At 45.5% G+C, this 72,089-nt stretch overlaps 5 non-coding genes across 5 annotated transcripts; all 5 read right to left on the bottom strand.

Moving 5' to 3' along the window:
* Positions 1 to 21,243: 21,243 nt before the first annotated feature.
* Positions 21,244 to 21,382, bottom strand: LOC123445805. The gene has a single exon (XR_006631176.1). It is a non-coding gene; the product is annotated as a small nucleolar RNA Z247 (small nucleolar RNA).
* A 2,714-nt stretch (positions 21,383 to 24,096) lies between these two features.
* LOC123445804 lies at positions 24,097 to 24,235 on the bottom strand. Its single transcript, XR_006631175.1, has one exon. It is a non-coding gene; the product is annotated as a small nucleolar RNA Z247 (small nucleolar RNA).
* A 2,714-nt stretch (positions 24,236 to 26,949) lies between these two features.
* LOC123445803 lies at positions 26,950 to 27,088 on the bottom strand. The gene has a single exon (XR_006631174.1). It is a non-coding gene; the product is annotated as a small nucleolar RNA Z247 (small nucleolar RNA).
* A 2,714-nt stretch (positions 27,089 to 29,802) lies between these two features.
* On the bottom strand, positions 29,803 to 29,941 carry LOC123445802. The gene has a single exon (XR_006631173.1). It is a non-coding gene; the product is annotated as a small nucleolar RNA Z247 (small nucleolar RNA).
* Positions 29,942 to 32,655: 2,714 nt separating this feature from the next.
* Positions 32,656 to 32,794, bottom strand: LOC123445815. Its single transcript, XR_006631184.1, has one exon. It is a non-coding gene; the product is annotated as a small nucleolar RNA Z247 (small nucleolar RNA).
* Positions 32,795 to 72,089: the final 39,295 nt, after the last annotated feature.

The raw sequence follows: 72,089 nt of genomic DNA, 5'->3' as shown, positions 1-72,089 counted from the left end.
ATACACACATACATAACATTGAGACCAAAAGAGTTAGAGTTAACAATGATAGCGCCATATTTTTGTCGCACTGCCGCTTAGGTCATATTGGTGTAAAGCGCATGAAGAAACTCCATGCCAATGGACTTTTGGAGTCACTTGACTTTGATTCACTTGACACGTGCGAACCATGCCTCATGGGCAAGATGACTAAAACTCCGTTCTCCGGAACAATGGAGCGTGCAAGTGACTTGTTGGAAATCATACATACCGATGTGTGTGGTCCGGTGAGCGTAGAGGCACGCGGCGGATATCGTTATTTTCTCACCTTCACTGACAATTTGAGTAGATATGGTTATGTCTACTTAATGAAGCACAAGTCTGAAACATTTGAAAAGTTCAAGCAATTTCAGAGTGAAGTTGAAAATCATCGTAACAAGAAGATCAAGTTCCTACGGTCTGATCGTGGGGGTGAATATCTGAGTTTCGAGTTTGGTGCTCACTTAAGACAATGTGGAATTGTTTCACAGTTGACACCGCCTGGAACACCACAACGTAATGGTGTGTCCGAACGTCCTAATCGTACTTTATTAGAGATGGTGCGATCTATGATGTCTCTTACCGATTTGCCGTTATAGTTTTGGGGTTATGCATTAGAAACAGCTGCATTCACATTAAATAGGGCACCATCAAAATCCGTTGAGACGACACCATACGAACTCTGGTATGGCAAAAGGCCAAAGTTGTTGTTTCTTAAAGTTTGGGGATGTGATGCTTATGTCAAAAAGCTTCAGCCTGAAAAGCTGGAACCCAAAGCGGAAAGTGCATCTTCATAGGTTACCCAAAAGAGACAGTTGGGTACACCTTCTATCTCAAATCCGAGGGCAAAGTGTTTGTTGCTAAAAACGGAGCTTTTCTCGAGAAGGAGTTTCTCTCGAGAGAATTGAGTGGGAGGAAGATAGAACTTGATGAGGTTGTCGAACCTCTCATCCCTCTGGATGGTGGCGCAGGGCAAGGGGAAACCTCTGTCGTTGCGACACCGGTTGACGAGAAAGTTAATGATGATGATCATGAAACTCCGGTTCAAGTTTCTGTCGAACCACGCAGGTCGACGAGACCACGTGCTGCTCCAGAGTGGTATGGTAATCCCGTCTTGTCAATCATGTTGTTAGACAACAATGAACCTGCAAATTATGAAGAAGCAATGGTGGGCCTAGATTCCAACAAATGGCTAGAAGCCATGAAGTCCGAGATAGGATCCATGTATGAGAACAAAGTGTGGACTTTGGAAGTACTACCTGAGGGCCGCAAGGCCATTCAGAACAAATGGATCTTTAAGAGGAAGAAGGACGCTGACGGCAATGTGACCGTTTATAAAGCTCGACTTGTGGCAAAGGGTTTTTCACAAGTTCAAGGAGTTGACTACGATGAGACATTCTCACCCGTAGCGATGCCTAAGTCCGTCAGAATCATGTTAGCAATAGCTGCATTTCTCTATGAAATCTGGCAGATGGATGTCAAAACAGTGTTCCTTAACGGTTTCCTTAAGGAAGAGTTGTATATGATGCAACCCGAAGGTTTTGTCGATCCTAAGAATGCTAACAAAGTATGCAAGCTCCAGCGATCCATTTATGGACTGGTGCAAGCATCTCGGAGTTGGAACAAACGCTTTGATGAGGTGATCAAAGCATTTGGGTTTATACAAGTGGTTGGAGAATCTTGTATTTACAAGAAAGTGAGTGGGAGCTCTGTGGCGTTTCTAATATTATATGTGGATGACATATTGCTGATTGGAAACAACGTAGAGTTTTTAGAGAGCATAAAGGATTACTTGAATAAAAGTTTCTCTATGAAGGACCTAGGAGAAGCTGCTTACATTCTAGGCATTAAGATCTACAGGGATAGATCAAAACACCTGATAGGACTTTCACAAAGCACATACCTTGATAAAGTTTTGAAGAGGTTCAAAATGGAACAGTCCAAGAAAGGGTTCTTGCCAGTTTTACAAGGTACGAGATTGAGTAAGACTCAGTGCCCAGCAACTGATGAGGATAGAGAGCATATGAGCACCGTCCCCTATGCTTCAGCCATAGGTTCTATCATGTATGCAATGTTGTGCACTAGACCGGACGTTAGCCTGGCCATAAGTATGGCAGGCTGGTTCTAGAGTAATCCATGAGTGGATCACTGGACGGCGGTCAAGAATATCCTGAAGTACCTGAAAAGAACTAAGGAGATGTTTCTCGTGTATGGAGGTGACGAAGAGCTCGCCGTAAAGGGTTACGTCGATGCAAGCTTTGACACAGATCCGGACGACTCTAAGTCGCAGACCGGATACGTATTTATTCTTAATGGGGGTGCGGTAAGCTGGTGCAGTTCCAAGAAAAGCGTCGTAGCAGATTCTACATGTGAAGCGGAGTACATGGCTGCCTCGGAGGCGGCTAAGGAGGGTGTCTGGATGAAGCAGTTCATGACGGATCTTGGAGTGGTGCCAAGTGCACTGAATCCAATAACCTTGTTCTGTGACAACACGGGTGCCATTGCCTTAGCAAAGGAACCACGGTTTCACAAGAAGTCCAGACACATCAAACGACGCTTCAACCTCATCCGCGACTACGTCGAAGGGGATGACGTAAATATATGCAAAGTGCACACGGATCTGAATGTAGCAGACCCGCTGACTAAACCTCTTCCACGGGCAAAGCATGATCAACACCAGAACTATATGGGTGTTAGATTTATTACAATGTAATTCGCATGATGATGTGAGGGCTAGATTATTGACTCTAGTGCAAGTGGGAGACTGTTGGAATTATGCCCTAGAGGCAATAATAAATATAGTTATTATTATAATTCCTGTATCAAGATAATCGTTTATTATCCATGCTATAATTGTATTGAATGAAGACTTATATACATGTGTGGATACATAGACAAAACACTGTCCCTAGCAAGCCTCTAGTTGGCTAGCCAGTTGATCAAAGATAGTCAGTGTCTTCTGATTATAAACAAGGTGTTGTTGCTTGATAACTGGATCACGTCATTAGGAGAATCATGTGATGGACTAGACCCAAACTAATAGACGTAGCATGTTGATCGTGTCATTTTGTTGCTACTGTTTTCTGCGTGTGAAGTATTTGTTCCTATGACCATGAGATCATATAACTCACAGACACCGGAGAAATACTTTGTGTGTATCAAACGTCGCAATATAACCGGGTGACTATAAAGATGCTCTACAGGTATCTTCGAAGGTGTTCGTTCAGTTAGTATGGATCGAGACTGGGATTTGTCACTCCGTGTGACGGAGAGGTATCTCGGGGCCCACTCGGTAATACAACATCACACACAAGCCTTGCAAGCAATGTGACTTAGTGTAAGTTGCGGGATCTTGTATTACGGAACGAGTAAAGAGACTTGCCGGTAAACGAGATTGAAATAGGTATGCGGATACTGACGATCGAATCTCGGGCAAGTAACATACCGAAGGACAAAGGGAATGACATACAGGATTATATGAATCCTTGGCACTGAGGTTCAAACGATAAGATCTTCGTAGAATATGTAGGATCCAATATGGGCATCCAGGTCCCGCTATTGGATATTGATCGAGGAGTCTCTCAGGTCATGTCTACATAGTTCTCGAACCCGCACGGTCTGCACACTTAAGGTTCGGCGTTGTTTTATGCGTATTTGAGTTATATGGTTGGTTACCGAATGTTGTTCGGAGTCCCGGATGAGATCACGGACGTCACGAGGGTTTCCGGAATGGTCCGGAAATGAAGATTGATATATAGGATGACCTCATTTGATTACCGGAAGGTTTTCGGAGTTACCGGGAATGACGAATGGGTTCCGGGAGTTCACCGGGGGGGGGGGGGGGCAACCCACCCCGGGGAAGCCCATAGGCCTTGGGGGTGGCGCACCAGCCCTTAGTGGGCTGGTGTGACAGCCCAAGAAGGCCCTATGCGCCATAGGAAGAAAAATCAAAGAGAAAAGAAAAGAAAAAAGAGGAGGTGGGAAAAGGGGGAAGGACTCCTCCTTCCAAACCTAGTTGGACTCCGTTTGGAAGGGGAGGGTTGCCCCCCTTGGCTCGGCCAAAGCCCTTGAGGGTCCTTGGACCCCAAGGCAAGGCTCCCCCTCTTCCCCCTATATATATGGAGGTTTCAGGGCTGATTTGAGACGACTTTTCCACGGCAGCCCGACCACATACCTCCACGGTTTTTCCTCTAGATCGTGTTTCTGCGGAGCTCGGGCGGAGCCCTACTGAGATAAGATCACCACCAACCTCCGGAGCGCCGTCACGCTGCCGGAGAACTCTTCTACCTCTCCGTCTCTCTTGCTGGATCAAGAAGGCCGAGATCATCGTCGAGCTATACGTGTGCTGAACGCAGAGGTGCCGTCCGTTCGGCACTAGATCGTGGGACTGATCGCGGGACGGTTCGCGGAGCGGATCGAGGGACGTGAGGACGTTCCACTACATCAACCGCGTTCACTAACGCTTCTGCTGTACGGTCTACAAGGGTACGTAGATCACACATCCCCTCTCGTAGATGGACATCACCATGATAGGTCTTCGTGCGCGTAGGAAAATTTTTGTTTCCCATGCGACGTTCCCCAACATCACGAGCAAGAATACATCGGGGATGACACAAAGCAAAACTCAAGACTAAAACACTAAGACTTTTGAACTACTAGAGAAAAAGAAAACTGAAAAGGAAAACTAAAACAAAGGTAAAGGCAAAAGATGTGATGGTGATACGATACCGGGGCAACTCCCCCAAGCTTGGCACAAGCCAAGAAGATCCTCCGTTGTCTTCCATTGGTGGTGGTGGAGTTGTTGCAACATGGGTTTGATCCTCCGTCTTCCAAGGCATAGGTGCTCCATCATGGAAAGATGAACGAGTCTCCGGAATCCTCAAATCTGCAGCCAACCATATTGATTTTAATCTATACTCATACTCACAGTTTTGGTTCTGCAGGTCATAGATCTGGCCCTGGAGTTGATCAATCCTGTCATAGAGCCTGGAGAGATGCTTTCCAATGTCATTGGCGTCAATCTTGTGCTTGTTGGTGAACTCCGTGATCATCATGTGGTTGGCGTTGAGTCCACGCTCCACCATCCCTTGGCACTTGAAGACTTGTTGCTCCATTGCTTCAAGCCTCGTCTCCATGCTTCCGGTCTTCTTAGGCCCCTCAACATCACGGATGTGCAACATCCCCTCACGCATCTCGATATATTGAGGGTGTTGCAGCACTCCCGTGAGGTAGGGATTGATGACCTTCTCGAAGATCTTGTCCTTCGGAGCTTTGGGGGAAGTCATGGCGATCTAGATCTGCAACAAAAACAGGCTCGAAACGAAAAACAGAGGAAATCTGCGTGATGCAGGGGTCAGACCAAACGGAAGTATATATAATGATTTTTTTCACACCAGAAGGAGTACCTTGCACGAAAACGAAGTCCGGGAGGCGCACGAGGTGGCCATAAGCCCTCACAGCGCGGCCAGGGGGTGGGCCCGCGCCGTGCAGGCTTGTCGCCTCCTCGCGCACTTTCCGGACTACTTCCAATTTTTGTATTTTTTCAAATATTCCAAAACGGAGAAAATTTCCTGCTGGAAAAGTTTTGGACTCTGTTTTCTTACGAATCACATACCTCTTTATTTTCGGAGTCTGAAACAGACCGATAAATGTCCCTTAGGTATTCTTTCGGAGTTATGGTATTGATGATATTGCTTTCAACATTTATGGGAGTACCTGAGATATAATGCTTGATTCTCTGCCCATTTACCACTCTCGGACAATTACCTTCTGTGTTGTTGATCTTGATAGCACCGGAACGAGATACTTCCTCAACAACATAGGGACCTTCCCATTTAGAGAGAAGCTTACCTGCAAAGATTCTTAAATGAGAGTTATATAGCAAGACATAATCACCTACATTGAACTCACGCTTTTGTATCCTCTTATCATGCCACCTCTTAACCTTCTCTTTGAAAAGCTTGGCATTCTCATATGCCTGAGTTCTCCACTCATCAAGCGAGCTAATGTCAAATAACCTCTTCTCACCGGCAAGTTTGAAACCAAAGTTGAGCTCTTTGATTGCCCAGTAAGCTTTATGCTCTAGCTCAAGAGGTAAATGACATGCTTTACCGTACAACATTTTGTACGGAGACATGCCCATGGGATTCTTATAGGCAGTTCTATAAGCCCACAGTGCATCATCGAGCTTCTTAGACCAATTGTTTCTAGACCTGTTGACAGTCTTTTGTAGAATTAGTTTAATCTCTCTATTGCTTAGCTCTACTTGAGCACTCGACTGAGGGTGATAGGGAGACGCAATTCTATGGTTGACATCGTACTTAGCGAGTGTTTTACGGAAAGCACCATGAATGAAGTGTGAACCACCGTCGGTCATTAGATATCTAGGGACTCTAAATCTAGGGAAGATAACTTCTTTCAGCATCTTGATAGAGGTGTTGTGATCAGCACTACTTGTTGGGATAGCTTCTACCCACTTAGTGACGTAATCAACATCAACTAAGATATGCGTATACCCGTTGTATTTTGGAAAGGTCCCATATAATCTAAGCCCCAGACATCAAATGGTTCAATGACAAGTGAATAGTTCATAGGCATTTCCTGACGTTTGCTAATATTACCTATTCTTTGACATTCATCACACGACAAGACAAAATTACGGGCATCCTTGAAGAGAGTGGGCCAATAGAAACCTGATTGCAATACCTTGTGTGCAGTCCTATCTCCTGCATGGTGTCCTCCGTAGGCCTCGGAGTGACACTTCTGTAGGATGTGTCCCTGTTCATGTTCAGGTACACAACATATAACAACACCATCTACTCCTTCCTTATAAACTTGAGGATCATCCCAAAAGTAATGCCTCAAGTCAAAGCAGAACTTCTTCTTTTGCTGGTACGTGAAACTAGGTGGTATGTATTTGGCAACGATATAGTTTGCATAATCAGCATACCACGATGCACTACTTGAAGCATTGATGACATTCAATTGCTCATCAGGAAAGCTATCATCAATAGGTTGTGGGTCATCAAGAACGTTCTCCAACCTAGACAAGTTATCTGCTACTGGGTTATCAGCACCCTTTCTGTCGACAACGTGCAAATCAAATTCTTGTAGCAAGAGAACCCATCTTATAAGTCTAGGTTTAGCGTCCTTCTTCTTCATGAGGTACTTAATAGCAGCATGATCAGTGTGAATAGTGACTTTGGAATCAACTATGTAAGACCTGAACTTTTCACATGCCAACACGACAGCTAAAAATTCCTTCTCCGTAGTGGCATAGTTTCTCTGGGCACTGTCTAGAGTTTTACTAGCATAGTGAATAACATTCAACTTCTTATCGACTCTTTGCCCTAGAACATCACCAACAGCATAATCACTAGCATCACACATGATCTCAAAAGGCAAGTTCCAGTCAGCTGGTTGAACAATAGGTGCAGTTATCAAAGCCCTCTTAAGTATTTCAAAGGCTTCCTGACAATCATCGTCAAAGACAAAAGGAATATCCTTTTGTAAGAGATTGGTAAGAGGCCTAGAAATCTTAGAGAAGTCCTTAATAAATCTTCTATATAAACCAGCATGACCAAGGAAACTTCTTATCCCTTTGATATATGTGGGGTATGACATTTTCTTGATTGCATCAACCTTAGCCTTATCGACTTCAATACCTCTTTCGGAAATTTTATGTCCTAAGACGATGCCTTTATTAACCATAAAGTGGCACTTCTCCCAATTCAAGACAAGATTTGTGTCTTTACATCTCTGCAAGACTCGATCAAGGTTGTTGAGGCAATCATCAAAGGAAGACCCGTAAACGGAGAAGTCATCCATGAAAACCTCAACAATCTTTTCACAAAAGTCAGAGAATATAGCCATCATACATCTTTGAAAGGTGGCAGGTGCATTACATAAGCCAAAAGGCATACATCTATAAGCAAAGGTACCGAAAGGGCAGGTGAAAGTGGTTTTCTCCTGATCAGATTGTGCAGCTGGTATTTGGGAGAAACCAGAATAACCGTCTAGAAAGCAGAAGTGTGTGTGTTTGGACAGCCTTTCTAGCATTTGGTCGATAAAAGGCAGAGGGTAATGATCTTTCCTAGTGGCCTTATTCAATTTCCTAAAATCAATCACCATCCTATAGCCAGTAATAATCATCTGTGGGATCAATTCTTCCTCATCATTAGGGACAACGGTAATGCCTCCCTTCTTAGGGACGCAATGCACCGGACTCAGCCAATCGCTATGAGCAACAGGATAGATAATACCCGCTTCCAGGAGCTTTCGTATTTCTTTTCTTACTGCCTCTTTCATCTTAGGATTTAATCGCCTTTGATGATCAGCAACTGGTTTGAAATCAGGATCAGTTTTAATCTTGTGCTGGCATAGAGTGGGACTAATGCCCTTAAGATCATCAAGAGTATATCCAATAGCAGCACAATGCTTCCTCGGAGTTTTTAGCAACTTCTTTTCTTCATGCTCTGAGAGGCTAGCACTAATAATAACATGATAGATCTCTTTTTCATCAAGATATGCATACTTAAGAGTATCAGGCAACTGTTTAAGCTCGAACACAGGATCACCCTTTGGTGGGGGTGGATCCCCAAGTAGTTCAACAGGCAAGTTATTCTCAAGGATAGGATATTGTTCCAAGACAACTCTATCTATTTCATCCCTTTCATCCATATGCATATCATTTTCATGCTCAAGCAAGTATTGCTCTAAGGGATCAGTAGGAGGCACGGCAATAGAGGCTAAGGCAATAGTTTCATCCTTACTAGGCAACTCTTTTTCATGAGGTTGTCTACCAAACTTGGAGAAATTGAACTCATGTGACACACCTTCAAAGCCAACAGTGACAGTTTGCTTCTCACAACCAATATGACCATTGACGGTATTGAGAAAAGGTCTGCCGAATATGATGGGACAAAAGCTATCTTGTGCGGTAGCAAGAACGAGGAAATCAGCACGATACTTCATTTTACCACACAAGACTTCAACATCCCTAACAATTCCCACAGGGCAGATAGTATCTCTATTGGCAAGCTGAATAGTGACATCAATAGGCTCTATCTCAACAGGTGCAATCTCATCTTTGATTTCATCGTATAAGGATTGAGGTATTGCACTGACACTAGCACCCACGTCACATAAGCCATGATAACAATGATCTTCTATCTTAACAGAAACCACAAGCATGCCAACAACAAGCCTATGTTTGTCTCTAACGTGAGGTTTAGCAATTCTAGCAGCATCTTCAAAGAAGTGAATATTATGTCCCTCAACATCGTCGGACAGAAGATCTTTGATAATAGCAATTCTAGGTGCAACTCTAATTTCTCAGGGGGTGTAGGTGTTCTAATGTAGCCTCTACGTATCACAGTTGAAGCTTTAGAATGATCCTTTATCCTAACAGGGAAAGGTGGTTTCTCAATGTAAGCACTGGGAACAACAGGATCATTATAGGCAATGACTCTCTCTTCAACTGGATTGGGTTTAACTACATTGACTTCTAAAGGAGGATGATATTTAAACCACTTCTCTTTGGGGAGATCAATATGAGCAGCAAAGGATTCACACAATGAAGCTACTATCTCAGAGTCAAGTCGATACTTAGCGCTAAAATCACTAAAGGTATTTGTCTCAACAAAGGATTTAACGCAATCAAACGTGAAATTCATACCTGACTCCTTACCTTCTTCAAGCTCCCAATTTGTAGAGTTGCGTTTAATTCTCTCCAATAAATTCCATTTGAAGTCAATATCTCTCTTCATAAAAGAACCGATACAAGAAGTGTCGAGCATGGTGCGGTCATCATGAGAAAGCCGATCATAGAAATTCTGAATGATAATTTCTCTCGAGAGCTCATGATTGGGGCATGAATATGTTGGGGGACATCGCATGGGAAACAAAAAAATTCCTACGCGCACGAAGACCTATCATGGTGATGTCCATCTACGAGAGGGGATGAGTGATCTACGTACCCTTGTAGATCGCACAGCAGAAGCGTTAGTGAACGCGGTTGATGTAGTGGAACGTCCTCACGTCCCTCGACCCGCCCCGCGAACAATCCCGCGATCAGTCCCACGATCTAGTACCGAACGGACGGCACCTCCGCGTTCAGCACACGTACAGCTCGACGATGATCTCAGCCTTCTTGATCCAGCAAGAGAGACGGAGAGGTAGAAGAGTTCTCCGGCAGCGTGACGGCGCTCCGGAGGTTGGTGATGACCTTGTCTCAGCAGGGCTCCGCCCGAGCTCCGCAGAAACGCGATCTAGAGGAAAAACCGTGGAGGTATGTGGTCGGGCTGCCGTGGGAAAGTCGTCTCAAATAAGCCCCAATACCTCTGTATATATAGGTGGGAGGGAGGGGACCTTGCCTTGGGGATCAAGGAGCCCCAAGGGGGTCGGCCGAGTCCAAGGGGGGAAGGCTCCCCCCCCAAACCGAGTTGGACTTGGTGTGGTGGGTGGGAGTCCTTCCCTTCCTTCCCACCTCCCTTTTTTTTCTTTCTCTTTGATTTTTATCTCTATGGCGCATAGGGCCCTTTTGGGCTGTCCCACCAGCCCACGAAGGGCTGGTGCGCCACCCTTATGGCCTATGGGCTTCCCCGGGGTGGGTTGCCCCCCCCCCCGGTGAACTCCCGGAACCCATTCGTCATTCCTGGTACATTTCCGGTAACTCCGAAAACCTTCCGGTAATCAAATGAGGTCATCCTATATATCAATCTTCGTTTCCGGACTATTCCGGAAACCCTCGTGATGTCCGTGATCTCATCGGGGACTCCGAACAACATTCGGTAACCAACCATATAACTCAAATACGCATAAAACAACGTCGAACCTTAAGTGTGCAGACCCTGCGGGTTCGAGAACTATGTAGACATGACCCGAGAGACTCCTCGGTCAATATCCAATAGCGGGACCTGGATGCCCATATTGGATCCGACATATTCTACGAAGATCTTATCGTTTGAACCTCAGTGCCAAGGATTCATATAATCTCGTATGTCATTCCCTTTGTCCTTCGGTATGTTACTTGCCCGAGATTCGATCGTCAGTATCCGCATACCTATTTCAATCTCGTTTACTGGCAAGTCTCTTTACTCGTTCCGTAATACAAGATCCCGCAACTTACACGAAGTCACATTGCTTGCAAGGCTTGTGTGTGATGTTGTATTACCGAGTGGGCCCCGAGATACCTCTCCGTCACACGGAGTGACAAATCCCAGTCTTGATCCATACTAACTCAACTAACACCTTCGGAGACACCTGTAGAGCATCTTTATAGTCACCCAGTTACGTTGCGACGTTTGATACACACAAGGCATTCCTCCGGTGTCAGTGAGTTATATGATCTCATGGTCATAGGAATAAATACTTGACACGCAGAAAACAGTAGCAACAAAATGACACGATCAACATGCTACGTCTATTAGTTTGGGTCTAGTCCATCACGTGATTCTCCCAATGACGTGATCCAGTTATCAAGCAACAACACCTTGTTCATAATCAGAAGACACTGACTATCTTTGATCAACTGGCTAGCCAACTAGAGGCTTGCTAGGGACGGTGTTTTGTCTATGTATCCACACATGTAAATGAGTCTTCATTCAATACAATTATAGCATGGATAATAAACGATTATCTTGATACAGGAATTATAATAATAACTATATTTATTATTGCCTCTAGGGCATAACTCCAACAGTCTCCCACTTGCACTAGAGTCAATAATCTAGCCCTCACATCATCATGTGAATTACATTGTAATAAATCTAACACCCATACAGTTCTGGTGTTGATCATGCTTTGGCCGTGGAAGAGGTTTAGTCAGCGAGTCTGCTACATTCAGATCCATGTGCACTTTGCATATATTTACGTCCTCTCCCTCGACGTAGTCGCGGATGAGGTTGAAGCGTCGTTTGATGTGTCTGGTCTTCTTGTGAAACCGTGGTTCCTTTGCTAAGGCAATGGCACCCGTGTTGTCACAGAACAAGGTTATTGGATTCAGTGCGCTTGGCACCACTCCAAGATCCGTCATGAATTGCTTCATCCAGACACCCTCCTTAGCCGCCTCCGAGGCAGCCATGTACCTCGCTTCACATGTAGAATCTGCTACGACGCTTTGCTTGGAATTGCACCAGCTTACCGCATCCCCATTAAGAATAAATACGTATCCGGTTTGCGACTTAGAGTCGTCCGGATCTGTGTCAAAGCTTGCATCGACGTAACCTTTTAAGGCGAGCTCTTCGTCACCTCCATACACGAGAAACATCTCCTTAGACCTTTTCAGGTACTTCAGGATATTCTTGACCGCTGTCCAGTGATCCACTCCTGGATTACTCTGGAACCTACCTGCCATACTTATGGCTAGGCTAACATCCGGTCTAGTGCACAGCATCGCATACATGATAGAACCTATGGCTGAAGCATAGGGGACGGAGCGCATATGCTCTCTATCTTCATCAGTTGCTGGGCACTGAGTCTTACTCAATCTCGTACCTTGTAGAACTGGCAAGAACCCTTTCTTGGACTGTTCCATTTTGAACCTCTTCAAAACTTTATCAAGGTATGTGCTTTGTGAAAGTCCTATCAGGCGTTTTGATCTATCCCTATAGATCTTAATGCCTAGAATGTAAGCAGCTTCTCCTAGGTCCTTCATAGAGAAACTTTTATTCAAGTAACCTTTTATGCTCTCCAAAAACTCTACGTTGTTTCCAATCAGTAATATGTCATCCACATATAATATTAGAAACGCCACAGAGCTCCCACTCACTTTCTTGTAAATACAAGATTCTCCAACCACTTGTATAAACCCAAATGCTTTGATCACCTCATCAAAGCGTTTGTTCCAACTCCGAGATGCTTGCACCAGTCCATAAATGGATCGCTGGAGCTTGCACACCTTGTTAGCATTCTTAGGATCGACAAAACCTTCGGGTTGTATCATATACAATTCTTCCTTAAGGAAACCGTTAAGGAACGCCGTTTTGACATCCATCTGCCAGATTTCAAAATCGAAAAATGCAGCTATTGCTAACATGATTCTGACGGACTTAAGCATCGCTACGGGTGAGAAAGTCTCATCGTAGTCAACTCCTTGAACTTGTGAAAAACCCTTTGCCACAAGTCGAGCTTTATAAACGGTCACATTACCGTCAGCGTCCGTCTTCCTCTTAAAGATCCATTTGTTCTGAATGGCCTTGCGGCCCTCAGGTAGTACCTCCAAAGTCCACACTTTGTTCTCATACATGGATCCTATCTCGGACTTCATGGCTTCCAGCCATTTGTTGGAATCTGGGCCCACCATTGCTTCTTCATAATTCGCAGGTTCATTGTTGTCTAACAACATGATTGATAAGACGGGATTACCGTACCACCCTGGAGCAGCACGTGGTCTCGTCGACCTGCGTGGTTCGACAAAAAATTGAACTGGAGTTTCATGATCATCATCATTAACTTCCTCCTCAACCGGCGTCGCAATGACAGAGGTTTCCCCTTGCCTGCGCCACCATCCAGAGGGATGAGAGGTTCGACAACCTCGTCAAGTTCTATCTTCCTCCCAGTCAATTCTCTCGAGAGAAACTCCTTCTCGAGAAAAGCTCCATTTTTAGCAACAAACACTTTGCCCTCAGATTTGAGATAGAAGGTGTACCCAACTGTCTCTTTTGGGTAACCTATGAAGACGCACTTTTCCGCTTTGGGTTCCAGCTTTTCAGGCTGAAGCTTTTTGACATAAGCATCACATCCCCAAACTTTAAGAAACGACAACTTTGGCCTTTTGCCATACCACAGTTCGAATGGTGTCGTCTCAACGGATTTTGATGGTGCCCTATTTAAAGTGAATGCAGCTGTTTCTAATGCATAACCCCAAAACGATAATGGCAAATCGGTAAGAGACATCATAGATCGCACCATCTCTAATAAAGTACGATTACGACGTTCAGACACACCATTACGCTGTGGTGTTCGAGGCGGTGTTAAATGTGAAACAATTCCACATTGTCTTAAGTGAGTACCAAACTCGAAACTCAGATATTCACCCCCACGATCAGACCGTAGGAACTTGATCTTCTTGTTACGATGATTTTCCACTTCACTCTGAAATTGCTTGAACTTTTCAAATGTTTCAGACTTGTGCTTCATCAAGTAGACATAACCATATCTACTTAAATCATCAGTGAAGGTGAGAAAATAACGATATCCGCCGCGTGCCTCCACGCTCATCGGACCACACACATCGGTATGTATGATTTCCAACAAGTCACTTGCACGCTCCATTGTTCCTGAGAATGGAGTCTTAGTCATCTTGCCCATGAGGCATGGTTCGCACGTGTCAAGTGAATCAAAGTCAAGTGACTCCAAAAGTCCATCAGCATGGAGTTTCTTCATGCGCTTTACACCAATATGACCCAAGCGGCAGTGCCACAAAAATATGGCGCTATCATTGTTAGCTCTAACTCTTTTGGTCTCAGTGTTATGTATATGCGTATCGCTATCAAGATTCAATATGAACAATCCTCTCACATTCGGTGCATGACCATAAAAGATGTTACTCATAGAAATAGAACAACCATTATTCTCTGACTTAAAAGAGTAACCGTCTCGCAATAAACAAGATCCAGATATAATGTTCATGCTCAACGCAGGCACTAAATAACAATGATTTAAGTTCATCACTAATCCTGACGGTAACTGAAGTGACACTGTGCCGACGGCGATTGCATCAACCTTGGAACCATTTCCTACACGCATCATCACTTCATCTTTTGCCAGCCTTCGTCTATTCCGCAGTTCCTGTTTCGAGTTGCAAATATGAGCAACAGAACCGGTATCGAATACCCAGGCACTACTACGAGAGCCGGTTAAGTACACATCAATAACATGTATATCAAATATACCTCATTTTTCTTTGGCCGCCTTCTTATCTGCGAGATACTTGGGGCAATTGCGCTTCCAGTGACCCATTCCCTTGCAATAGTAACACTCCGTTTCAGGGTTAGGTCCAGCTTTGGGTTTCTTCGTCGGATTGGCAACAAGCGTGCCGCTCTTCTTCGAATTGCCCTTCTTGCCTTTGCCGTTTCTCTTGAAACTAGTGGTCTTATTCACCATCAACACTTGATGCTCTTTACGGAGTTCAGACTCTGCGACTTTCAGCATCGCAAACAACTCGCCGGGAGACTTGTTCATCCCTTGCATGTTGTAGTTCAACACAAAGCCTTTATAGCTTGGCGGCAGTGATTGAAGGATTCTGTCAGTGATAGCTTCTTGCGGGAGTTCAATCCCCAGCTCAGCTAGACGGTTTGAGTACCCAGACATTTTGAGCACATGTTCACTGACAGATGAGTTTTCCTCCATCTTGCAAGCATAGAATTTATCGGAGGTCTCATACCTCTCGATTCAGGCGTTCTTCTGAAAGATAAACTTCAACTCCTGGAACATCTCAAATGCTCCATGACGCTCAAAGCGACGTTGAAGTCCCGGTTCTAAGCCATACAAGACTGCACATTGAACTATTGAGTAGTCCTACTTACGTGCTAACCAAGCGTTCTTAACATCCTGATCAGCCGTAGCGGGCGGTTCATCTCCTAACGCAGCATTAAGGACATAATCCTTCTTCCCAGCTTGTAAGATTAGCTTAAGATTACGAGCCCAGTCTACAAAGTTGCTTCCATCATCTTTCAACTTAGCTTTCTCTAGGAACGTATTAAAATTCAGGATGACTGTCGCGTGAGCCATGATCTACAACACAAATATATTCAAAGTGGACTTAGACTATGTTCAAGATAATTAGAGTTTAACTTAATCAAATTATTCGCTAAACTCCCACTCAAAAAGTACATCTCTCTAGTCATTTGAGTGGTTCATGATCCACTTATACTAGCTCAAGTCCGATCATCACGTGAGTTGAGTATAGTTTCAGTGGTAAGCATCCCTATGCTAATCATATCATCTATATGATTCATGATCGACCTTTCGGTCTCATGTGTTCCGAGGCCATGTCTGCACATGCTAGGCTCGTCAAGCTTAACCCGAGTGTTCCGCGTGCGCAACTGTTTTGCACCCGTTGTATGTGAACGTTGAGTCTATCACACCGGATCATCACGTGGTGTCTCGAAACGACGAACTGTAGCAACGGTGCACTGTCGGGGAGAACACAATTTCGTCTTGAAATTTTAGTGAGAGATCACCTCATAATGCTACCGTCGTTCTAAGCAAAATAAGGTGCATAAAAGGATTAACATCACATGCAATTCATAAGTGACATGATATGGCCATCATCTCGTGCTTCTTGATCTCCATTGCCAAAGCACCGACACGATCTTCTTGTCACCGGCGCCACGCCATGATCTCCATCAATGTGTTGCCATCGGGGTTGTCGTGCTACTCATGCTATTACTACTAAAGCTACATCCTAGCAAAATAGTAAACGCATCTGCAAGCACAAACGTTAGTATAAAGACAACCCTATGGCTCCTGCCGGTTGCCGTACCATCGACGTGCAAGTCGATATTTCTATTACGACATGATAATCTCATACATCCAATATATCACATCACATCGTTGGCCATATCACATCACAAGCATACCCTGCAAAAACAAGTTAGACGTCCTCCAATTTTGTTGTTGCTTGTTTTATGTGGTGACCATGGGTATCTAGTAGGATCGCATCTTACTTACGCAAACACCACAACGGAGATATATGAGTTGCTATTTAACCTCATCCAAGGACCTCCTCGGTCAATTCCGATTCAACTAAAGTTGGAGAAACCGACACTTGCCAGTCATCTTTGAGCAACGGAGTTACTCGTAACGATGAAACCAGTCTCTCGTAAGCATACGAGTAATGTCGGTCCAAGCCGCTTCAATCCAACAATACCGCGGAATCAAGAAAAGACTAAGGAGGGCAGCAAAACGCACATCACCGCCCACAAAAACTTTTGTGTTCTACTCGAGAAGACATCTACGCATGAACCTAGCTCATGATGCCACATTTGGGGAACGTCGCATGGGAAACAAAAAATTTCCTACGCGCACGAAGACCTATCATGGTGATGTCCATCTACGAGAGGGGATGAGTGATCTACGTACCCTTGTAGATCGCACAGTAGAAGCGTTAGTGAACGCGGTTTATGTAGTGGAACGTCCTCACATCCCTCGATCCGCCCCGCGAACAATCCCGCGATCAGTCCCACGATCTAGTACCGAACGGACGGCACCTCCGCGTTCAGCACACGTACAACTCGACGATGATCTCGGCCTTCTTGATCCAGCAAGAGAGACGGAGAGGTAGAAGAGTTCTCTGGCAGCGTGACGGCGCTCCGAAGGTTGGTGATGACCTTGTCTCAGCAGGGCTCCGCCCGAGCTCCACAGAAACGCGATCTAGAGGAAAAACCGTGGAGGTATGTGGTCGGGCTGCCGTGGGAAAGTCGTCTCAAATCAGCCCCAATACCTCTGTATATATAGGTGGGAGGGAGGGGACCTTGCCTTGGGGCTCAAGGAGCCCCAAGGGGGTCGGCCGAGTCCAAGGGGGGAAGGCTCCCCCCCCCAAACCGAGTTGGACTTGGTTTGGTGGGTGGGAGTCCTTCCCTTCCTTCCCACCTCCCTTTTTTTTCTTTCTCTTTGATTTTTATCTCTATGGCGCATAGGGCCCTTTTGGGCTGTCCCACCAGCCCACTAAGGGCTGGTGCGCCACCCTTATGGCCTATGGGCTTCCCCGGGGTGGGTTGCCCCCCCGGTGAACTCCCGGAACCCATTCGTCATTCCCGGTACATTCCCGGTAACTCCGAAAACCTTCCGGTAATCAAATGAGGTCATCCTATATATCAATCTTCGTTTCCGGACCATTCCGGAAACCCTCGTGACGTCCGTGATCTCATCCGGGACTCCGAACATCATTCGGTAACCAACCATATAACTCAAATACGCATAAAACAACGTCGAACCTTAAGTGTGCAGACCCTGCGGGTTCGAGAACTATGTAGACATGACCTGAGAGACTCCTCGATCAATATCCAATAGCGGGACCTGGATGCCCATATTGGATCCTACATATTCTACGAAGCTCTTATCGTTTGAACCTTAGTGCCAAGGATTCATATAATCCCGTATGTCATTCCCTTTGTCCTTCGGTATGTTACTTGCCCGAGATTCGATCGTCAGTATCCGCATACCTATTTCAATCTCGTTTACCGGCAAGTCCCTTTACTCGTTCCGTAATACAAGATCCCGTAACTTACACTAAGTCACATTGCTTGCAAGGCTTGTGTGTGATGTTGTAATACCGAGTGGGCCCCGAGATACCTCTCCGTCACACGGAGTGACAAATCCCAGTCTTGATCCATACTAACTCAATTAACACCTTCGGAGACACCTGTAGAGCATCTTTATAGTCACCCAGTTACGTTGCGACGTTTGATACACACAAGGCATTCCTCCGGTGTCAGTGAGTTATATGATCTCATGGTCATAGGAATAAATACTTGACACGCAGAAAACAGTAGCAACAAAATGACACGATCAACATGCTACGTCTATTAGTTTGGGTCTAGTCCATCACGTGATTCTCCTAATGACATGATCCATTTATCAAGCAACAACACCTTGTTCATAATCAGAAGACACTGACTATCTTTGATCAACTGGCTAGCCAACTAGAGGCTTGCTAGGGACGGTGTTTTGTCTATGTATCCACACATGTAAATGAGTCTTCATTCAATACAATTATAGCATGGATAATAAACGATTATCTTGATACAGGAATTATAATAATAACTATATTTATTATTGCCTCTAGGTCATAATTCCAACAAAATATAGCATTGATTTAAGCCTCCCCCAAGCTTGAGCGAGGCTTTCTCTGTGATGAGGCCAAAAGTTATAAATATAATTCTGATCACGATGTACTAAATGCATAGGATAATTTTTTTGATGAAATTCCAATTTCAACCGATTGTAGTGCCATGATCCAGTATCATCACATAGCCTATACCATGTTAACACCTTATCCTTCAAAGATAAAGGAAAGACCTTCTTCTTGACCTCATCCTCGGGCACACCTGCAAGCTTAAATAAACCACAAACTTCATCTACATAGATTAGATGCAAGTCTGGATGTGATGTTCCATCTCCTGTAAAAGGATTAGCCAGCAGTTTCTCAGGCATACCCGAAGGAAATTCAAAGCAAATATTTTCAGTAGGTGCAAAAGGTTTAGGAGAAACTATTTGTGCTTCCGTTCGAGGTGAAGATACCCCGAACAAGCCCCTGAAAGGATTAGTATCCATAGTGACAAGTGACAATAAATTTCAGCACACTATCTAAATGTTTCCTTACCAAGTTCCACTTACCAAAGGCGCTTCACTCCTCGGCAATGGTGCCAGAAAAGAGTCTTGATGACCCACAAATATAGGGGATCAATCGTACCTATTTCAATCTCGTTACCGACAAGTCTCTTTACTCGTTCCGTAATACAAGATCTCGTGACTTACACTTAGTCACATTGCTTGCAAGGCTTGTGTGTGATGTTGTATTACCGAGTGGGCCCCGAGATACCTCTCCGTCACACGGAGTGACAAATCCCAGTCTTGATCCATACTAACTCAACGGACACCTTCGGAGATACCTGTTGAACACCTTTATAGTCATCGAGTTACGTTGTGACGTTTGGTGCACACAAGGTATTCCTCCTGTACCAGTGAGTTATATGATCTCATGGTCATAGGAACAAATACTTGACACGCAGAAAACAATAGAAATAAAATGACACGATCAATATGCTACGTTCATAGTTTGGGTCTAGTCCATCACATGATTCTCCTAATGATGTGATCCAGTTATCAAGTGATAACACTTGCACATAGCGAGAAAACCTTGACTATCATTGATCAACTGGCTAGCCAACTAGAGGCTTGCTAGGGACATTATTTTTTCTATGTATCCACACATGTATCTATGTTTTCATTCAATACAATTATAACATGGATAATAAACGATTATCTTTAAATAGGAAATATAATAATAACTATTTATCATTGCCTCTAGGGCATATTTCCAACATACCAGAGATGCCAATTCTCGTAAAGAAGGAGTTCAGTTTTCCATATTCTCCTCCCCAATCGGTTTGAAGAGCAAGAACTTTTCGATCAAATCGTCGTTCTACTATACTTTGGAAGTCATGAAACTTCTGAAAAACTTCAGATTTGTGTTTGGTGAGGTAAATCCAGGTGAATTTACTGAAGTCATCTATGAAACTCACATAGTATTTTTTTTCTACCAAATGTTTCAACAGCAGGACCCCACACATCAGAGAAAATAATTTCTAAAGGAAATTTTGATTCACCCGAAGATTGAGGATAAGGTAACTGGTGACTTTTTCCTTTCTGACAGGCGTCACATACAAGCTTATTGTCATCATTATTGACACACTGGAGTTTATTCTCACTAAGAATCTTCCTAACAACAATGAATGTCGATGCCACCAATCTATTGCGGGTTTGGTGACATTGAGCACTTGCTTCTGGAGGTTTCCCCCGGTGTGTTTGACAGGGTAGAGACCTCCTCTACCCCTTCCTCGAAGAAGAACCCTCCTCGTTTCCAGGTCCTTGATGAGAAAAATTGAGGGTGAATCTCAACAATAGTATCATTATCAAGAGCAAATTTACTTCCGGAGATCAAGTCTTTAGTTGCCTCCGGAATATGAAGAACATTGTTTAGATAAAGATCACGATCCGGGGTGGAAATAGTTGTATGACCAATATGATCAATAGACATACTTGACCCGTTTGCAGTGTGGATTTGCTCGTTGCCGGTGTACCTCTCCCGGACGGTTCGCTTCTCCAGGTCACTGGTAATATGATCGGTTGCACCAATGTCCGTGTACCAGTTGGTGTCAACCCCATACTGAGGAGAAACCATGTTCGTCAAGCGCTCCTCACCCCCCTGATAGGAGGAGTCGTAGCGTTTCTAGGACTTCCATGCAGGGTGGTCGGGTTTGCCACAGATCTGACACGCCGACCCGACAGAGGGATTGTTGTTGTAGTTTCCACTGCCTCCGCCAACACTGCTGCCATGTCCTCCCATGTTCTCGCGACCGCGACCACGATCGTTTCCATGACCACGGTCACCGCCGTCACGACCGTGGCCACGATCTCCATTGTCGTTCCCACGGCCAAATACCCGCGCCACCGCATTTGCAGACGACTCAGATGACTCGCCGCGAAGGTTCAGGCGAGTCTCAAAGCTCAAGAGCTGTGAGTAAAGCTCCGGGATCTTGACAGGTTCGACCCGAGAGCACATGGCCGACACCATCGGATCGAATTCCTCATCGAGTCCCGCAAGGATGTGAGAGATCACCTCATCATCATCCATGCTTTTTCCTGAAGCAATTAATTCATCACATATAATGCGGATCTTACCAACATACTCGGTGATGGTGGAGTTGCCCTTCTGAATATTGGCGAGGGAAATTCCGACGTTGACGGTTTGTGCGCGGGTCTGCAATTGGAGCATCCCTTGCACGGTGTTCCATAGCTCCGTTGAGGTGTGGCAAGTTTCCACTTGGACGACCATCTTGCGCGACAGCGTGGTCAGAAGGTAAGAGAAGACCTACTGATCCCGCGCATACCACAATGGTCATGGGTGGAACCGCCTGATCGACGTCGAGGAAGTTCGCCATCTACGCTCCCCTGATGGCGGAGGAGTGTTGGTGATGACGATGGCGACGATTTCCCCCTCCGGAAGGGAAGTTTCCCCAACAGGATCGTCCTGCCGGAGCTCTAGATTGGTTCTGCTCAAGTTCGGCCTCGTGGCGGCGGCGAAACCAAGAAAAAGCTCCTCTCTGATTTTTTCCTGGACGAAACCCTCCATATAGCAAAAGAGGAGGGCTAGTGGGCCAGTGGGCTTCCCACAAGCCCCCATGGCGCGGCCTGGGGGTGGTGGACGCGCCGTGCAGGCTTGTGGGCACCCCCTGGTGCCCCTCTGGCACTTCTTCGGCCCAGTATTTTTGATAAATAGGGAAAAAAATCCCCGTTGATTTTCACGACGTTTGGAGTTGCGTAGAATAGGTATCTCAACTTTGCTCCACTTTCGGGACAGAATTCCAGTTGCCCGTATTTTCCCTCTTCATGTAAACCTTGCAAAATATGAGAGAAAAGGCATAAGAATTGTACCATGAAGTGAAATAACAGCCAAAGAAGCGATAAATATCAACATGAAAACATGATGAAAAATGGACATATCGGTTACTTGCCCGAGATTCGATCGTCGGTATCTGCATACCTATTTCAATCTCGTTACCGACAAGTCTCTTTACTCGTTCCGTAATACAAGATCTAATGACTTACACTTAGTCACATTGCTTGCAAGGCTTGTGTGTGATGTTGTATTACCGAGTGGGCCCCGAGATACCTCTCCGTCACACGGAGTGACAAATCCCAGTCTTGATCCATACTAACTCAACGGACACCTTCGAAGATACCTGTTGAACACCTTTATAGTCATCGAGTTACGTTGTGACGTTTGGTGCACACAAGGTATTCCTCCTGTACCAGTGAGTTATATGATCTCATGGTCATAGGAACAAATACTTGACACGCAGAAAACAATAGAAATAAAATGACACGATCAATATGCTACGTTCATAGTTTGGGTCTAGTCCATCACATGATTCTCCTAATGATGTGATCCAGTTATCAAGTGATAACACTTGCACATAGCGAGAAAACCTTGACTATCATTGATCAACTGGCTAGCCAACTAGAGGCTTGCTAGGGACATTATTTTTTCTATGTATCCACACATGTATCTATGTTTTCATTCAATACAATTATAACATGGATAATAAACGATTATCTTTAAATAGGAAATATAATAATAACTATTTATCATTGCCTCTAGGGCATATTTCCAACATACCAGAGATGCCAATTCTCGTAAAGAAGGAGTTCAGTTTTCCATATTCTCCTCCCCAATCGGTTTGAAGAGCAAGAACTTTTCGATCAAATCGTCGTTCTACTATACTTTGGAAGTCATGAAACTTCTGAAAAACTTCAGATTTGTGTTTGGTGAGGTAAATCCAGGTGAATTTACTGAAGTCATCTATGAAACTCACATAGTATTTTTTTTCTACCAAATGTTTCAACAGCAGGACCCCACACATCAGAGAAAATAATTTCTAAAGGAAATTTTGATTCACCCGAAGATTGAGGATAAGGTAACTGGTGACTTTTTCCTTTCTGACAGGCGTCACATACAAGCTTATTGTCATCATTATTGACACACTGGAGTTTATTCTCACTAAGAATCTTCCTAACAACAATGAATGTCGATGCCACCAATCTATTGCGGGTTTGGTGACATTGAGCACTTGCTTCTGGAGGTTTCCCCCGGTGTGTTTGACAGGGTAGAGACCTCCTCTACCCCTTCCTCGAAGAAGAACCCTCCTCGTTTCCAGGTCCTTGATGAGAAAAATTGAGGGTGAATCTCAACAATAGTATCATTATCAAGAGCAAATTTACTTCCGGAGATCAAGTCTTTAGTTGCCTCCGGAATATGAAGAACATTGTTTAGATAAAGATCACGATCCGGGGTGGAAATAGTTGTATGACCAATATGATCAATAGACATACTTGACCCGTTTGCAGTGTGGATTTGCTCGTTGCCGGTGTACCTCTCCCGGACGGTTCGCTTCTCCAGGTCACTGGTAATATGATCGGTTGCACCAATGTCCGTGTACCAGTTGGTGTCAACCCCATACTGAGGAGAAACCATGTTCGTCAAGCGCTCCTCACCCCCCTGATAGGAGGAGTCGTAGCGTTTCTAGGACTTCCATGCAGGGTGGTCGGGTTTGCCACAGATCTGACACGCCGACCCGACAGAGGGATTGTTGTTGTAGTTTCCACTGCCTCCGCCAACACTGCTGCCGTGTCCTCCCATGTTCTCGCGACCGCGACCACGATCGTTTCCATGACCACGGTCACCGCCGCCACGACCGTGGCCACGATCTCCATTGTCGTTCCCACGGCCAAATACCCGCGCCACCGCATTTGTAGACGACTCAGATGACTCGCCGCGAAGGTTCAGGCGAGTCTCAAAGCTCAAGAGCTGTGAGTAAAGCTCCGGGATCTTGACAGGTTCGACCCGAGAGCACATGGCCGACACCATCGGATCGAATTCCTCATCGAGTCCCGCAAGGATGTGAGAGATCACCTCATCATCATCCATGCTTTTTCCTGAAGCAATTAATTCATCACATATAATGCGGATCTTACCAACATACTCGGTGATGGTGGAGTTGCCCTTCTGAATATTGGCGAGGGAAATTCTGACGTTGACGGTTTGTGCGCGGGTCTGCAATTGGAGCATCCCTTGCACGGTGTTCCATAGCTCCGTTGAGGTGTGGCAAGTTTCCACTTGGACGACCATCTTGCGCGACAGCGTGGTCAGCAGGTAAGAGAAGACCTACTGATCCCGCGCATACCACAATGGTCATGGGTGGAACCGCCTGATCGACGTCGAGGAAGTTCGCCATCTACGCTCCCCTGATGGCGGAGGAGTGTTGGTGATGACGATGGCGACGATTTCCCCCTCCGGAAGGGAAGTTTCCCCAACAGGATCGTCCTGCCGGAGCTCTAGATTGGTTCTGCTCAAGTTCGGCCTCGTGGCGGCGGCGAAACCACGAAAAAGCTCCTCTCTGATTTTTTCCTGGACGAAACCCTCCATATAGCAAAAGAGGAGGGCTAGTGGGCCAGTGGGCTTCCCACAAGCCCCCATGGCGCGGCCTGGGGGTGGTGGACGCGCCGTGCAGGCTTGTGGGCACCCCCTGGTGCCCCTCTGGCACTTCTTCGGCCCAGTATTTTTGATAAATAGGGAAAAAAATCCCCGTTGATTTTCACGACGTTTGGAGTTGCGCAGAATAGGTATCTCAACTTTGCTCCACTTTCGGGACAGAATTCCAGTTGCCCGTATTTTCCCTCTTCATGTAAACCTTGCAAAATATGAGAGAAAAGGCATAAGAATTGTACCATGAAGTGAAATAACAGCCAAAGAAGCGATAAATATCAACATGAAAACATGATGAAAAATGGACATATCGGTTACTTGCCCGAGATTCGATCGTCGGTATCTGCATACCTATTTCAATCTCGTTACCGACAAGTCTCTTTACTCGTTCCGTAATACAAGATCTCGTGACTTACACTTAGTCACATTGCTTGCAAGGCTTGTGTGTGATGTTGTATTACCGAGTGGGCCCCGAGATACCTCTCCGTCACACGGAGTGACAAATCCCAGTCTTGATCCATACTAACTCAACGGACACCTTCGGAGATACCTGTTGAACACCTTTATAGTCATCGAGTTACGTTGTGACGTTTGGTGCACACAAGGTATTCCTCCTGTACCAGTGAGTTATATGATCTCATGGTCATTGGAACAAATACTTGACACGCAGAAAACAATAGAAATAAAATGACACGATCAATATGCTACATTCATAGTTTGGGTCTAGTCCATCACATGATTCTCCTAATGATGTGATCCAGTTATCAAGTGATAACACTTGCACATAGCGAGAAAACCTTGACTATCATTGATCAACTGGCTAGCCAACTAGAGGCTTGCTAGGGACATTATTTTTTCTATGTATCCACACATGTATCTATGTTTTCATTCAATACAATTATAACATGGATAATAAACGATTATCTTTAAATAGGAAATATAATAATAACTATTTATCATTGCCTCTAGGGCATATTTCCAACATACCAGAGATGCCAATTCTCGTAAAGAAGGAGTTCAGTTTTCCATATTCTCCTCCCCAATCGGTTTGAAGAGCAAGAACTTTTCGATCAAATCGTCGTTCTACTATACTTTGGAAGTCATGAAACTTCTGAAAAACTTCAGATTTGTGTTTGGTGAGGTAAATCCAGGTGAATTTACTGAAGTCATCTATGAAACTCACATAGTATTTTTTTTCTACCAAATGTTTCAACAGCAGGACCCCACACATCAGAGAAAATAATTTCTAAAGGAAATTTTGATTCACCCGAAGATTGAGGATAAGGTAACTGGTGACTTTTTCCTTTCTGACAGGCGTCACATACAAGCTTATTGTCATCATTATTGACACACTGGAGTTTATTCTCACTAAGAATCTTCCTAACAACAATGAATGTCGATGCCACCAATCTATTGCGGGTTTGGTGACATTGAGCACTTGCTTCTGGAGGTTTCCCCCGGTGTGTTTGACAGGGTAGAGACCTCCTCTACCCCTTCCTCGAAGAAGAACCCTCCTCGTTTCCAGGTCCTTGATGAGAAAAATTGAGGGTGAATCTCAACAATAGTATCATTATCAAGAGCAAATTTACTTCCGGAGATCAAGTCTTTAGTTGCCTCCGGAATATGAAGAACATTGTTTAGATAAAGATCACGATCCGGGGTGGAAATAGTTGTATGACCAATATGATCAATAGACATACTTGACCCGTTTGCAGTGTGGATTTGCTCGTTGCCGGTGTACCTCTCCCGGACGGTTCGCTTCTCCAGGTCACTGGTAATATGATCGGTTGCACCAATGTCCGTGTACCAGTTGGTGTCAACCCCATACTGAGGAGAAACCATGTTCGTCAAGCGCTCCTCACCCCCCTGATAGGAGGAGTCGTAGCGTTTCTAGGACTTCCATGCAGGGTGGTCGGGTTTGCCACAGATCTGACACGCCGACCCGACAGAGGGATTGTTGTTGTAGTTTCCACTGCCTCCGCCAACACTGCTGCCATGTCCTCCCATGTTCTCGCGACCGCGACCACGATCGTTTCCATGACCACGGTCACCGCCGTCACGACCGTGGCCACGATCTCCATTGTCGTTCCCACGGCCAAATACCCGCGCCACCGCATTTGCAGACGACTCAGATGACTCGCCGCGAAGGTTCAGGCGAGTCTCAAAGCTCAAGAGCTGTGAGTAAAGCTCCGGGATCTTGACAGGTTCGACCCGAGAGCACATGGCCGACACCATCGGATCGAATTCCTCATCGAGTCCCGCAAGGATGTGAGAGATCACCTCATCATCATCCATGCTTTTTCCTGAAGCAATTAATTCATCACATATAATGCGGATCTTACCAACATACTCGGTGATGGTGGAGTTGCCCTTCTGAATATTGGCGAGGGAAATTCCGACGTTGACGGTTTGTGCGCGGGTCTGCAATTGGAGCATCCCTTGCACGGTGTTCCATAGCTCCGTTGAGGTGTGGCAAGTTTCCACTTGGACGACCATCTTGCGCGACAGCGTGGTCAGAAGGTAAGAGAAGACCTACTGATCCCGCGCATACCACAATGGTCATGGGTGGAACCGCCTGATCGACGTCGAGGAAGTTCGCCATCTACGCTCCCCTGATGGCGGAGGAGTGTTGGTGATGACGATGGCGACGATTTCCCCCTCCGGAAGGGAAGTTTCCCCAACAGGATCGTCCTGCCGGAGCTCTAGATTGGTTCTGCTCAAGTTCGGCCTCGTGGCGGCGGCGAAACCAAGAAAAAGCTCCTCTCTGATTTTTTCCTGGACGAAACCCTCCATATAGCAAAAGAGGAGGGCTAGTGGGCCAGTGGGCTTCCCACAAGCCCCCATGGCGCGGCCTGGGGGTGGTGGACGCGCCGTGCAGGCTTGTGGGCACCCCCTGGTGCCCCTCTGGCACTTCTTCGGCCCAGTATTTTTGATAAATAGGGAAAAAAATCCCCGTTGATTTTCACGACGTTTGGAGTTGCGTAGAATAGGTATCTCAACTTTGCTCCACTTTCGGGACAGAATTCCAGTTGCCCGTATTTTCCCTCTTCATGTAAACCTTGCAAAATATGAGAGAAAAGGCATAAGAATTGTACCATGAAGTGAAATAACAGCCAAAGAAGCGATAAATATCAACATGAAAACATGATGAAAAATGGACATATCGGTTACTTGCCCGAGATTCGATCGTCGGTATCTGCATACCTATTTCAATCTCGTTACCGACAAGTCTCTTTACTCGTTCCGTAATACAAGATCTAATGACTTACACTTAGTCACATTGCTTGCAAGGCTTGTGTGTGATGTTGTATTACCGAGTGGGCCCCGAGATACCTCTCCGTCACACGGAGTGACAAATCCCAGTCTTGATCCATACTAACTCAACGGACACCTTCGAAGATACCTGTTGAACACCTTTATAGTCATCGAGTTACGTTGTGACGTTTGGTGCACACAAGGTATTCCTCCTGTACCAGTGAGTTATATGATCTCATGGTCATAGGAACAAATACTTGACACGCAGAAAACAATAGAAATAAAATGACACGATCAATATGCTACGTTCATAGTTTGGGTCTAGTCCATCACATGATTCTCCTAATGATGTGATCCAGTTATCAAGTGATAACACTTGCACATAGCGAGAAAACCTTGACTATCATTGATCAACTGGCTAGCCAACTAGAGGCTTGCTAGGGACATTATTTTTTCTATGTATCCACACATGTATCTATGTTTTCATTCAATACAATTATAACATGGATAATAAACGATTATCTTTAAATAGGAAATATAATAATAACTATTTATCATTGCCTCTAGGGCATATTTCCAACATACCAGAGATGCCAATTCTCGTAAAGAAGGAGTTCAGTTTTCCATATTCTCCTCCCCAATCGGTTTGAAGAGCAAGAACTTTTCGATCAAATCGTCGTTCTACTATACTTTGGAAGTCATGAAACTTCTGAAAAACTTCAGATTTGTGTTTGGTGAGGTAAATCCAGGTGAATTTACTGAAGTCATCTATGAAACTCACATAGTATTTTTTTTCTACCAAATGTTTCAACAGCAGGACCCCACACATCAGAGAAAATAATTTCTAAAGGAAATTTTGATTCACCCGAAGATTGAGGATAAGGTAACTGGTGACTTTTTCCTTTCTGACAGGCGTCACATACAAGCTTATTGTCATCATTATTGACACACTGGAGTTTATTCTCACTAAGAATCTTCCTAACAACAATGAATGTCGATGCCACCAATCTATTGCGGGTTTGGTGACATTGAGCACTTGCTTCTGGAGGTTTCCCCCGGTGTGTTTGACAGGGTAGAGACCTCCTCTACCCCTTCCTCGAAGAAGAACCCTCCTCGTTTCCAGGTCCTTGATGAGAAAAATTGAGGGTGAATCTCAACAATAGTATCATTATCAAGAGCAAATTTACTTCCGGAGATCAAGTCTTTAGTTGCCTCCGGAATATGAAGAACATTGTTTAGATAAAGATCACGATCCGGGGTGGAAATAGTTGTATGACCAATATGATCAATAGACATACTTGACCCGTTTGCAGTGTGGATTTGCTCGTTGCCGGTGTACCTCTCCCGGACGGTTCGCTTCTCCAGGTCACTGGTAATATGATCGGTTGCACCAATGTCCGTGTACCAGTTGGTGTCAACCCCATACTGAGGAGAAACCATGTTCGTCAAGCGCTCCTCACCCCCCTGATAGGAGGAGTCGTAGCGTTTCTAGGACTTCCATGCAGGGTGGTCGGGTTTGCCACAGATCTGACACGCCGACCCGACAGAGGGATTGTTGTTGTAGTTTCCACTGCCTCCGCCAACACTGCTGCCGTGTCCTCCCATGTTCTCGCGACCGCGACCACGATCGTTTCCATGACCACGGTCACCGCCGCCACGACCGTGGCCACGATCTCCATTGTCGTTCCCACGGCCAAATACCCGCGCCACCGCATTTGTAGACGACTCAGATGACTCGCCGCGAAGGTTCAGGCGAGTCTCAAAGCTCAAGAGCTGTGAGTAAAGCTCCGGGATCTTGACAGGTTCGACCCGAGAGCACATGGCCGACACCATCGGATCGAATTCCTCATCGAGTCCCGCAAGGATGTGAGAGATCACCTCATCATCATCCATGCTTTTTCCTGAAGCAATTAATTCATCACATATAATGCGGATCTTACCAACATACTCGGTGATGGTGGAGTTGCCCTTCTGAATATTGGCGAGGGAAATTCTGACGTTGACGGTTTGTGCGCGGGTCTGCAATTGGAGCATCCCTTGCACGGTGTTCCATAGCTCCGTTGAGGTGTGGCAAGTTTCCACTTGGACGACCATCTTGCGCGACAGCGTGGTCAGCAGGTAAGAGAAGACCTACTGATCCCGCGCATACCACAATGGTCATGGGTGGAACCGCCTGATCGACGTCGAGGAAGTTCGCCATCTACGCTCCCCTGATGGCGGAGGAGTGTTGGTGATGACGATGGCGACGATTTCCCCCTCCGGAAGGGAAGTTTCCCCAACAGGATCGTCCTGCCGGAGCTCTAGATTGGTTCTGCTCAAGTTCGGCCTCGTGGCGGCGGCGAAACCACGAAAAAGCTCCTCTCTGATTTTTTCCTGGACGAAACCCTCCATATAGAAAAAGAGGAGGGCTAGTGGGCCAGTGGGCTTCCCACAAGCCCCCATGGCGCGGCCTGGGGGTGGTGGACGCGTCGTGCAGGCTTGTGGGCACCCCCTGGTGCCCCTCTGGCACTTCTTCGGCCCAGTATTTTTGATAAATAGGGAAAAAAATCCCCGTTGATTTTCACGACGTTTGGAGTTGCGCAGAATAGGTATCTCAACTTTGCTCCACTTTCGGGATAGAATTCCAGTTGCCCGTATTTTCCCTCTTCATGTAAACCTTGCAAAATATGAGAGAAAAGGCATAAGAATTGTACCATGAAGTGAAATAACAGCCAAAGAAGCGATAAATATCAACATGAAAACATGATGAAAAATGGACATATCGGTTACTTGCCCGAGATTCGATCGTCGGTATCTGCATACCTATTTCAATCTCGTTACCGACAAGTCTCTTTACTCGTTCCGTAATACAAGATCTCGTGACTTACACTTAGTCACATTGCTTGCAAGGCTTGTGTGTGATGTTGTATTACCGAGTGGGCCCCGAGATACCTCTCCGTCACACGGAGTGACAAATCCCAGTCTTGATCCATACTAACTCAACGGACACCTTCGGAGATACCTGTTGAACACCTTTATAGTCATCGAGTTACGTTGTGACGTTTGGTGCACACAAGGTATTCCTCCTGTACCAGTGAGTTATATGATCTCATGGTCATAGGAACAAATACTTGACACGCAGAAAACAATAGAAATAAAATGACACGATCAATATGCTACGTTCATAGTTTGGGTCTAGTCCATCACATGATTCTCCTAATGATGTGATCCAGTTATCAAGTGATAACACTTGCACATAGCGAGAAAACCTTGACTATCATTGATCAACTGGCTAGCCAACTAGAGGCTTGCTAGGGACATTATTTTTTCTATGTATCCACACATGTATCTATGTTTTCATTCAATACAATTATAACATGGATAATAAACGATTATCTTTAAATAGGAAATATAATAATAACTATTTATCATTGCCTCTAGGGCATATTTCCAACATACCAGAGATGCCAATTCTCGTAAAGAAGGAGTTCAGTTTTCCATATTCTCCTCCCCAATCGGTTTGAAGAGCAAGAACTTTTCGATCAAATCGTCGTTCTACTATACTTTGGAAGTCATGAAACTTCTGAAAAACTTCAGATTTGTGTTTGGTGAGGTAAATCCAGGTGAATTTACTGAAGTCATCTATGAAACTCACATAGTATTTTTTTTCTACCAAATGTTTCAACAGCAGGACCCCACACATCAGAGAAAATAATTTCTAAAGGAAATTTTGATTCACCCGAAGATTGAGGATAAGGTAACTGGTGACTTTTTCCTTTCTGACAGGCGTCACATACAAGCTTATTGTCATCATTATTGACACACTGGAGTTTATTCTCACTAAGAATCTTCCTAACAACAATGAATGTCGATGCCACCAATCTATTGCGGGTTTGGTGACATTGAGAACTTGCTTCTGGAGGTTTCCGCCGGTGTGTTTGACAGGGTAGAGACCTCCTCTACCCCTTCCTCGAAGAAGAACCCTCCTCGTTTCCAGGTCCTTGATGAGAAAAATTGAGGGTGAATCTCAACAATAGTATCATTATCAAGAGCAAATTTACTTCCGGAGATCAAGTCTTTAGTTGCCTCCGGAATATGAAGAACATTGTTTAGATAAAGATCACGATCCGGGGTGGAAATAGTTGTATGACCAATATGATCAATAGACATACTTGACCCGTTTGCAGTGTGGATTTGCTCGTTGCCGGTGTACCTCTCCCGGACGGTTCGCTTCTCCAGGTCACTGGTAATATGATCGGTTGCACCAATGTCCGTGTACCAGTTGGTGTCAACCCCATACTGAGGAGAAACCATGTTCGTCAAGCGCTCCTCACCCCCCTGATAGGAGGAGTCGTAGCGTTTCTAGGACTTCCATGCAGGGTGGTCGGGTTTGCCACAGATCTGACACGCCGGCCCGACAGAGGGATTGTTGTTGTAGTTTCCACTGCCTCTGCCAACACTGCTGCCGTGTCCTCCCATGTTGTCGCGACCGCGACCACGATCGTTTCCATGACCACGGTCACCGCCGCCACGACCGTGGCCACGATCTCCATTGTCGTTCCCACGGCCAAATACCCGCGCCACCGCATTTGCAGACGACTCAGATGACTCGCCGCGAAGGTTCAGGCGAGTCTCAAAGATCAAGAGCTGTGAGTAAAGCTCCGGGATCTTGACAGGTTCGACCCGAGAGCACATGGCCGACACCATCGGATCGAATTCCTCATCGAGTCCCGCAAGGATGTGAGAGATCACCTCATCATCATCCATGCTTTTTCCTGAAGCAATTAATTCATCACATATAATGCGGATCTTACCAACATACTCGGTGATGGTGGAGTTGCCCTTCTGAATATTAGCGAGGGAAATTCTGACGTTGACGGTTTGTGCGCGGGTCTGCAATTGGAGCATCCCTTGCACGGTGTTCCATAGCTCCGTTGAGGTGTGGAAAGTTTCCACTTGGACGACCATCTTGCGCGACAGCGTGGTCAGCAGGTAAGAGAAGACCTACTGATCCCGCGCATACCACAATGGTCATGGGTGGAACCGCCTGATCGACGTCGAGGAAGTTCGCCATCTACGCTCCCCTGATGGTCATGGGTGGAACCGCCTGATCGACGTCGAGGAAGTTCGCCATCTACGCTCCCCTGATGGCGGAGAGGACAGTGGCACGCCATAGAGCTTCGTTCCCTCTCGTGAGCTTCTGTGTTGTGTTGTGTGCAAACAGAGATGAGGGGAAGGAATTTGTGCATGAACTCGCCACGGATGGATCCGAGGCAGGCTTTGATTACCATGAAAGAAAATGAGTTAAGCGTATGCCTCCTGGCAGGGCCGCGTGCGTGTTATATAGCCAACTAGATTTACATCATAGGCAGGAGGTTATCTAATCTTGACTCCTGCTCCAAGCTATACAAGATAAGGATCATATCTAACTAACCTCCTGTCGGTTACAACTAACACACACGATTACATTAGCGTGACATCTATCACGTCACACAAGCATATGGTTTAACACGTAGAGCTGCCAGATAGCTGGTACAACTGAGGGGAGTGCTCCCCCTCCCAATTGTCGTCCAATGCAAACCATCACACGAGCAAGATGCATCGTTGTCGCACTCTTTGTGCTCTTCATCCCTCCCTCTCTCCTCCCTATCTCACAAAGACGTCGATGACATCCAGAGTTGGGAAATATCTTGATGGTGAGAAGGTACCCGTGAACCCCAAATTTCTTCTCCCTTGAGAATCATTATTTATTTTCACTATTTCACTCATTTTAATTGTTATATTTGATATGTATTCGTAAGATGTGGTAGGCATGAATATTAAATTATGGCATCCAGTCGCAAGTAATATAATGAGGGCTCGTGCGGGGGAAATTGTAATCGATGCACACATAGTATCCATCTCATTGTCTTTCAAAAAACCAAACCAATGCATGTGCGACGGCACCTGCGTCCTGGCGTGGCCGAATCGGGAATGAATGTATGCAATGCAGTGTTGGTTTGGGTCTGATTTGAATATTAGTGTGGGTCTGAGTCTGACATATGCATATTAAATCATTCACACACAGGCCCTGACCAAAGGAAAAGTCTCTCGTGCACATTTCAAGCTGCTGGGCTTACCTTCTCTTTCTATGGCCCTGTTTGGATACTCTAACTTGGTTAGAGTTAGAGTTAGATTCTAACCCTTGAACTAACCTGAACTAACTCTAACTCTAAAGGTGTTTGGATGGGAGGGTTAGATGGACAATAAATAATATTTCTCAATCATTTGGCTACTTTGGACCTCTCTCTTTCCCTGGATCCCACCTACTCTAACCCAAAAAAGCACCTCTTGAATGGGTTAGAGTTTTTGGGTGGGTTAGATTCATCTAACCAACTCTAACCCCACCTGTTTGGATCTTTGAGGGTTAGATGGCTCAAATCTAACCAACTCTAACTCTAACCCTAGGATCCAAACAGGGCATATACCTTCTCTTTCTTCCTGCGTGGCTAGGCTATGGCTTCTTTAGGATCATCAGAAGGAATGTAAAAATTAGCTGTGTATTGGATTCATGTGCCTCTCCTCTTTGATTGCTTGTATCTCATCATTTTTTGTTGGTTTGTTGATTCTTACAATTTAAAATGTATACAAGTTGATAGAATTTGATATAATGTGGCACTGTGGGACTATATCTCTATCTATCTATCTATCTATCTATCTTCTATCTATTATATACTAAAAAGAAAATACGATAAAAATAGAGGAATAGGTTAGAATATTCCATATTAATTAGAAAAAATACTAACCGTCGATCTGATGGATCTATTTAAACAATTAATCATGACCTTTCAATCTGCTTAACGTAATTCTGCGTAACGTAACTAATATGAAAGACCAATCAACTTCACATGGCACACACATAAATATAAATATTAAAAAAATAGTTTCATGTGGACACGAAAAAAAATCGTGAGACGACTCCAACAAAATCAGGCAACTATCACTTTTCCCCACGTCCAAAGTCGTGTCTGTCCTCACCTTTCCTTCCTCCCATCGTTCTCTTTCTCCTAGCCGACCCTAAACTCCCACGTCTATGTGCATGGGCCTCCTCCACTACCTTCCTTTACATCCTCCGCTGCAGTAGGACCTGTGTCCTATGAAGTTCCTTCCACATTAGTAGCGCTGCCGAACAAGCAAGCAACACCGCATAGAAGCTGCACCACCAATCCACCTCGCTTAGGACATCATGCCGTATAGTGTCGTTTTAAGAACCTCGCAGACACACCAATGGTCTCACTAGCTTGATGTCCTAATGCATATGAATCGATTGATTTTATAGGTCTCCTTGCATCATGATGCAATCTCCAATTTATTTCTTTTTTCTACTTCATGGTGAGTTTTTGTAATAGCAGAAATCAAAATTTGACTAGGTCACTTGATGACGTCTCGGGATCAAGATTTTGGAATTGGAGGCATGGTAGCCTAGCAGGGACGGATTTAGGGGGGACGAGGGGGGCTAGACCCCCCCCCCCCTTAACAAATTGATTCTTCTACTATGATTGTGATTGTTATAGGCAAAAAAATTCACATCATATGAATTTTGCCCCCTTGATGAACAAACTTGCCTCCTCTATGCATGAATGTTGGCTCCGTCCCTGTAGCCTAGCCTTTAGATGAAAGAGAACGAATTACAATGGAAATCTATGTGCACAATCGATGATCTGTTGCCGTCGGCAAGGCTCCTTGCCGATTATGATTGAATCCCGTGATAGATAGCTGCACGTGGGGACTTACAGTTGGACTTACTCATGGTACAAGGTGTCCAATCGAGATATCATGGCATGGATAATTGATGTCTCGCGAGCGATAAATGGTACTTCCTCCGTTCCTAAATATAAGTCTTTTAAGATATTTCATTAGGAGTCTACATACGAAGCAAAATGAATGAATCTACACTCTAAAGTATGTCTATATACATCCGTATGTAATCCATTATTGAAACCTCTTTAAAGACTTATATTTAGGAACGGAGGGAGTAGTAACCTGAATGTTCAGGGACAACGAGGATCAGGACATGGTAATCTCACCGACATACATATGCTACCTTCACATGCATGCAGCATGTATATGAGAGCATTAGCAATCCTTCAGCGCATGCATGGTCCACCTAGCGTGGCTGCCTTCCAGTATTAAATTCAAGGTATGTACTACTCGAGCATACCAATCCATGTGTCTCTATATTCTTTGGGTTATTAGAGCATCTCTAGCAGACCCTACAGTTTCTGAAACTGCAAACGTGTAAATAGGGTTGCAGTTTCAGAAACGTGTTTCGCAGAACACACACAACAAACAGAATTGTAAATTTAAAATTCAAACTATGTGGGGGATTAGTTCATCCAATACTAGTTCATCCGTTGTTCGTTAAGATTTACATCGGGGTCGGGGGGGGGGGGGGTAAACATTGCCACAGATGACCAAAATGCGTTCGAAGACGTGGCCCTAACCCTAAACAGACCAAAATTACCTCACGAGAGCTCATAGGGTGCGGCCATGCCATCGCCGGAGTGCATTCACTCCTCATCGGAGTCGTCGTCCACGTAGATGACAACGGATTTCCCCTTCTCGCGTGCCTTGGCGGCCTCCTGCTCGCGGTGGAGGCGGTCCTGCTCGAGCAACAGCTGATCAATGTCGACCTCACGGCGGCGACGCTTCACGTTGTGTTCAACCTCCTCCGCGGAGCGCGCCGCGACCGCGACGGTCACGATGGCGAGGACCTCCTCGGGGACGAAGTCCTCGCGGGTCACCAAACCCTAGAAGGTGGTCGGATCGTAGATCTCAAAGCCGTTCTCGTCGACGGCGACCTCGCAAGCCGGAGTGTACAGCGACGACGCCGTGGTGGAGAGGGTCCAAGTGCCGGAGGAGCTCCCCTCCTCGAACTCCGGCGGTAGCAAATCGGGAGGCGTGAGTGCGGCGGGAGGTGCGGGGGCTGGCACGAGACCGTGACGGATGTCGAACTCCTCGGTCTCCCGCCGCCGCAGCGACGCCGGCACCGGGAGCCCCCTCCCCATCCACTTATGCGACGACCGCTTCCGCGCGGTGTCGGCGATGACGCACCTACGAATTCGGCGGCGGAGATGAGGGTTTGGCCCCGCAAATGGGAGCCCAAACGGCTTCTATGCCTACCCCGCGTACATTTGCGGATTCGCGAAAAACGTTTGCGGGCCGGGCTGCAGATGCGGAGTCTATTGTGCGCAGCAAACTGGGCCTGATCTGTAAACTCGCCAAAACTTTGCAGTTTTTGCGTTTTTGCAGTATCTGCTAGAGATGCTCTTACCTTTCCCATTGAAATGCATTAATTAGGTGAATATGTGCATGCATACGTGCATCTCTTTTATGAAACAAAACTACAGAGTAATCTCTAAAAGCGCAAATATGATACTGAATTCAGTGTCTACATAATAAATTTACTGATGCTCACTTCCTACGCACGTAATCTCTAAAAAAGTGCAAATATGATACTGAATTCAGTCTGCACATGGTTCACAAATACTCCCTCCGTTCCTAAATATTTCTCTTTTAAGAGATTCAACTACGGACTACATAGAGAGCAAAATAAATGAACTTACACTTTAAATTATGTTTATATACATCCGTATGTCGTCCATGGTGAAATCTCTAAAAAAACAAATATTTAGGAACATAGGAAGTAGGAGTTTCTATGCTTTCATAGGTAAAAAAATTTGCGAATGATCCATAGGTAATTAGTAGTGCACAAGTCATAACTATTAGATAATGTGAGTCCTACCCAGTTTATAATATGTGAGGTGTTTCATAATTTGAAGCACATCATACACATGCATTCCTTTATGCCATTTAATGTGATAAAAAGACTCAAAAGTATGTGTGTGTGTCTTATTTTGTGTGATAGCACTTTCAAACATAACTTTCAGAAAAAAAAACTCAAAAGAACATGACCATGTCATATTTAGACATGTAGATGAACATACTCAAAAGTACAAATGGGACGTCGTAATTTTTTAGATTTACAATGCATTCGAAATACAAAGAAAAATTGTGCAGACATCTGTTACAATTAGGTGCACTGCAAGACTAGAGGTCACAAACGATATTACGTACAATATATACAATAATAAACGAGTAAGACATTTGGTGCCAGGACTCTATGCATGTATCCCTTTTTGAAATAACTCAACAAATATTTTTTGAAGTTTCAAAAAAGGAAAATCCACACACACACACACACATATATTATTATACATCAATCTTCATGGTAAGATAATTTTAAATGTGAGATACAAAATAAAATTGTATAAATCTTTCTTTTTGTTGATCACATGACAAATTATTTAATAATGAAAGTGCATTTATTTTTAAAACTTTTTTGAAACATGAAAAAATGATATTCCGTCTTCCGAGAAAAAAAATCTATGGAGCCTAATGTACATAATGAATTTTCAATAATAAAGATAGAATAGTACAAGGAAGAGCTATGTATGTTGAATAGAGATAAAAAAAGAAGGTTAAAAACAAAATGAATTGATGAAAAATGTTAGTTTGTGAAATACAATTAGTTTATTTTGATAAATAAATATGAATGGCATGTCATTGACCTACGGACACAAACCAACAAAAAAAGCATCTCACAACACCCCCTCCCCAATAGGCAAAAGTGGATCATATCTAGAAAGTGGTACGATACAACTAAAAACATAGGTGTGAAAGACAATTATTTGTTGAAGCTAAGAGATGAGTTGTGCAACTAAAGCAAAATTAGTGGATGAGTGATCATAGGGTTCAATGTTCTACTTATTTTATTGTCCATGATCAAATATTTTTGGATAGTCTAGATTTGGTAGGGTGAACCGAACTCATATCATTTTCTTAGTTTAGTAAAGAATTACTTCACATGATTTTGAAATACTATATTATTCTGGATTGTATATGGTAAATAGATTTTTAAATCTAATATTATTTGTAATATATATAGTATATTTAAAATTCTGCATGTGCATTTGTGCATGTTACTATGTATAATTCTGATTTATAAATCATAAACTTTTTCTATGTATTAGCATATATTTGAAGGAAATTATTCCTGGAGGAATACCTTTGGGAAAAATGATTGGAAACAATGACTACATGTCATGAGTTGCAGTGCCTCTTCCATAATATAATGAACTGCATTATTTATTTGTCAAGGTGTACTATTTAAAATTGCTGAAACTTTAAAAGGCATGTCGTTGCAATGATAAGTTCTTTTCCCTTTTATGCAACTTTTGTCATACGATGAAGCTAGAGCAGTGCTGACGACCCACTACATAGCATATATTCCTGGCATCACTAGATTTGAAAAGATTATGCACGCGATAGTACACAGTAAACTTGGCAAGAGTTTATAATATTTGAGAACTATAAATACCATCCAAAGCTAATATAGCCATGTTGCACTAAAAATTTCATGCTAGCGTGAGTTGAGAGGACTGGATTTAAAAGTAGTAAATAACTAGGACTGAGTGAGTGAAAATAGGTTTAAAATTTATGACCTGCAATTCAAGAATAAATAAACAATATCTGAAGTTCTTATAAAGAAAATAATATAATTTGATTTGGATCAAGAAATGCTTCTATAATTTTAGCATATCCATATATCAATTAATGCTCATAGTTTGAGCTTAGCTATCCTATCTATTGTCTTAAATATCACGCGTTTCACATTTCACAAAGAATGCCATGCATTTCAAAATAAATTAGGTTGAGGAGTAAATATCTGGAAATGGTAAAAGGAAATCCTCACTATTTTCTCAATCTACATGTTGTCGAAGATAATTTTGCTTTACTTTACATGTTCTTACTCTACAATAATAAACCCCACATGCATATTATTCCTACTAGGGACCAAAAATGAAAGTGTGAGAATGAACAATCTTGCTCTTACCATTAGGCCACAAACCCATTTGTTTCATATATTTGATGAGAGCATCTAGAGAACAATCATGATTAAACTGTTATAGATTTTCAAAACACTAATAAGACCTTGCCCTCGCATTTGCGAGGGCCACCCTGCTAGTTAATTCAAATATAAAATATCAGCACAAATTTTGGTTGCTACACTTGAAAGCGAGGGGAGGGCGGTCAGCCGGTTATGCCAGCTCGTACCATCTTGACATCTCTCGTGAAAACAAGACGAGAGGAATGTTGACATCATCAAAATAGGTCAGATTGTTTTAAAAAAATAAGATCAATTTTAGAATTCACTAGGGTAAAAGTAAAAAAATTTTGTCCCTCGTACTCAACCTGCAGTGGTGTACTAGAAAATAACTCAATTATTCAACGTGCATAGCATGCAGTGCTACGGTTGCTAGCTAACGTGTCCACACTCTCCACAGTGTTACACCGTAGTAGTACCCCACATGTGTACTAGCACTACCCCACGCATTAGTAGTTGGATTTTTTTTCACTGTTTTAACTTTTTTTTTAAACATACGCATAAAATGAACCAGATTTAAAACCATTTCACGATTTGACCCTTTTAGAAACGCCACAAGACGTGGCGTTGCAGCCCCACTATGCAACGCCTGTCTACCGTGGCGTTGCTGCCCTACAATGATACGCCTGTCTACCGTGGCGTTTTTTTTCCTGCAACGTCAGTCTACAGTGGCGTTGCAGACCCACTGTGAAACGCCAACAGTGCTGGCGTTGCTGCCCTACAGTGACACGCCTGTCTACCGTGACGTTTTTTCTTTCTTGCAACGCCAGTCCAGTGTGGCGTTGCAGGCCGATTGTGAAACGCCAACAGTGCTGGCGTTGCAGACCCACTATGGAACGCAACGACGACATTCAGCCAGCCCACGGCATGCTGCCAGCAACATGTGTACTGCTGAAACGCCATGGACCAATGTGTTTCACTCGTGGCCTGCAACGCCACATTAGACTGACATTTCTATGTGCGTCTGCAACGCCACATTAGACTGGTGTTTCTATGTGCGTCTGCAACGCCATGAGCTTTGACGTTTCAAAAAAGATCAGATCGTGAAATAGTTTGAATCAGAGTTCGTTCCATGAAATACTTTTATCCCAGGGTCAAAATTGTGAAAAAGCTCTTAGTAGTTGGCCCAATGAGGCCGAGCCGTCCACAAGAGGCAGCTCAGGTAGGTCGTGTCAGGTGCAGTCCTCGCGTCTCATCAGTGGTCACGCACTGGCTTACACGCCTACACTTGCATCTTTTTCTCTGTTGACTAGCTATTACTACTCCTACTGCTAGGCTCTGAGGAAAGGCAAGGAGACATGGCCACCATGCTGCACGTTGCTGTTGATGGGTTGATGCCTGCCTTTGAAGCGCACCACCTGTGTGCGTAGCGATCCCACCACCGTCGAACCGGCCGGATCCTACGAAATCCCCATGATGAGACGGCCCCAACCTGCTGCGCACAGGTGGCCAGGTGCTTGGTTCACTCTCGCCAACCCACCTACTGGGCGGCAACCTTTTACCGTTTCAGGAAGCTGTGTTTAGTACTAACTAGACCATTTCGGGCGGGGTCGAATAGTACTAGTGTACAGTAGATGGTTAGTCTGCGGGCTAACTTAGCGATACGTTTATTTGGGTGGTGCTGGGATCAAGCTGGCTTTCGGGGTGATTTCTAGAGCATATAGGATAAGCCGAAGAAAAAGAATAAGAAAAAGACAATAATAATGATGACGCTGATAATGAAAACAGACAAACGGGCACTGACGGTCGGATGAGGATGGCGTGACTCTCTATTGGTTTGGTACGTGCCTTGCCTCTCCGCCCAGCGCCTCTGATGCTCTATGACGCTTGGACTGTGATTTGGTGCATCCGACAGTGGCCAACGCCGGTAGACTGACCTGAGAGCCTGGTTGCCGCACAACTAGCCGACTCGAGCATTGAGGACTGTTTGATTCCTCTTCTCCCATGTGCCTCTCTCCTTTCTCCTCCATTCATTCCTTATCCATCTCCTTGCACTCTCGTGTCTTAAACTCACGCGTTCCGCCGCACTACTCGTAATCACCCCCCTTGCTGCACCGAAGACCCGACGACGTAGACGTTGACAAGATGAAATCACATTCTCAGGAGAACGGTCCGACCCACAACGTCATCTCTCCGAGGCGCCTCGATGGTTCCCAACCTTAACGTCGCCGCCCTCCGCCCTTCCTCCAACCTTTTTGAAAGCACATATGCTTCCTTGGTGATTTTGATAATTCATGACAACATACATTGTCTCTTGGACTAACACTTTTACCTAGATATTTCAGGATTAGTCCATGAAGAGCTATGGCTTAAGGTTTATGTGGAGATGCCCCTGGATCCAAGAAAGGAATAATATTGGCTCAAACTTCAAGCTAGAAGACTCTTCATTGTATATTTATGAGAAATCACTTTTGAGTGCATAGGAAAACCAATACTATTAAAAGGGGTTGAAGTAGTAAAATGAATTGATTGCTCAAATGCTCAAAGCTAGCCACCAAAACACTTAGTCATTTTCCCCACATTTCCACTCTGTCAAGTTCCACATTCACAACTTCGGTGTCACCGACATTTTCACATCGGACCCACCGAGTTTGAACCTCAGACAGAAACCTAGCCATTCCCACCAAATCGGTGCAACTGAAACTGCATCGGTGCTACCGAGTTTAGTGTGATCGACATTCTATTGCCAAGATACACAAAATCAGAATTTCTGAGTTTGAGTATCGGTGCCACCGAGTTTGGCCATCTGACCGTTAGTCACCTTTTCGGTGCCACCGAGTTGGCCTTCTAACCATTAATCACCTTTTCGGTGCCACCGAGTTCTAATATATCGTTCTCATCGAGATTCAAAAGTTCACACCTTTAGTGCTTGCGGTACCACCGAGTTGGCCTTCTGACAATTAGTCACCTTTTCGGTGCCACCGAGTTCTATATATCGGTCTCATCGAGATTCAGAAGTTCACACCTTTAGTGCTTGTCGGTACCACCGAGTTGTCCACTTTGGTGTCACCGAGTTTGCTCTTTTGTGTGTAACGGTTGTATTTTGGATGTTGCCTATATATACCCCTTCACCCACCTCTCATTCATGGGAGAAGCACTCAGAACACACACTTCATTTCCAGCTCCATTTTCTGAGAGAGAACCACCTACTCATGTGTTGAGACCAAGATATTCCAGTCCAATCATTTGAAACTTGATCTCTAGCCTCCTCAAACTTCTTTCCAGCAAATTAACCTCTCCTACCCATGCATATTCTTTGAGAGAGTGATTTGTGTTGAGGAGACTATCTTTAGAAGCACAAGAGCAAGGAGTTCATTGATCTACCACATCTATTACCTTTTGGAGGGTGGTGCCTCCTAGATTGGTTAGGTGTCACTTGGGAGCCTCCTACTTCGTGTTGTGGAGTTGAACCAAGATGTTTGTAAGGTCAAGGAGATCGCCTACTTTGTAAAGATCTACCGCGAGTAAGGCTAGTCCTCCGTGGATGTAAGCCGTGGTGGGATAGACAAGGATGCTTCTTTGTGGACCCTCTGTAGGTGGAGCCTTCCGTGGACTCTCGCAGCCGTTACCCTTTATGGGGTTAAGTCTCCATTAACATGGACGTACGATAGCGCCACCTATCGGAACCATGCCAAACATCGCCTTGTCAACCTCATGCGTTTGATCTCCCTACCTTACTCCTCTACATTACACTTGCCTGTTTTACTTTCCGCTGCTATACTCTTAGAACTGCATGCGTAGGGTGACTTAGACTTATTACAACTGCTAGTTTTCTGCTTCCTAGAAATTAGGTTTGGCTAGATTTTTATCATGACAAGTAGTCTATTCACCCCCCTCTAGACACATCTTCTATCGATCCCTCAATTTGTATTAGAGCAAGGTCTCCAAAACCTTGGTTTAACCGCCATTGGAGGAACATGAATGTGACTAGTTCCCAAATTTTTGGTTGTAGAGTGCCTATTCTTGATGGGGAGTACTTTAGACAATGGAAATACGAAATGCTTGACATATTCAATGAGTTCCATCTGCGCAAGTATATTGAATATCCCTATGCGCCTCCCATTGATCCCATACATCCTTCTCGTGATGATGAAGTTAACATGCTTGGTAACCTTAACACCGTCAATATAATTATTAGGGGTTACCAAGAAATGCGCTTAATCAGTTGCAAAACTTTGAGTGTGCTCAGACCTTGTGGAAAGACTTAGAGAAAAAATATCCAAATTATTCCTTGAAAAATCTTGAGATCATCGTTCACAAGTACATTGCTTTCCATAAGATGAAGCCAACCGATCCTAACTTCGACAAAATGCCCATTTGAGATTCATGACCTCATGCATGCTAAAGGAAATGTCATTACCATCAACAACATAATTGTTGAAGACATTCGAATGCATAAACTTGAACATTGTAATAGTCAAATTTCTGATGAAACTTTTGTCTCTTACGAGGAAACTTCATCCGATGATGACTATGCTGAATGTGGCTACTACGATGATGATGAGAAGACCATGAAGAACCTTAGTCTTATGGCTAACCTTAAAGACTACATGGTCGGTGGTAAGGAGTGGGTTCTCGACAGTGGATGCACCGATCACATGACCGTAGATAAAGACATGTTCCATAAGATTACACCGAATCGTGGACCTCGAAGGTATGTAACTTTTGGAGACAACTCCAAAGGTAAGGTACTTGGTCTCGGTAAGGTGGCCCTATCTCATGATAGTTCCATTCAGAATGTCATGCTTGTTGAATCCCTTGGCTACAATCTTCTTTCCGTATCTAGACTAGGAGACTTTGGTTTCGATGTGCTATTTACGAAAGTTGAATGCCTTGTGTTTCATAGTGACAATCATAACATCGTCTTTACTGGTTTCCGTAGAGGTGATCTATACATTGTTGATTTCTCTAAGATATCCAAACCCCGTACATGCCTTATTGCAAAATCTTCTAAGTGTTGGTTATGGCATAGAAGGCTTGGACATGTTGGTATGCGTAATCTTGACAAACTCATCAAAGGTGATCATATTCTTGGTGTTAAAGATGTTATCTTTGACAAAGATAGACTTTCAAGTGCTTGTCAAGCAGGAAAACAAGTTGGAGAAGGTCATCCTGTGAAGAACATCATGACCACAAGAAGACCCCTCGAGCTGCTTCACATAGATCTCTTTGGTCCCAACACTTATAAGAGCCTCGGTGGAAATTCTTATGGTCTAGTTATTGTTGATGATTTTTCCAGATTTATGTGGGTGTTCTTTCTCAATGATAAGTCACATGTACAAATGATCTTCAAGAACTTTGCTCGAAAAGCTCAAAACCAGTTTGAGGTGAAGATCTAGAAGGTTGGGAGCGACAACGAAACAGAGTTCAAGAACACTAATGTGGATACTTTTCTTGACGAAGAAGGTATCTTACATGAGTTATCGGCAACGTATACACCTCAATCAAATGGAGTTGTTGAGAGGAAGAACCAGACGCTCATAGAGATGGCGAGAACGATGCTTGACGAATACAAGACTCCAAGATACTTTTGGGCAGAAGCCATGGAAACAACTTGCCATGCCATAACCGACTCTACCTGCACAAGCTTCTCGGTAAAATGACATACAAGCTACTCACTGGTAACAAACCCCAAGTTAGATACTTTCGAGTATTCGGCTCTAAGTGCTATATTGTTGATAAGCATCGTCGATCTAAATTTGGACCTAAATCTTATGAAGGTTTCCTTCTTGGTTATGGATCAAACTCTCACGCTTACCGTGTCGACAACTACTTCACTTGGAAAGTTGAAGAGACGGTAGATGTGAAGTTTGATGAGACTAACGGTTCGCAAGTCGAACAATTGCCAATTGATATAGGAGACTAGGAACCTTCGAAAGCTATCAAAGATTTATCCATTGGCAAGATTCGTCCCATGGAGGTGAAGGAAAGCACTTCATCAACACAAGTGGAATGTCCTACTTTTCGTCAAGGCGAATCGCGAAACGACATGGAAGCATCCACAAGCGGTACACGACATGATGAATAAGAGGAAGAGAAACATCTTGATGATCCACCTCAACCTTCCTCACCACCACCTCAAGGAGAAGAAGATGATGCCAATGACAATGATCAAGATGATGAAGAATAAGAAGAAGCTCCTCCATCCAACAAGAAGAAGCTATCAAGAGTTAGAGCAATAGTCGACATAGATCATCCGCTGAAACAAATCTACATCGACATAAACAACGGGAGAATCACTCGCTCTAAAACTAGACTAGCTAACTTTTGTGAGCATTATTCTTCCATATCTAGCATTGAACGCTTGAAGGTAGAAGAAGCTCTCCAAGATCCAGATTGGGTGAATGCCATGCATGAAGAGCTACACAACTTCGAGAGGAACCAACTATGGACAGTTGTTGAAAAACCAGAAGGCGAGCAGAACATCATTGGTGCAATATGGGTGTTTCGTAACAAGCAAGATGAAGACAGACAAGTTGTACGCAAAAAATCACGTCTCATAGCCCAAGGATACACGCAAGTCGAAGGTATGGACTGGTGAGATTTATGCTCCTGTTGCTAGACTTGAAGTCATTCGTATTCTTCTAGCTTATGTCAATCAACATGATATAACTCTCTACCAAATGAATATTAAAAGTTCCTTTCTCAATGGAGAAATTGAAGAGGAAGTTTATGTTAAACAACCTCCTGGTTTCATGAACCCTAAGAAACCTGATCATGTTTACAAACTTCGTAAAGCTTTATATGGTCTTAAACAAGCACCTAGAGCTTGGTACAAATGCCTAACGAAGTTTCTAATTGAAAAGGGTTTTGAAATTGGCAAAATTGATGCAACCCTGTTCACTAAAAGAGTAAATGGTGAACTATTTGTTTGTCAAATATATGTGGATGGCATTATCTTTGGCTCTACTGACCCACATTTTAGTGAAAAGTTTGGAAAGGTGATGTCAGAGAAGTACGAGATGTCCATGATGAGTGAATTGAAGTTCTTCCTTGGGTTGCAAATCAAACAATCGAGAGAAGGTACGTTCATATATCAAACCAAGTACACCAAGGACTTGATCATAAAGTTCAACATGTAAGAATGCAAAGGTATGAGAACCTCCATGCCTACTAGTGGACATCTTGACCTCACTAAGGATGATGCACCCATTGATCAAAAGGTTTATCGATCAATGAATGGATCATTGTTATATCTATGTGCCTCTCGTCCTGATGTCATGCTAAGTGTTTGCATGTGTGTCCGCTATCAAGCATCACCTAAAGAGTGTCATCAATTGGCTGCGAAAAGGATAGTGAGATACCTTATACATACACCAAACTTTGGCATATGGTATCCCAAGGGATCTTCTTTTGATCTTGTTGTCTATTCCGACTCAGACTATGCTGGAGACAAGGTTTATAGAAAATCCACCTCGGGTACATGTCAATTTCTTGGGAGATCTCTTGTCTCTTGGACATCCAAGAAACAGAACTCGGTATCCTTATCAACTGCCGAAGTTGAATACATTGCTGCTGGATCATGTTGTGCTCAATTACTATGGATGTCTCAAACGCTTAAGGATTATGGCATTCATGTTAGAAAAGTCCCATTATTGTGTGACAATGAAAGTGCTATTAAGATTGCATATAATCTTGTGCAACATTCTAGAACCAAACACATCCAAGTGCGACATCATTTCATTCGTGATCATGTTGCCAAAGGAGATACCGATCTCAGGCATGTTCGTACAAACAAGCAACATGCTGACATTTTAACCAAGCCACTTGATGAGAAAGTGTTCTGTCATTTGAGGAGTGAGTTGAACATCATTGATGCTTCAATCTTGAGCTAAACTCACTCGGATGCATGCAAGGGCATGAGCTTGACTGACTGTTCGTTGATGCCATTGATTTTACTATCGTATGTCTTGGAAGCTATGCTCCCTTGTATTGCACCTAACCATTTGTAGGTACTTGGAAGAAATACACTCCACAAGATTGCAATCAACTCACGTCAAAAGAAATCTTGATATGGCCAAGTATCAACAACCTTTTCTTCGAAGACGGAGGAAGAAGACAACAAAATCATATCCTTGACAATTCTATGATATTGATCTTTACTTATGTCAATTAGATATATCATGTTCTTCCTTGTGTGACTAACCATTGTAGGTTAAAAGTGAACCAAAACGTCATGGATACCTCCCAACTCAAGATGATCATCATCAACATTGAGCATTCACAACAAGTTCACCTACATGCTACGTCATCAACATCACTCAAGTGATATGAAGATATTGAAATGCTTAATCGAAAAATGGAAACCCCATTTCGATCTTAACGATGAGTATGACCTATGATCAAGCATTCTTGCTTGACTCCTCAAGTCAAATACTCTAATATAGGTGACCTAGTCACCGCCCCACATCTAGATGGAGAATATCATATGGTTCACATTTGATCTTTCACATTCTTAGAACCATTCCACTCTCATCTATATGTGTGTTTTAAATAATAATAAATAATAATAAATCTCTTATTTTCTTACTTCTATCTAAACTGTCTTAGTTGGAATTATCATTCTTTTGGACTCTTGATCTTTTGCAACAATTCTTTCAATCAACCTATTTTTTGTTAAAGAGTTAAATATCATAGCAACTCGGTTTCACCGAATTGAGTAGCTCGGTCCAACTGATTTCTCCACGAGGCCTAAATATCAATCTTAGTTCTACCGAATCATTATGCCTCGGTGACTCCGATTTTTTACTTTGTTGCTCTAATAATTTTTCTGGACTATTTTTTTAGGGGCAGACAACTTCTCCAGGGGAGAAAAATCTCAGTGATCCCATGATATATAAGAGTGAGAATTCTCTACGATCCCTAACTTAGGGGGAGGTCATTCAAGGAACTCTTATCCATACCTAAGGGGGAGAACATTCAATGAACCCTACAAAATATCTAAGGGGGAGAAAAGAAAAATTCCAGAAACCCTTACAAAAGAGAGGAGTAACCAGGATCCCTCTATTTACTCTCAAGGAGCCCTTACTCTATGACCTTTGTTTTTGGTAATTATGCCAAAGGGGGAGAAATATCATCAAATCTTCCATTCATTGAACCTATCTATAGGGGAAAAATACTATCATATACTATCAAGAATCTTATACAAAAGAGGGATCAACAACACTAAGGGGAGATACTTGTATCAAACCCTACACATTAAGGGGGAGAGAGATAAATACCATTTTAACTAGCTTTATTGGCTTGAACTTATTTTCCCTACCTACTCCCAATATCTACATGCCATGATTCAGGGGGAGAGGAAAACTCTATATACTCATTTTAGGGGAGAAAAAGTTCCTGTTCCTTGGAGATATATTCTTTCATCAAATACTATCTTAACTATGTCTTCGTTTTCTTGGTAGTCTTGAATTTCTTTGCATCTTTGCAACAGGGTACTCTTGTGTTATCTAACATTTGTTTTCCCAAGTATACTCATATGTCAAGACGCTTAAGATCCTCAAGGTAAGTATATGCATCATATCCTTGTTCATGATGACATCTTGTTTCTTGCACATATTGTTTGCAAGAGGAAGTCTTGAACATGGAAGTCCTTCATTCACATATGTTTGATGCATATAGCCAAGATTCCTATAACTTGTCTTGTTCTTCTACCTTGTGTGTGCCATGCGTTCCAAAGGAACTATCCTTTAAAGGGATTGCACACATTTAAGGGGGACATTTACTAGTCATATTTCCTTCAAAGCTATCATATCCTTATGAGTATCTTTATTTGAAGCTTTGATTGTATGTTCTCATCAATTACCAAAGAGGGGGAGATTGAAAGAACATATGCTCCTTTGGTGATTTTGATAATTCATGACAACATACATTGTCTCTTGGACTAGCACTTTTACCTAGATATTTCAGGATTATTCCACGGAGATCTATGGCTTAAGGTTTATGTGGAGATGCCCCTGGATGCAAGAAAGGAATGATATTGGCTCAAGCTTCAAGCTAGAAGACTCTTCATTTTATATTTGTGGGAAATCACTTTTGAGTCCATAGGAAAGCCAATACTATTAAAAGGGGGTGATGTAGTAAAATGAACCGATTGCTCAAATGCTCAAAGCTAGCCACCAAAACACTCAGTCATTTTTCCCACATTTCCACTATGTCAAGTTCCACATTCACAACTTAAGTGTCACCAACATTTTCACATCGTACCCACCGAGTGTGAACCTCAGACAAAACCCTAGCCATTCCCACCAAATCGGAGTCGTGCAACTGAAACTGCATCGGTGCTACCGAGTTCAGTGTGACCAACATTCTGTTGCCAAGATACACAAAATCGAAATTTCCGAGTTTGAGTATCGGTGCCACCGAGTTTGGCCATCTAACCGTTAGTCACCTTTTTGAGGCCACCGAGTTTGGCCATATGACCATTAGTCACCTTTTCGGTGCCACCGAGTTGTATATATCGGTCTCACCGAGATTCAAAAGTTCACACCTTTAGTGCTTGTTGGTACCACCGAGTTGTCCACTTCGGTGTCATCGAATTTTCTCTTTTGTGTGTAATGGTTGGATTTTGGCTGGTGCCTATATATACCCCTTCACCCACCTCTCATTCGTGGGAAAAGCACTCAGAACACACACTACATTTCTAGATCCATTTTCTGAGAGAGAACCACCTACTCATGTGTTGAGACCAAGATATTCCAATCCAATCATTTCAAACTTGATCTCTAGCCTACCCAAACTGCTTTCCACCAAATCAACCTCTCCTACCCATGCATATTCTATGAGAGAGTGATTTGTGTTGAGGAGACTATGTTTAGAAGCACAAGATCAAGTAGTTCATTGATCTACCACATCTATTACCTTTTGGAGGGTGGTGCCTCCTAGATTGGTTAGGTGTCGCTTGGGAGCCTCCTACTTCGTGTTGTGGAGTTGAACCAAGATGTTTGTAAGGGCAAGGAGATCGCCTACTTCGTGAAGATCTATCATGAGTAAGGCTAGTCCTCCGTGAACGTAAGCCGTGCTGGGATAGACAAGGCCGCTTCTTTGTGGACCCTCCATGGGTGGAGCCCTCCGTAGACTCTCACATCCATTACCCTCAGTGGGTTGTAGTCTCCACTAACATGGACGTAAGATAGCGCCACCTATGGGAACCATGCCAAAAATCACCGTGTCAACCTCATGCGTTTGATCTCCCTACCTTACTACTCTACAATACACTTGCATGTTTTACTTTCCGCTGCTATACTCTTAGAACTTCTTGTGTAGGGTGACTTAGACTTGTTACAACTGCTAGTTTTCTGCCCTCCTAAATATTAGGTTAGGCTAGATTTTTATCTTGACAAGTAGTCTATCCACCCCCCTCTAGACACATATTCTATCGATACCTCACTCTTTGTCGCCAAGCAAGATACACACGGATTGCGCGTGCGTCGCCAAGGAAGGTGTGGTGGGGATCCAACTTATGTGCCTCACGAGGAGGGCCTAGAGTGTCGGGGCGACAACCTTGGATGGTGAGTGATGGGGTTATAGTCCCAGGGTAGGGTCATAGGTCTGCCCTATAGGTCCTACCCAAGGACGACCCTTCAGAGGGGACAAGGCCCTTAGACAGTACCGACTGAACTAAGGACGCCCCCATCATCCAGTCGGCGACGGTCCACTCGGAGCATATCTAACGTGCCGACTGGAATCCACTCTGTACATCGTAACCTCCGAGGAGGGCAACGGTCATACGTTTTTATACACCATAACTAGCATTTAAGGCTTACGTTACTAGTAACGCCAGCATTTACTCGCCACTACTCCACCCCTGTCCACCGGACCATTATGAAGGGCAGCGCACTCTATATAAGCCGCCCTTCACCACTGGTACAGGGGTTGGCACTTGCTGTAATCCCTTAATACACTCGACACAAAGGTCCCAAGAGCACTGAGACGTAGGGCTTTTACCTCCACCGTAGAGGGCCTGAACTCATACATCCCCGCCGTAGCTAAGGCTCTGCCCATATACTTTCGTACCCGGTACTTCTACTGTCAGACTTATACCCACGACAGTTGGCCCCCACCGTGGGGCAGGCGTCTAAGCGACTTCCGGCGAGTTTGCGATTTCACCTTTTTCGTCATGTCATCCGGCGGAGATCTGTGCATGGGTCATGAGATCCTCTGCGGTGCACTTTCCTTCATCGCCGATGATTCGGCATGGCATGAGGATGCGCCCCTCGACATCGAGACGCTTCCGAGTCGCGGGGCTACGCACTTCCGTGCCAGTTCCTGCGGGGTTCTTCTTCTCCAGCCATCGACCCCGGTGTCAATCTTCGCCCCCGTCACACGCGGCAACAAGCGATCCGGTCGTTCGCGGCTCCAGCGTTGGGTGCGACACGCCCTAGCGCAACAAAACATGTCCTCTCAAGTGGCGGTGCTCGAATCGGTTGTGGTCCCGCGGTCATCCCAGTGCTTGGAGTCAGTTCCGACTAAACTACCTTCCGAGTATGAGGGTCACGAGCCTGCAGCCGAAGTACTCACGGCCGATTCCCATGAAAGTCCCTCCGGGACTGGTCGGAACAAGCGTGAGACCGAAGAATCATCCAGCGCTCGTCGTCAGCACCCTCGTTCTTCCAGTCGACGCGCTCGCCAGAGCAACGTCGAGGTGTTCCGCACACCCATCCTCAACTTGGCTGCAGCCACCAGGATTGCTGATTCTCTCCAGCCGTCTGATTCGGAGGCTTGTAGAGGAATCGAGCAGATCCGTGCCTTGTTACATACAGCGCAGCAGCAAAACTCGGCGGTCTCCCAGTCACACAACAAGATCCACAACAGTTCCTTCCAAGCAAACACACATCGGTCGGTTTTCAGTCCCAGCTCTCACCAGCGTCGCAGAGGGGGCAGCCTGTGGAACGATCGTTCCAGGGACCAAAGTCGGAATCCGCTTTCCATTCGGTGTCATCCCGAAGATCGTCGCCGTTCGCGTACTCCTCCGCGGAGTGGGCCTTACGGACCCCGGCATTACGCTGATCATCGTTCGGGTGGTGACGCGCATGATCAAAGGCCTGATGCAAGAGGGTATATCACTCAGAAGAAGGTTGATAGAAGCCGAGCCCACCGTGATGGTCATGATAGAGATCGTCCGAGTAGAAGCAGGATCGTTGTTTCTGGTCCCGAGTGTTTCAGTCGGGCCATTCGCTCGGCTGACATCCCTCCCAACTTCCGATTGGCGACGGGAATCAACAAATTCATAGGAGAGTCCAAACCAGAAACTTGGTTAGACGACTACAGAGTGGCGGTCCAGATCGGTGGCGGAGATGACCATGTCGCCATGAAACATCTCCCACTGATGCTCGACGGTTCGGCTCGAGCTTGGCTAAACCAGTTAGCTCCATCAAGCATTTACAGTTGGGCAGATCTGTCCCGAGTCTTCATCAGGACCTTCAAGGGTACGTGCGAACGCCCTGCTGGTCTCACAGAGCTTCAACACTGTGTCCATAAGAAAAACGAGCCCTTGCGCGATTTCATCTAGCGCTGGACAACCCTCTACCACACAGTGGAGAATGTTACAGAACACCAAGCAGTCTGCGCCTTCAAGGCAGGCGTTCGGTACAGAGATCTATACCTGAAGTTTGGTCGGACAGGCGACATCTCCATGAGCAAGATGATGGAGATAGCCGCGCGCTATGCGAATGGCGAAGAGGAGCACCGCATACGTAGCGGCAAGCATAAGTCAGTCGCCGACGGAGATGGGAGCAGCAGTCGGAAGCAGAAATAGAAAGCCCAATCCACTCCGCAAGCAGAGGCGACAATCGTTACAAACGCTAAGTCCAAAGGCAAGGGGAAACCACAGTACACCCCCAAGAAGAAACAGTCAGGAAATTCCATCCTAGATCAATCGTGTCCAATCCACACGAAGACGGATGAAGAAGGCAATGTCCTATTGCCGAAACATACCACTCGGCAGTGTCGCCTCCTAATCCAAGGATTCGGTGAAGGGCAACCGAGTGAGAAAGACACCGAGCAAGATGATGAGGACAAGGGGGATCCGTTCCCTCAAGTCCATGCAACGTTAATGATTTTTGCTGATGTAGAAAGCAAAAGTCGACTGAAGCTGGTCAACAGGGAGGTAAACATGGCAACCCCATCCACTCCCACGTTCCTCAAGTGGTCACAGACTGCAATCACTTTTGATCAGTCAGACCACCCAGCACACGTACCCACCCCAGGGAGGCAAGCTCTGGTCGTCGACCCGGTGGTGGAAGGAGTTAGGTTGCGCAAAGTCCTCATGGACGGCGGCAGCGGCTTGAATATCATGTACGTCGATACTCTCAAGGGAATGGGCATTCCGATGTCCAGACTTAGCGAGAGCAGTATGCAATTCCATGGAGTCGTCCCAGGAAGAAAGGCCAAATCACTCGGCCAGATTGCGTTGGATGTCGTTTTCGGCTTTGACAAGAACTTCCGCAAAGAGAAGTTAACATTCGAGGTGGTAGACTTCCAGAGTGCATACCATGCCATTCTGGGCCGTCCGACATACGTACGTTTCATGTCCCGTCCATGTTACGTATATTTGAAGCTGAAGATGCCTAGTCCCAAAGGCGTGATTACTGTCACAGGCAATCGGCAGTGGGCCGAGGAGTGTCTGCAGCATGGGTCGAGAATTGCAGACCATCAGATGGCTGTACTCGAGTTGGATGAGTACCAGAAGATTGCCGACCCCGCCGACCTGATGCATTTAAAGAAGCCAGCTTCCGAGTCCGCATTCCAATCGGCGGGAGACACGAAGAAAGTAAGCATCCACCCAACGGATGCCACCGCCGCCCCAACAAACATCTCCACCACCCTTGATCCAAAATAGGAAGCTGAGCTCATCCAATTCCTCCATGAGAACCCGGACATTTTTGCATGGAAGCCTGCTGACATGCTAGGTGTACCCAGGGAGTTGGCTGAGCACCGACTGCATGTGGATCCCGCCGCTCGGCCCATCCGGGAACGCCTGCGTTGGTCCGCCGCGCACAAGAGAAAAGCAATCGGAGAGGAGGTAGCTAAACTTCTGGCAGCCAACTTCATTCGTGAGGTACACCACTCCGAGTGGCTCGCTAATGTTGTCATGGTGCCCAAGAAGGAAAAGTCTCTCCGTATGTGCATCGATTTCAAGCACCTTAATAAGGTCTGTCCGAAAGACCACTTCCCGCTCCCCCGCATTGATCAAATCGTTGATTCGACTGCGGGTTGCGAGCGCTTATCCTTCCTTGATGCCTATTCAGGCTATCATCAGATCCGTCTGTATGGTCCAGATGAATTAAAAACATCTTTCATCACCCCATTCGGGTGCTTCTGTTACATCACCATGCCATTCGGTTTGAAAAATGCAGGAGCAACTTTTATGCGAATGATCCAAAAATGCCTCCTAGACCAGATTGGTCGAAATGTGGAGGCATATATGGATGATATCATAGTCCAGTCACACAAAGGTTCCGACCTGCTGACTGACTTGGCAGAAACATTCGCCAACCTAAGTAGGTACGATATCAAGCTCAACCCAGCCAAGTGTTCATTCGGCGTTCCCAGCAGGAAGTTACTCGGTTTCTTCGTTTCCGAACGAGGGATCGATGTCAACCCCGAAAAGATTGGGACCATTGTTCAAATGGAGCGGCCGGTAAGAGTACATGACGTATAAAAGCTCACAGGTTGCCTAGCGTCTTTGAGCAGGTTTATCGCTTGACTGGGCGAGAAGGCGTTACCTCTGTACCGACTCATGAAGAAGTCGGATACCTTCGAGTGGACAGACGAAGCCCAAACCGCATTCGACGACCTCAAAGCCCTGCTTTCCACCCAGCCGGTTCTTACTGCCCCGCTCAGTAAAGAACCCCTTCTTCTGTACATCGCGGCTACAAATCAAGTCGTCAGCACTGTTCTGACAGTCGAACGCGAAGAAGAAGGCAAAGCGTACAAGGTTCAACGGCCAGTATATTATGTTTCCGAAGTCCTGACTCCTTCCAAGCAGAGGTATCCCCATTATCAGAAGCTTATTTATGGGATCTACATGACTGCAAAGAAGGTGGCTCATTATTTCCAAGACCACTCAGTATCTGTCATATCTGATGCTCCGTTGTTGGAAACTCTCCACAATCGGGACGCATCAGGACGAGTGGCAAAGTGGGCAATGGAGATGCTATACTGCGACATCAAGTTCGAAGCCAAGAAAGCTATAAAGTCTCAAGCTCTTGCTGATTTCATTGCAGAATGGGTAGAACAACAGCAACCGACTCACATCTACTCGGCTCATTGGACCATGTTCTTCGATGGGTCCAAGATGTTGAATGGCTCCGGCGCCGGCGTAGTGCTCATATCCCCGAAAGGTGACAAACTCAAGTATGTGTTGCAGATCCATTTTGATTCTTCCAACAACGAAGTAGAGTACGAAGCTCTCCTTTACGGGTTGCGCATGGCCATCACACTCGGCGTCCGTTGCGTGATGGTCTATGGCGACTCAGATCTAGTGGTTAATCAAGTAATGAAGGAGTGGGATGTAAGGAACCCCACCATGACTGCATACTACAACGCAATAAGAAAGCTTGAAAAGAAGTTCGAAGGTCTGGAACTTCACCATGTTCCCCGACTGAAAAACCAAGCAGCAGACGAATTGGCAAAACTTGGATCCACACGGAGACCTGTCCCGAGTGATGTCTGCCTCGAGCACCTACACCTCCCCTCGATAAAAGAAGATTCTTTTACAGAGGAACCTATGCAACCGAAGAGCTCAACAGATCAGACTGAAGTCGAGGTTCCCGCTGTGGTTGACCTGGTCATGGAGATTCTAGCTGTCATTCCCGAATGGACTGTGCCATTCATTGCGTACATCCTGAGGCAAGAGTTACCGGAAGACGAGGTCCAAGCTAGGCAGATCGTTCGCAGGTCGAAGTCCTTCACCTTCGTTGATGACTAGTTATACAGAGAAAGTGTTTCAGGCGTCCTTCAGCGGTGTATCTCTCCTGAGGAGGGTCGGTTAATTTTGGAAGAAATTCACTCGGGAACCTGCGGCCATCATGCCTCCTCAAGGGAAATCGTCGCCAAAGCATTCAGAGCTGGTTTCTTCTGGTTGTAGGCGAATGAAATGGCAAAAGATATAGTCGACCATTGCGAAGGTTGGTCAGTTCTATTCAAACAAGTCCCACAAGCCAACGTCCACGCTGAAGACAATTAAACTTTCTTGGCCATTCGTCGTGTGGGGATTAGATACAGTCGGACCATTCAGAATAGGCCAAGGAGGATTCACCCATCTGCTGGTAGCAGTCGACAAGTTTACCAAGTGGATTCAAGCCAAGCCAATCAAGAAGCTTGACACCCTTACGACCATCAAATTTATCACAGACATCATTGCCAGATACGGGGTTCCACACAGCATAATCACCGACAATGGCACAAACTTTGACTCGGACGAGTTCAAAGGTTTTTGCGCAGGCCAAGGTATCCGAGTGGATTTCGCATCCGTTGCGCACCCCCAAACAAATGGACAAGCGGAGCGGGCGAATGGACTCATTATTCAAGGGTTGAAGCCTCGACTCCTGCGGGAAGTTGGACATGCCGCCGGCGCATGGGTCACCGAGCTGCCTTCGGTGCTGTGGGGCCTCCGAACAACTCCGAATAGATCGACAGGACGATCCCCGTTTTTCCTCGTTTATGGAGCAGAGGCAATCCTTCCGAGTGACTTGCTTCACAACTCTCCACGAGTCAAACTCTTCTCCGAAGCCGAAGCAGAGCAAGCCAATCAAGACGGAGTAGACCTTTTAGAAGAGGAGTGCGAGATGGCACTGATCCATTCAGCAAGTTATCAGCAAGATCTGCGGCGATTTCATGCGCGGCACGTCAGGAGCCGCACGTTCCAAGCAGGTGACCTGGTGCTCCGAGTGGATCAACAGAGACCACACAAGTTGGCTCCCGCCTGGGAAGGACCGTTCATCATTTCTAAGGTGCTGAACAACGGAGCGTATCGACTCTACAACCTCGACAGGGAGACGGACGAGCCGCGAGCATGGAATGGAGATCTACTGAAGCGCTTTACACATAACCGCCGACAGAGACAATGTAAAGAACAAATGTCATCGAAGTAATACAAAGCGGATTAATTTCTTGCCGATTCAAAATTCTTCCGCGTTTGGAGACTCCGGTCTAAAAAACTAACTCCGAGTGTGCACCAAAAGTCACACTCGGAGATTTAGCTGCGACCCAGAGTCGCCTAAGTAAACAACTTGCTCCGAGTGTGCACTAAAAGTCACACAGGGGACTTAGCTGCGACTTAGAGTCGCCTAAGTAAACAACTTGCTCCGAGTGTGCACCAAAAGTCACACTCGGGGACTTAGCTGCGACCCAGAGTCGCCTAAGTAAACAACTCGCTCCGAGTGTGCACCAAAAGTCACACTCGGGGACTTAGCTGCAACCCAGAGTCGCCTAAGTAAACAACTTGCTCCGAGTGTGCACCAAAAGTCACACTCGGCGACTTAGCTGCGACCCAGAGTCGCCTAAGTAAACAACTCGCTCCGAGTGTGCACCAAAAGTCACACTCGGGGACTTAGCTGCGACCCAGAGTCGCCTAAGTAAACAACTTGCTCCGAGTGTGCACCAAAAGTCACACTCGGGGACTTAGCTGCGACCCAGAGTCGCCTAAGTAAACAACTTGCTCCGAGTGTGCACCAAAAGTCACACTCGGGGACTTAGCTGCGACCCAGAGTCGCCTAAGTAAACAACTTGCTCCGAGTGTGCACCAAAAGTCACACTCGGGGACTTAGCTGCGACTCAGAGTCGCCTAAGTAAACAACTTGCTCCGAGTGTGCACCAAAAGTCACACTCGGGGACTTAGCTGCGACCCAGAGTCGCCTAAGTAAACAACTTGCTACGAGTGTGCACCAAAAGTCACACTCGGGGACTTAGCTGCGACCCAGAGTCGCCTAAGTAAACAACTTGCTTCGAGTGTGCACCAAAAGTCACACTCGGGGACTTAGCTGCGACCCAGAGTCGCCTAAGTAAACAACTTGCTCCGAGTGTGCATTTAAAGTCACACTCGGGGACTTAGCTGCGACCCAGCGTCGCCTAAGCAAACAACTTGCTCCGAGTGTGCATTTCAAGTCACACTCGAGGACTTAGCTGTTAACCAGAGTTGCCTAAGTAAAGAGCTTCCTCCGAGTGGGCACACAAGATACACTCAGAGGCTTAGCTGAGTCGCCTAAACAAAAACCACGAGCCAAAATCGTGTAAAAAAACTCAGCGAAATAAGAGCAAAAGATCCGGTTCGAATTCAAATTGAGTTCAACGATCAGTCGGCTCGGTGTGAATCAAGTTTATCCACATTGAGCCACGAATGTACCGGCCAACAACAGTGGCCAAAGTTTAATACAAACTCCACTCGGAATACCGAGGTGAATGCGCGTTCAGCATAAAGTCAATCAAGCATCGTCGGGGCTGGCTGGCTCCACGAAGGTGTCGAGGTCGATTCCACCTGCAATCCGAGTGGCCGTGTCGAGGAAGGTCTCCATGAAGTCTTCAAATCGAAGCTTCTTGGTGTTGGCGACCTGCAACGTCTTCAGCTTGTCTTCACGGGCTTCCTTACAATGCATTCAGACCAGAGACAGTGCCACGTTTGCGCCACACCGAGCGGCAGACTTCTTCCATGCCTGCACTCTGCTTGGAACATCCTCCAGTCGAGTCATCAACCCCTCTATCTCATTCCGGGAGTCATCTTCAGGCCACAGCTCTTTGTCAATTCGGCCGACAACTTCTCTCAGGCGACCAACGAAAGGACCCACCTTGTTAAGGCGGGAATTCAGTCGGAACATGTCCCGGTTAGCTTCATCATCGAGTGGAACATTCGGTTGCCCAAGCGCCGGTTCAATTTCGGCGGTCTCGGCTTCAACGTCCCGACAGAAATCTGCAAAGAAAAGACAGGGAGAAAATAAGCGTGGAGTGAACTCCAAAGTCAAAGAGCACTCGGCAAGCAACTTACCACCAAGCAGTGCGACCATCTTCTTCGCCCAGTCACCGACGTATTTCTCCTGCGCTTTGCACCGAACGTTCATTGACTTTAGCTGGCCCACCCATTCAGACCTCTCCTTCTTCATATTTTCTAACTCGGCTAACAGTGCCTTGTTAGTCTCCCGAGATTCCTCCAAAGATATTTCTCGTTAAGCGAGAGCCTTCTTCATGCCAGCCATATCATTCGCAGCTACCTCCAAGTCGGCAGCAAGTTGAGTCTTCTCAGCCATCAGAGCAGTATAGGCCGATCCCACTTCACAAGTCTTCTGTCAAAGAGACATAAAGGGAGGATCAGCCAGATTCAACAAGGAAAAAGTCTCGACAGATATGACAAAACAATCAAAACTCAAGATTCTTCAGACCCCTGCCGATGCAAGCAATCGACAGCGGTCTCGGGGACTACACCCAGTGGGTTCACTGAGAGTGACCCCACTGGTATGAAGCTCGAACAGGTCGGTCCCATTGAGCTCCATAGCAAACCAACAACACTATGAGACTACTATTATTCGACCCGAGTAACACTACTCTCGGGCACTACACCCAGTGGGTGCACTCGGCGTGCCCCCACTGGTACCATTCGGGCAGATCAGCTCTGATCTGTAGGGATTATGGAAAATACATATAAAGACAAGTGTCGGTGGAAACACTCGGCACAAGTCTCGGGGACTACACCCACTGGGTTCACTCGGAGTGAACCCACTGGAAAATTAACCTACTGTATCTGAGTATCTCGCCAAAACCCCCAGTGGGCACCAAGAGGAATGTAAACACTTACTAGCGCACTTATTCGAATTTCATGCTCTTCTTGCACAGGACGCAACGGAGTCATATGCTCCCTTGGCTTCACCCACCATCAGCTCCACTTGTACCATGGCGTCCTTGGCGGCTCCTACTTGATCTTCCGGGAGGCGTCGGGCATCATAGTGAATAGTCGACGAACCCGGCGTGGCAGAAGGCGCCCTAGGCATCCCGAGCTCCCTGGGCATCCCGAGCTCTGCTCCAGTCGGTTCCGCCGTGAAGGCCATCTTCTTAGTCGGCGACACGCTCATGGCGGGGCTGGCAGCAGGTTGGATAACCCCAGGGACAGGCGCCAAAGCTGGTTCCGACCCCCTTTGTTCGTCGTCGTCCAGATGGATCACCTCCGAAGGAAGCCCGACTGAACAAAATAAAAATACAGAAAACGATCAAGATCAAAGACAGCACTCGCGAAACGGTAATACAGCTCTCAGAGTCATGACAACGTACCTTTCTGGGACGTGGCAGTGTCATCAGTGTCCATGGGATCGTCACCCTGACACGGCAGAGAGGTGGCAGAGGTAGCAGCTCTGTTGAGTGAAATCCATTCGACGGGTAAACATGAATTCCCAAAAAGAAGAGTCCAATCGAATACTGAAGGAAGATGGAAGAGCAAAGGTACTTACGCTGAGGCGACCGGAACAACGATCCTCATCCGGGGCAAAGCTTTCTGAGGTTTAGACCCGCTGGGTTTAGCCACCTTGGACGGCTGATCCACGGGCTCAGCAGAAGAACCCCGGGTTCTCTTCACACTCCGAGCACTCGGGGCCATGGGAGGAGCCGGCGGAACAGCGGGGTCATAACGGTGCTTGGTTCGGCGTTCTGGTGGTGAGGGTGACGAGCTCTGCTCTTCACTCTCCTCCTCCTCCTCTTCTGTTTCCTGCTCCGTCTCCCTACTGTCAGAGACGTACACGACACTACCCGCGCTACCCTCCATGCTTCCTTCTTCTTCCTTGAACGGATCCCCACTTGAGACTGCAGAATGCAGTTCGTCCACTCCTGCACAAAACACAGTCGACAACGTCAGTCGGCGAGACAAGAAAAGCAATAAAACTGAGAAGGTTAAAAGCACTCGACAAATGTACTCACCTCATTCGGAGGAGGATTTTGGGCGCGGAAGGCCTTCACCCGCCGAGCTCCCACGGGGTTATCACATGTGCCCGTGATGCTGCGGACCCACGCACCCACGGTCTCCTTGCTCACGTCTTCAGGATGGGACCGAGTGGTATCCGAAGGCCCTGTGTAATGCCACATTGCGTGGTCTCGGGCCTAGAGCGGCTGGATGTGTCGACCCAGAAAAGTCTCCAATAGGTCCATGCCGGTGACTCCGTTCCGGACGACGGTTATGAGCGCGTCGATCAAAGGCTAGATCTGGGCTTTTTCTCCCTTAGAGAGCGCTAGCTTCCTGGGAGGGCCTAGACGGTCTAAACTAAAGGGTGGTAACCCACTCGGAGCATTCGGGCAGGCAATGTCCTGCCAATAGAACCAGGATGATTGCCAGTTCCTAACCGACTCGGATAGCTGAAGGGAGGGATAACTACTTTTCGTTTTCTTCTGCAATCCTAAACCCCCGCAGAGCTGGAGGATGTGTGTCTTATCATCAGACTGGCTAAGTTTCTTAACCGTTTGAGATCTAGCAGAGAAAACATATTTGAAGAGCCCCCAGTGGGGAGGATATCCTATGAAACACTCGCAGAGGGTGATGAATGCGGAAAGATGAGCTATCGCATTCGTTGGAAAGTGATGGAGCTGCGCCCCAAAGTAGTTCATAATACCTCGGAAGAAAGGATGGGGAGGCAGGGAGAAACCTCTGGCCACGTGGCTGAGCAGCAGGACACGCTCCCCCTCCCTCGGCGCCGGCTCCATCTCGCCTTTCGGCAGCCTCCAAGACTTATCGACGAGCATGCCGTGCTCCACCAGCTCCAGCACGTCGGTCTTCCTCACCGTGGAGGGGAGGAAGTCCCCCTGGATCCAGGCCACCGGCAACGCCCGCTTCCGCCGCTGAGTGGAGGCCGCCCCCTTCTTCTTCTTCTTCGCCTCAAGCTTGCTGGTCTGCCCCTTCGTCATGGCGAGGGCGATGGATCCGCAGAGGAGGAGGGGAAGGAGGTGGCTAGAGGTGTGCAGGGAGTTGCGGGGAGGCGAGATCAATGGGAGGAAGACAAGCAGCACAACAGGAAGGTCCATCAGGAAGGCTTTAAAAGGCCTCTGACTTAGTGACCTACAGGTGGGCCCAAGATCTTATCCTCCCAACCGGCTGCTGCAAGATTAGTGGAGAAGATCGCGGCGCGGTAATCGTGGAGGCAAAATCTACTCGATGGCGATGACGTCATCCCCACTGAGCGCGCGGCAACCGAAATTTGAGAATCCCGGAAAATCCGGCGCTGTCAGTATGACCGGTCTCGTCGAAAGATTCCGCGGAAGCAATCGGTCCCTCACAGTTCATTTCGCTTGCATATTCACTTGGATCACTAGACGCAGAGATAAAATGGATTGAGGCAGACAACGCTAAGATCACCTCAATACCAGTCCGCTCCAAACTCCGGACATCACTTCTTCGTTCCAGCCCCGATCCATTCGGGGACTAATGATGGGGTTATAGTCCCAGGGTAGGGCCATAGGTCTGCCCTATAGGTCCTACCCAAGGACTACCCTTCATAGGGGACAAGGCCCTTAGACAGTTCCGACTAAACTAAGGACGCCCCCATCATCCAGTCGGCGACGATCCACTCGGAGCATATCTAACGTGCCGACTGGAATCCACTCTGTACATCGTAACCTCCCAGGAGGGCAACGGTCATACGTTTTCATACACTATAACTAGCATTTAAGGCTTACGTTACCAGTAACGCCAGCATTTACTCGCCACTACTCCACCCCTGTCCACCGGACCATTATGAAGGGCAGCTCACTCTTTATAAGCCGCCCTTCACCATTGGTACATGGGTTGGCACTTGCTGTAATCCCTTAATACACTCGACAAAAAGCTCCCAAGAGCACTGAGACGTAGGGCTTTTACCTCCACCGTAGAGGAGCCTGAACTCATACATCCTCGCCGTAGCTAAGGCTCTGCCCATATACTTCCGTACCCCGTACTTCTACTGTCAGACTTATACCCACGACAGTGAGCCTGAGGCGGACCTCCTTGGCCGCACAGGTTGGAAGGGGGCGACGACCATGGATTTCGACATGATGGTCTCCTCGTCGACTGCGTCGGCGTTCGGTGGAGAGGGTTGCCCCCATCTTTTTGGATCTCTTCGATCCCCTTCTGATTTTCGGTGGCCTGCATCCTCCAGGTGGAGGCCTTCAACTTGGAATTGTTGGAGTTTGCGGCTGTAAGTGGGAATCAGTGTAACCCCTTGAACGGTGCGGCGGTCACATCGAAGTCGACGCCTTTCGTGTCGATTCCCTCCTCGGAGGCTTCAACGAAGGTTTCCTTTCACCTCATACCGCCCCCTATTTTTTTAGCTAGGTATAATGATTTCAATGATGCTCATATCAAATAAATAATTGTAACATAAAGAAAGGATCATGAATCATATAACAAACATATTTAATCCTAACCCACTTCCTATTCATAGGAAACTTGCAATTAAATAATTTATTGAAGAACAAAATAACTACCATAGTATGGCATAACAAGTGCAACTGGAAGAATTTCAACACATAGAGGGAAAACTTGATATTATTGAGATATCTATAAGTATATGTTCCTCCCTCATAATAATTTTCAGTAGAATCATGAAAAAATTCAACCATATCACTAGTAGAAAATGGCCCATTATCCCGGTTCTAGAGGCCCATTAGCCCCGGTTCTTGAACCGGGACTAAAGGCCAAAATCTTTATTCCCGGTTCGCTTACGAACCGGGACCGAATGGTCTCCACATGGACGCTGCGGGGAGCCCGGGCAGGAGGGACTTTAGTCCCGGTTGGTCACACCAACCGGGACAACATGACATCCACGCGTCAGCATCTGGCCGGAGCTAGGGTTTTTGGTTTTTAACTGGGGGGGGGGGTTGGAGGGTTAATTTAGTGGTTTCATATTGTGTTAGCTAGCTAATATTGAGAAGTGTCCTCTCTTTCTCCGTGCTTGGTCGACGGTAGCTACTATACATATAGAGAGAACATGACGCTAGCTAATAAGAAAATGAAGGAAACCATTTACAATCCTTAACATCTTTTACAATATAACATCTTTTACAGTGCCTAACATCATATTCCTAAGATCCAATCACGGTATTCTCCGTCTTTAGGTATGACGTGGCCAAGAAAGAATCCCGCCAATTCCTCTTGAATTGCTCGTATGGCATCATCTGATAGGGGTTCATCTCGCTTCTTCCAGATCTAATTTAAAGAAGGGGGTCAATACATGCATGCATATATATGAATAAAACTCAAAACAATTGATGGTAACATATAAAATAAATTTGTGAATATTATTTACGTACTTCAAATTGTTTGTTAGAGATGCACCGCCCAGAGGTCGAGAGGCGAATGAACACGCATACGTAGTATGCACATTTTGCAATCCCAACTGCCTTGTACAAGCACTTTACGAGAATATAGTTCAATCAAACTAATAAGCAAGCATGGTAATGATATATTTATGAAAATTTGAATCAATTAGAGATGCGCGGAACTAGCTAGTACTACTTACTGGGGGTGCGTAAATTGCAACTCTTTATTTAGACCGGGAGCAAGCTTGATGAACTTCTTCCAAACCCTGCCAGGCAAAGAAAATGATTACTTGATATTAGGAAATTAATGAAAGTTGCATGCCGGTATGGTCCCGGTATTGACTGAACTTACTTCTTGAGCATTGCAATCATGTCCGCATAATCCTCAGGATCTTTACGTCTCGAGTCTAAGACAATTACTTTTGCCCCATCAAGCTTAATGGATAGCAGAATAAAGTGGTAACTACGCATGCATATATAACTCATCAATTACATTTACTTAATCTCGAGTAAGCAAAACCGAGTATACAGAGAAGACAACAACACTCACTTGAAGTTTTAAGGAAAGAGTATTTCCATTTTGTTTTGATTTGCATGCAACGACTTTAGCAACTTAGCCTCAGTCTCTTTGGTTTCATTTCGGACCGACAATACATTTACCGGTTATGGGCTAATGAACCCAACGTCGAAGATTCCTGCTTTTTTTAATTCGACGATCTTCAATCTGCATAATATATAGTGAGGATAATTATAGATATATGCCATGAACGAGCTGAGCTAGAGACTTAACTATAGAAGTAATACTTACAAACAGTAGGAAGTCAGGAGTTGTTTGTCGAGGGCCAGTTGATTGTATAACTGAAATAACTCCTCAAATTGAACAAGCAACAGTGTAGCTCCAATGAAATCATGATATTTTTTCACTTGCATATACATAGAGTCTTTCCTAGTCTTCCTGTAGATGTTCATGTAGCACTCATGAAATTCGTGCATCCTCGGTGTTAGAGGAGGATGACCAGGTTTGACGAGAGGCTTCCCGAGCACGCATTCATATGTTTGTTTATTTGTTACCTCAGCTATCTCAAAAATTACTGAATCGTTCACGTAATCACCAGGGTTGGTACCGGGAAGCAACCCCAAATCATTAGCGACGACGATATCCCTAGACACCTTGAGCGGGGGGGGGGCACAATTGCTTCTTCTGTTGCCCGAGCTGGGGAATTATTTTCCCACTTCTTCGTTTTGCTAACATTGCATCATTGCTAGCCTCCAGAGCGGCGGCAGAGTCCGTCTTCCGCTTGAGAGAAGGTGGAGGAGGCGACATCTTTCTTACTTGTGTAATTTTTGGCGGGGCGGTAACAATGTGTGTGTTCCGCCATTGCAGAGGAGGCGGACTGCTCCGACACGCCTGAGGAGGAGCTGAAGGAGGAGGACTACTCCGACGTAGCTGAGGAGGAGCCGAAGGAGGAGGAGTGCTATGACGCGCTTGAGGAGGAGCTGAAGGAGGAGGACTGCTCCGACGCGCTAGAGGAGGAGACGAAGAGGAAGGCGGAGTGCTCCGACGCGCCGGAGGAGGAGTTGAAGAAGGAGGCGGACTGCTCCGACGCGCCGGAGGAGGAGTCAAAGAAGGAGGCGGAGTGCCCTCACGTGCTGGAGGAGGAGCCGAAGAAGGAGGCGGAATGCGCCGATGCGCCGGAGGAGGAGTCGAATAAGGAGGTGGAGTGCCCTCACGCGCCGGAGGAGGAGCCGGAGAAGAAGGCGGAATGCCCTCACGCGTCGGAGGAGCCGGTGTGCCCTAATCATTTGCCGGAGGAGGATGAGGAGTGCCCTAATCAGTCACCGGAGGAGGATGAGGAGTGCCGTTATCACTCGCCGGAGGATGAGGCATCCAGTTTGGAAGCTTGATGTACTCCTTCACGCATAGACATGTACTCCTCAAAGCATGAACCAGCTTATTTTCATCTTCACGTGTAGGGTGGTCAAGCTCGAGCTGCTCAAATTCCTCCTTTACTTCATCCACCATCACAACAGCAAAGCCACGTGGAATAGGAAGGCAGTGAAAAGTTCCGTTGGATTGAGGAGGTGCAACAACGCCGATAACAGCCTTGAAAGTGAGGTTCCGGCGTTTCGTCAAAAGCTCGCAAGGTTGAGACTCCGTGATAGTATCCACGGAGTAGATAGGAGCCGTGAAGTCGGGCTGAATGAGCTCCGTGGATTCGCAATTAGACTACGTCCTCACACACATGCATTCACAAATAGGGAGATGGAGATCGATGGATGTGCTACCGGTGCGTCGACGGGCGACGACGGCGAGCTTTGGAATGACGACGGGCGACGACGAGGACGGCGATGGGCTCGGGGGCTACGGAGACCACAGCGACGCCGACGACGGGCGGCGCCGAGCGACGACGATGACGGCGATGGGCTCGGTGGCGACAGCGACAACGACGATGATGGGCTCGGGGACGACGACGACGACGATGGGCTCGGGGGCGACGACGATGATGATGAGCTCAGGAGCAACGGCAACGAAGATGGGCTCGGGGCGACGACGGGCTCGTGAATGACGGCGACGGCGACGACGGGCTCGTGGAGGAGGCGCGGGCCAGCGGCAACGGTCTTGGGTGCAACGATGATGAAGAGGGAACAGGGGGGAAATGGAAGTCGGTGGAAATTTCGACAACTCCCGCAATATACAAACACCTTTGTTCCGGTTGGTAGCTCAAACCGGCACTAGAGCATCCCTTTAGTCCCGGTTTGTTACACCAACCGGGACTAAAGGTCAATTTCGACAACTCCCGCACTATATGCGAAACCTTTGGTTCGTTTGGTGGCACCAACGGGGACCAAAGCCACACTTCCGCTGGCCCAAAAGTGCGCGAAGCAGAGTACTTCCGTACGAGTTGGTGGCTAGAACTGGGAAAAAGGTCCGTCGGCCCATTTGATATTTTCATACATTTACTGATTTTTTTGAGCTAAATGTCCCTTAAATTGAAAAGTACTACAAATGAACTCTGGAAATGTTGAAAGTTGGCATGGTATCATCATTTCACCCACATAGCATGTGCTAAAAAGTTGAGAGGGTTGCGGCAAAAACTGGATGCACATCGTGTACAAAACACACAGTCTCTTTCAAAATATTAGGGTTTCATAAAAAAAAACTCATCTGTTACAAAGGGATTTCATTTTTTGAACTTATTTGAACTCTAGACTTTTTGTGTGTTCAAAATGCACCATTCAAAGACACATCATCATTTTTTAACTATTTCTTACTTCATTTGGTATTTTTCATGCATTTACTGATTTGTTTGAGCTAAATGACCCTTAAATTGAAAAGCACTACAAATGAACTCTGAAAATATTGAAAGTTTGCATGGTATCATCATTTCACCCACATAGCATGTGCTAGAAAGTTCAGAGGGTTGCGGCAAAAACTGGATGCACTTCGTGTACAAAACGGACAATCTCTTTCGAAGTATCACGGTTTCATACGAAAACTCATCTGTTACAAGGGATTTCATTTTTTGAACTTATTTGAACTCCAGACTTTTTGTATGTTCAAAATGCACCATTCAAAGACACGTCATGAATTTTTGACTATTTCTGACTTCATTTGGTATTTTTCATGCATTTACTGATTTTTTTTAGCTAAATGACCCTTAAATTGAACAGGACTACAAATGAACTGTGAAAAGGTTGAAAGTTGGCATGATATCATCATTTCACCCAGATAGCATGTGCTAAAAAGTTGAGAGGGTTGCGACAAAAACTGGACGCACTTCGTGCACAAAACGGACAATATCTTTCGAAGTATGAGGGTTTCATACGAAAACTCATCTGTTACAAAGGGATTTCATTTCTTGAACTTATTTGAGCTTTAGACTTTTTGAGTGTTCAAAATGCACCATTCAAAGCCACATCATCAATTTTCAACTATTTCTGACTTCATTTGGTAGTTTTCATGCATTTACTGATTTTTTGAGCTAAATGACCCTTAAATTGAAAAGCACTACAAATAAACTCTGAAAAGGTTGGAAGTTTGCATAGTATCATAATTTCACCCAGATAGCATGTGCTAAAAAGTTGAGAGGGTTGCGGCAAAAATTGGATGCACTTCGTGTACAAAAATGACAATCTCTTTCGAAGTATCAGGGTTTCATACGAAAACTCGTCCGTTACAAAGGGATTTCATTCTTTTGAACTTATTTGAACACCAGACTTTTTGTGTGTTCAAAATGCACCATTCAAAGCAACATCATCAATTTTCAACTATTCAATTGCACCATTCAAAGCCACACTGCGGATGAAAAGCACTACGAAAACTCATCTGTTACAAAGGGCATTTCATTTCTTCACTTTTCCTTTGCTTGTGTTCTTTTCTTATTGCACCGTAACCCATGGATAATCTTCATCATTTAACATGGTGCTTGGGTCAGCCTTGACTTTGAAGGGAGGAATTTCATGAAACTTTTCATAATCTTCAGACATGTCTGTCTTGCCCTCCAATCCCACGATGTCTCTTTTTCCTGAAAGAACTATGTGGCGCTTTGGCCCATCGTATGATGTATTCGCTTCCTTATATTTTATTTTTCTCGGTTTGGTAGACATGTCCTTCACATAGAAAACTTGCGCCACATCATTGGCTAGGACGAATGGTTCCTCTGCGTGCGCAAGATTGTTCAGATCCACTGTTGTCATTCCGTACTGTGGGTCTATCTGTACCCCGCGTCCTGACAGATTGACCCATTTTCACTGAAACAAAGGGACCTTCAAATCATGTCCATAGTCAAGTTCCCATATGTCCACTATGTAACCATAATATGTGTCCTTTCCCCTCTTGGTTGCTGCATCAAAGCGGACACCGCTGTTTTGGTTGGTGCTCTTTTGATCTTGGGTGCTCATGTAAAATGTATTCCCATTTATCTCGTACCCTTGGTAAGTCAATACAGTCGAAGATGGTCCCCTGGCCAACGAGTACAACTCATCAGAAGCAGTGTTGTCACACATGAGACGTTTTTGCAACCAACTACCGAAATTCCTGATGTGTTCAAATGTAATCCAGTCGTCACACTGCTTCGGATGTATGGAGCTCAGAATATTCTTGTGTTCATCGACATACGGGGTCACCAAGGTAGAATTCTGTAGAACTGTGTAGTGTTCTTGAGACCAAGAATGCCCGTCCGTACATATTATTGAGTCCGCTCCTAGTGTGTCTTTTCCAGTCACTCTCCCCTCATACCACGATTGAGGGAGACCAATCTTCTTAAGGTCAGGAATGAAGTCAACAGAAAACCCAATGACATACTCTGTTTGATGGCCCATGGAGATGCTTACTTCTAGCTTAGCACGGTTACGAACATATTTCTTTAAGACTCCCATGAACCTCTCAAAGGGGAACATATTGTGTAGAAATACACGGCCCGGAACGACAATCTCGTCGACTAGATGAACTAGGCCATGCGTCATGATATTGAAGAAGGATGGTGGGAACACCAGCTCGAACCTAACAAGACATTGCACCAAATCACTCCTTAACCTTGGCAGGATTACTGGATCGATCACCTTCTGAGAGATTGCATTGAGGAATGCACATAGCTTCACAATGGCTAATCGAACATTTTCCGGTAGAATCCCCCTCAATGCAACCGGAAGCAGTTGCATCATAATCACGTGGTAGTCATGAGAACTTTTTCTCTGCCATATTTATTATTCCCATTATATTCGACGAGAAGCTAGACCGGACCTTCATACTGAGCAGGCATTCAAAGAAGATTTCCTTCTCTTCTTTGGTAAGAGCATAGCTGGCAGGACCTTCATACTGCTCTGGATGCATGCCGTATTTTTCATGCACACGTTAATGTTCCTCCTGTGCCTTTGGTGTGTCTTTTGTCTTCCCATGCACTCCCAAGAAGCCTAGCAGGTTCACGCAACGATTCTTCATCACACGCATCACGTCGGTTGCAGAGCGGACCTCTAGGTATTTCCAATAGGGTAGGTCCCAAAATATAGATTTCTTCTTCCACATGGGTGCGTGTCCCGCATCGTCATTCGGAACAGATAGTACGCCAGGACCCTTTCCAAAGATTACTTGTAAATCATTGACCATATAAGGTATGTGATCACCAGTACGGAGGGCGGGATTCTTCCGTGTAACATCCCAATTTTCCTAATTGGGAATGTTTCTACAAATGTAGCTAAGCATCTATGCATTTTGTTTGCAATAAAGTTTTTGCATTTGATTTCCGTCAAATACTTGCTTTTGCTTTTCTATTTTCTCCCCACGAGAAATGCCCTGACAAAATTCTTGCAAGCAAGAAAGAGCGGCGGAAAATGACCCTCCAAAATGTGAGGCACTTTTGAAAATAATTGAGCCAAGAAAAACCAGAAATTTATGGAGAAAATAATTTGAAAAAGAAAATATAGCATAAGGAGTTTTTCTGAAAAAAAACATTTTTAAAAAAGTTTTTATTTAATTTTGGAAAAATGATAAACAATTAGGAAATATTTTTTTGATCATTTTGGTATATAATACCCTATATTAATTATTTTTATCTTGTTTCCTTTTATTCTTTTTTCTCCTGCTGTTTTAAAAGAAATACAAAATCGGGAAATTATTTTTCTTTTAAGGGAAATCGCCCTGGGCGTTTTTTTCTCTTGGGCCAGATCCCACTGGGATCCACCCCTCGCCACGAGCACCCGAGCGCTCCTTCTTTTTTTTTCTTTTCTTTCTTTATTTCTTCCCTTTCTTCTTTCTTCCTCCCCGAGCCCCTTCCTTCCCAGCGACTAGCCTTCCATGGCCGAGCCCTACATAGCAGGGAT

Source organism: Hordeum vulgare, chromosome 3H, assembly GCF_904849725.1.
Source record: "Hordeum vulgare subsp. vulgare chromosome 3H, MorexV3_pseudomolecules_assembly, whole genome shotgun sequence".
NCBI lineage: Eukaryota > Viridiplantae > Streptophyta > Magnoliopsida > Poales > Poaceae > Hordeum > Hordeum vulgare.
Note: the sequence above shows the minus strand (reverse complement) of the source record. Positions and strands in the feature narration are given on the sequence as shown.